This window comes from Pagrus pagrus (genome assembly GCF_965226575.1).
Source record: "Pagrus pagrus genome assembly, chromosome: 17".
Lineage (NCBI taxonomy): Eukaryota > Metazoa > Chordata > Actinopteri > Spariformes > Sparidae > Pagrus > Pagrus pagrus.
In genome coordinates, this window is record NC_140201.1 from 20,130,908 (window position 1) to 20,200,196 (window position 69,289).

Sequence of the window (69,289 nt, forward strand, 5' to 3'; positions counted from 1 at the left end):
ACTAGACTATGTTTGGCAGCCAGTCACCACAAACACACCATCCCCACTGTGAAGCATGGTGGTGGTGGTGGCAGCATCATGCTGTAGGGATGCTTCTCAGCAGCAGGACCTGGAATGCTTGTAAAGGTGGAGGGGAAAATGAATACAGCAAAACATAGAAAATCCTGGAGGACAACCTGATTCAGTCTGCAAGAGATCTACGACTTGGGAGAAGAAGATTTATTTTCCAGCAAGACAATGACCCGAAGCAAACAGCGAAAGCTACTCAGAAATGGTTTACAGACAACAAGGTGAATGTTGTGGACCTCAGTCCAACATAGAATTTGAGGCTGGACTTGAAAAGGGCTGTTCACACCTGATCCACGTGCAACCTGACAGCTTGAGCAGTTTTGCAGAAGAATGGGGTAAAATTGCAGCGTCCAGATGTGCAAGCCTGATAGAGACCTATCCACAAAGACTCAGCGCTGTGATTGAGGCCAAAGGTGCATCTACTCTATACTGACTTGAAAGAGGCGAATACTTTTGCAAGCACTTATTTTACATTGCCATTACTTTGTAGAAATCTGTTTTCATTTCGAGGTGAATATTTTTTATAGGCACTGTATTTGGTGAAGATAAAGCATGTATCTAAAAAATGATGTTGCCGCGGGATCCAGAGTCTAGCAGACAAACACCTATGTCAGGAAGAAACACTCCCTCAGTGGATGTCCGCTCCTCATCACAGACACTTCACGCCTCGGCCAAAACGTGAGTGCGTCTCTCCCCTCTGGCAGGCGCTACAGGCCGCTTTGGGCCAAAGCAAGCAGACGCAAGAAGTGTTTCCTCCCAAAGGACATCACACTCATAAACAGCTAACTCAGCTATGTGAATGTCTCACTATAGTGTCTGCACAATACCCAACAATTACTGGGCAATTACTATTGTTATATCTGTGTGTATGTAGGGTATTTACATACTGTGCTGTACATACTGCCGCCTCAACATTTAATTTACTCTCCCACTCTAAATTCATACGCTATTTATTCAGATGCTCTTTGTAGCCCTGCACTTTTAGTGCAAACACTGACCAACCACAACACAACCTTCTCCATTAACATCACCTGTAAACACCTCTGTTTGGTTATCTGTTCACTGTTTTGCCCATTTTACTTTTAGTTTATTGTACATACAGGTTACTTATCTTTTTTAAAGGTGCAATATGTAAGATTTGAGAGTAACTACTAACTGCTGCTAACTGTAGCTGCCCTTAACTAGTTAGCTTAGTGAGCGGTGCAGTTAGCGTTCTGGACTAAGAGCTAAGAGTGGTTTATTATACAAGGAGAGGCCAAGGCTAGCTGCTTAGCATGCTAACTTTAGTATGTCTCTGCAGTACAATATACAAACGTCTTTGACACAATATCGACGTTACATTTACACTTACATAATGCAAGTTTATTTATTTATTTTTATTTGTATTCTTAAATCTTACATACTGCACCTTTAAAACCATTTGTAGAGTTTTTGGCTCAAACATGTGTGAACACACTTGGCCAATACACTTTTTTGCTGGAGTATGTTGACAGGGGGAGGAGAGACCTGAGCTACTGACCAAACACTCCATAACAGTAATAACTGTTGGAATATAGAGCTATTTAACACTTAAACATAATAAAATAAAACTTACAGCTGCTTTAAGTATATTACATATGTGTAATTTTCCATTTAATTTTAAGTGTCGCATTCAGTGCAAAGTTTTCTATTATGTTGAATCGGTGTGAATAAATGAAATAACTGAATTAAAAAATAAAATGCAAATTTAGATATAAACATCTCTTTATTCAATTATAACATATACTTCTACATAAACATAATGTGTTTATTATTTAAAAAAATGTATACATACTAATGCATTTCAAGTTGGTTATTGTGTCTCCTGTAATAAATCTTACATCTAGTTATTTAATTAATACACACTGACTCAACATGTTAAAACTTTGGATTAAACCTGAACCTTTACACTGAACTTTTGTAATAAAATTACATGGAAAATCTACATGCAATTAAAATATTTAAAAGTAAATGTTTTAGTGTGTATAGTTCCTAAAAAATACATTAAACTACACTAATCAATGCTGAACAGACAATCTGAATCTATGGTAGTACAATATATTATATCATATTCTATTGTGTATAAGTATTATCAGTAGTCACTGACAAACCTGCCAAACAGCTCTGGCTCCACCTGATGGACAGTTTAGGGAAATGCACCTTTTTGCTTCTGGCAGTTTTCACGTTCTACACCACCAAATAAAAAGAAAACATCACATTTTTACAGCTACCAAATATTTTTACATTTTGCATTTTTTAAGTATTGGATTTCTTTCCAGATGAACATGGAAAGTAACCCATTTAAATAAAACTGAACATTTTAATTAGATTACAAAATTACTGAATGTAAATAAATATATAAATTATGTTTTCGGACACTTTCATTAAAGGAAAAGCTTTTACTGTAGAGCACAGTTGTGTTTATTTATGACTTAATCACTGAGGGCAGAGAGTTTCTCCCAGGTATTTTTTGAGTGCTGTTACATTGACGGTGAGCCTCCAACATCACCAGAGTGTCCCGTACCATGCAGGTGTGACAAATCTAAACCACATGACTAACAACAGGGACAGCAGTGGTCACTATACACTGGCTCTGTGCTGTACTGAGCAGACCAATCACTTTACACATATTGTTGCCATAAAGTTAGTCTCATATGTACCCTCCACCACATAAATTATCAACTAATTAGATTTCAGTAAATTCCTGTAATGTGAACACGTTTTTCCCATGAAAAGCAACCATACTGTGACAAACGTTCATATGTAAATATCAATCGATGTTTATTAAAACATTTAAATACGATGACTTTTACACTGTTTCATTTTATTTCATTCATTCTTCAGCACCGGTTTTCCATAAAAAAAAGAAAAAAAAACGTGTTGAAGAAACTGAAAGACACATTAATCTACACACAAAAGAATACAAACAGCACAATGTAACACAATCATGAGCATAATTAAGAATATTGTCCTGTTTCTCTGGCAAAAAAAAAAAAGATCTTCCTTGACTCCTGTAACTTTTAGTCTCTGTTTCATGTCACAAAAATATCAGGGGGAAAAAAACAAGTGTTGAAGGAAAAAATACAAATCAGTATCTGTATTTTGTGGAATAATCCTTTGGAGACACCACCAGACCTCTTCCTTTTCTGGCTCCTCGGTACACTGTTTCAACAATGTCTATCATCTCCTGCTTGTCCTCCATTGTCCAGTTGATCTTGTTGTTGTTACCGGTGCCCAAATCAATCATGATGTGTTTGTTCCTGAAAAACACAGATGACGATGTGTAGTTCGAACATAGTACTGCAGTTCTTCAACAACAACACACAGGAAGGCTGATACTGTATGAGAAGGTCCTCATACAGCATTATTAAAATAAAGTTACAACAATCATCATTAAAGTAATATTTATATTGAGATTTTGAAATGCAAACAGTGGGGTTCCTTACCTGAAGAAGAACATGACAGTGCAGGGATCGTACAACTCGTACATCTTGTTGAAGTCAGGCACTTCGGTGATGTCCACCAGGTAAATGACAGCAAAATTCTTTACCTGTCAGGACATATTAAGTTAGAAAATGTATGCAAACTTAAACCACAACTGTAGGGCTGCAACTAACAATAATTCGTCAATTATTTTCTTAAATCGATTAATTGTTTGGTCTATAAAATGACAGAAAATGGTGAAAATTGTTGATCAGTGTTTCTTGAAGCCCAAGATGACGTCCTCAAATGTCTTGTTTTGTCCGCAACCCAAAGATATTCAGTTTACTGTCATAGCGGAGTAAAGAAAGAAGAAAATATGAACATTTAACAAGCTGGAATCTAAGAATGTTGGCTTAAACTGGCTATCTAATGACCTCCATTTAAAGTTAAATCTAAGATGTAAACAGGTGCTAAATGTACTCTTCACTGCAATACCTCATGTGTTTTGTGTATTAGTATAAAACAGGAGCATAACTTAAAAAGTTTGGATACATATTTTTAATCTTTGAGAAATGATTCCAATGCCTCAGCTTTTAAACAGCCTCATCAGTGTAGTGTCACTTGCCAAAAACTGTGCACTTGAGTATCTCACTAACAAACACAATGTTCTCTCTGGTCTCTCTATGTAAAGCTATTATGCATTTGAACAGCAGACCAGCAGGTGGTGCTATTGAGCATGTTTAGCTAGCAGGGGATAGCTACCAATGCTAATGTGACAACAAATACGGTTTAAAGACTGGATCGAACAATACTCAAACCTTCTCAGCGATGCTGTAGAGAACTTCATCCATTTTCATGCATGTTGGGTCCCAGTCGTGACCGAAGCGGATCACGAGGACTCGGTCCTCCTCAGACAGGATGGCTTGGTCGACCTGCCAGCCATTATGGAGATGCGGTAGCATGTACGACATCTTGACCGTAAGTTGACGATTCCCAAGCTGGAAAACGACACATTTGACTTTAGCTTCACATGACTTGATAGGCACTTGATGTCAGGTTTAGTTAACATCCAGAAAATCAAGATTCTCTTAATGGGCTTAGCCCGTAAGAACATGGGCTTAGCCTGCTAGCTAGCGAGCTAACAGTGGCAAAGTCTAGAAGGGAACAGCACGAAACTTTACAAGATAGGAATTAGAAGAACTTGTGAGTAACCACTTACCTTAAAATACAAGCGGGTATGTATTTAATATCACAATAAATGCTTCTCGTCGTTAAAACGCAGCTTTTTAAATCAAATATATGAAGCAGAACTCCGCTAGTTGCTGCTGTGTACCTTTTCGGTACGTTGACGTCCTTTTTTTTTGCTTTACGTACGACGTCATCAAACCAGCGACACCACAGACGCAACTTGTTTGCGTCACGTGGATGCACATATTTGTTGTTATTTTCATGACAGCCTAAAAAAAAAAAAAAAAAAAAAAAAAAATAAATTTTCATGACAGCCTACCTCGATCTCTTTAAAATTTCTTTCTATGGCTTTGGTGCTATTGAAACACTCAATTTAAATACAATTTAAAAAATACATTAATGGTTCAACATTTAGGAGGACTCTTCAAAACATAGGCCCAATCAATCAATCAAGTCATATAAAGGAGATAAATAGGTGAACACAACAGTGACTAAAAATGTTATAATGTTTCATTTGTAATGTTATTGGATATTTTAATGCCCCAATATAGGCTACAGTCTTTAAGGAAAACTGAGAAGATTCTTGATTCGACAACAATCAAACCAAAAACCTCTTACTGAACATTCATGCTTCACAAAATCAAGACCATCTTTATATTGTGTTTTGGCTGATACGTTGGTATGAAGGTGGATTGATTTGATTTTGACTTATGTAATGTCAAAATTTCTCAAATGAGTGTAACAGCCTTTACAAAATGGTCATATTAGCCAAACGAGCCCCTTTGGTGACGAGAACTCTCTTTGACACCTGTCTAACCGGTGTTGTCTCAAACTGGATCAAACATGCAATAACGTGATATGTGAAATATAATACATTTCAGATGATAACAGTTGCCACCCTTTCCTGGAGACAGTCTTTCAGTTTTGGGTTGTGTTGGTTTTTTTGTTTTCACCATATATTTCTATATATATAATACAGAGGTATTGTCCCTGCAACATCTGAAGTAAACTGTAAGCTCACATTTCCTCAGAATGTTCATTTTGCAACCAACAGAAAGAACACTCGATCCATGCCCCTGCATGCCCACATGTAGAGACACATTACTTCACTCCCTTCTCTTGGCTGATAAAACTCTTAGGATTAGCTGCCGTTTTGAAGAACTGTAAAAGTGGGGATTCTTTGATAGATGGCCATTCTTGTGTGCCTTGTTGGGAAGTTTCACATCCAAACTGTGCAAATTATACACACACACACACACACACACACATATTTTGTTCTATATTTGTATGACCACATTTCCCTTTCTTATCTTCCCTTTGTCTCTGGCCATAATACAATAAAATAATAAACATGTAGGGGTGAGAATTATTCTCATCATATATCGATAAGTAGATAAATGAAGCTTTTACATTAAAATAGTAAATGGTCTGTATGCAGTAAAGAGACAAGACAAAACATTTATTGTTGTGCAATTCATTACAGTACAAACAGAACGTACAATGAACAAAGGTTCAAAGGTTATAGGAAACTTTTCCAGTCTATGACATAGCAGCATATTATGGCACTCCTTAGAAAGAGCATGAATCATCATTAGATATGTCTGAGCCTATCTTTAACTCCACCACTAAACTACACAATCACATTACTGTGGTTCTGGATGGCCAGGTGATTAGCAAAGTCAGACTATTTCACGTTAGACTATTTGGTCTATGACACATGATTGTTTAACAACAACAACGATAGCCAATTTCGCAACAAAAGTAAGATCTATTTTCCTAACTACCATCAACACTGTAATCATCCCTTAAAGCTGACATAATTTTGTATGGCTGTTTTTACATTTCACAACATCAGCCTTCAGTTTTCTGCACTTAAATCTCTCCTGAAAAGAAATGTTAGTCTCCCACCGTGTTGGTTATACAAGTCCTCGGCTAGGAAACCACACCCTGTTCAGCAAAACAGTTCAGATCAGATTCCAGGTTGCACAAACCCACTTCAGGCCAGCAGGTGGCACAAGGAACTTTCACATATATTTTTCTGGAGACAAAATGACTCCACCAGTGGTTCTTTGAACGTCCCACGACGTCTAGAGAAACATATCCACAGTACATCAATATTCCATGAGGCAATGTGAAAAAATCCTGTACACAATAATGTCTTACAATCCCTGAGGAGCACTGATGCTCGGCTGGAACAGACAGTGTTGGGATGAGGTACAGGTACAGTAGACTGAAACTGTACTCCTGCAGCTCCTAGTCCGCGGGATGCTCCGGACATGAGCGATTCACTTCAAACCACTCGTCTATACACCTGAAACAGGAAGAGGGGGACGAGGGAGAAGTTTTGGCTTGTGTTTGAGGGAAGTTAAACACTGGGCTGAATCACATTGAGCTCTATTAATAACAATAAATATTTCAATGTGTATTTCAATAAATATAAGGCTAGCTTAGCCTGGCAAGAAGACTGGAAATGGGAAAACAGCTAGCTTGGTTTTGTCCATAGGTAACAAGATCCACCGAGCAGCACCTCTAAATTTAACTAATTAACATGTTATATCATTCTTATATTGTTTAATTTGCACAGGAGGTTATGTGCTGTGGCTTTATTTGTTGGGTGCATAGGCTAGCTGTTTCCCAGTATTTTCACGTAGGAAACTTCCATATGTGTTCTACTTGTTGTCACTCATCAAATGTTTTCACAATCAGTGTTAGAGTCTGAATATTGATTGAAACACGAGATGTCAGATGTTACATCTGCACCCATATGCAGGGGAAATTGTAACGGCACACGTAACACCTTCCTATAAATACCTAGGACCACAATAAACTCCCAACAATATAAATATAGTTAAAACAATTTAACATCCACTAAAAAATAATCTCATCTGTTGAAGTCTAAAGTTTAAAATCTCGGCAGCTTGAAGCAATTTCAGCTGCTACAACTGCCCCTTGTTACGATTGCCCCCAGTCTCCCCTACTCTTGCCAAGAGAGTAAATAAGCCACTATAGCAAAATGTCGAACTGTTCCTTCAAAACATTCATCAGAATGTATCAATCTTTAAAAAAATGCATTTCAGGTTGCCTCTGGAAGTCGGGAAACATTCTGTATGCATGTGTGTTAGTTACCCTTTATGGTAGATGCAGAGGCAGGGCAGCCTGGCGATGGTGTCTCCCTGTTCCAGCTCTTCTAAACAGATGGCACATTCCCCCGAGTCTCTGGACAGGATGTCCTCTGAGAAAGACAATACAGACAGAGGCGGACTGAGAAAAGAGCTGCCTCGCACACCAAACCATGCATCAGATGTTCAGTTCAGTCCAGTCACCGAATCCTGCTTAACCATCTGTTTAACCTTTGGTACCTGAATAACCTGCTGTCAGCTGCACCCAAGTGACAACTGGTATTCCTAGACTGTGTTTGAAGTCTGATGATCTGTTTTATTGAGTGTCTGATGAGATGAACCTGAAATCAGATAATGGTTGAAGTTTCCTCTTATGTTTACCTGCATATCGAGCCGTGACAGGTCCTAGTGTCAATACCCGAGGCTAGGGAGCAACTGGAGCTGCTTGTTTTCATGCTCATATAAAAATGAATCCTGCAGAAGAGGTACGATAGTCATTCAAATGTAGTTTAAAACTTTTTTGCATGAGCTAGATGAAGAATGAAGTGATGAAGTTTTTGCATGTGTACGTCTGTGATAAGCTAAGACACACCGTGCACTAAGTGAGCTGCATATGTGCTGTATATTTATCAGCGACATGCATGCCACTGTGGGTGTGTGCCAGCTGAAAACTGAGCGTGCACGTATTGCAACTATTAAAGATGAGTAGCGATCTGTTCTCGTGTGCGTCAAGCCTGGGATGTCTGCAGGAAGCGTGTGAAATGACAACTGTATGTCTACAGACGGCATGTGTTTGCCTTTCCTGTGTGTGCACATGTAGGCCTGTGCACACTACACAGGTGCTCACACACAGATAGTCCCCACTCACATGCGTGGCTATATAAATGTGCAGCCATGTTACTTAGCTGTATTTGCTTTGATCCTCTCAGGCTTCACTGTACTGTATGACCCCCAGTGCAGGTGCATTGCTGTGATAATGAGTTCTTAGTCTGTCTCAGAATAATTTCATGCAAGACTTCACACATTAATTCAGTATCATCCTCTTCATGATCCAGGTGCAGAAACAAAACACCATTAAATTCGTATTGAGGATGAGACAGACGCGGTGCTGGGATGTTATTAAGCTGTTGTTGTGCAGCATTTATGTCTAATTTTGGGGTTCTTGTACTTGATTACTTCCTATGCTACCTTATACTTTAACTCCATTACATTTATCTAGCAGCTATAGTTAACATCTACCTGGTAGATTAAGATTTTTTTTAATAAGCCAATGATGCTCGAGTTAAATATGAAGCTTTGTAAATGATCAAACTATGTAACTAACACAGAACCACTTACACCACTGGAAAGTGACATACAAAGTGATTCATTAGAGGTAATAATCAAGTATAATAATATAATAAAAAACTGCTGTGGAACCCTTTTCCCATTGTGGTAATGTTACTTTAATAAAAGGGTAGTTCCACCTATTTTACACATTATAGTGGTCTTAGGGAGTACTAATGCATATGTGAAAAAAGTAGTATAAAGCCTTCTGTGGCTCCAGAGGAAGCTGCATGTAATCTAATAAATTGCCTCGAATGATGCCACTCATTGGCAACGTTGCATTGTGGGTAATGTAGACACCCAGTTATGACACTTTTATGTAGACAAATATATATATATTTTAAATGCGACATCTACCGAGCTTGTAGAAAGGTGCAGAGTACTATCAATTTTCCTTGAGAACACTATTAAGGAAAAGCTAGCTAGCTAGCATTAGCAACCCTAACATTAACTAGTGATAGCAACGTTAAGATTTGCTAGCTAGCACGGGGGAAATTAAATGCCACTTTAAGTGGCTGAATGTTATCAATAACACCTATAAAGGTGTGCAATGCTAGACCAGTGGACAGCTTACTTAAAACATGGCAACTACGTTACCCAGAATCCAACTTAGCCACTGAGTGACATCACTGGAGGCAATCTGACAGATTACATGCAGCTTCTTCTGGAGCCACAAAAGGCTTTATACTACTTTTTTCACATAAGCAGAAGTACTCGCCAAGACATGTTGACACAATTAATTTGTAAAATTGGTGGAGATGCCCTTTAAGTAAAAGATCTTAATATTGGTGTCGCCTGGTGTCAGCCTCATGCACCAGCACTGTCACAGTTCAGTTTCACGTCTTCTTTTGTGAGTAAAACTGAGTACTGACAGATATGCAGACAGACTGATACCAAGTCCTTCAACTTCAACAATCCCCCCCCCTCCAATGTCTTACTGTTGTAGGTGAGGCGCATTTTGCTGAAACACTTGAGCAGGTGCTTCTCTATTTCGTCCGATGCCATAAACTTGGAGCAAAGAGGACAGTGGAGGCCTGGGAGGACAAAAACAAAAAGATAAGAACATGAGGACCCAGATGTGCCAACGTCTCTCTCATAACTTTTTATTGATATGTACACAGAAAAGGGCGTGGGACCGTTCACATGAGTTTGACCTCGCACAGGCCTACATAACCTCACACCTGCATGCACTTGCTAACTCTCTGTCTGCTGTAAACAACCAGTTACAATCTGCCTACCTAATCATTGCTCATTACAAACTAATTGCAAACTCATCCTTAACCCGAGAGGCCTTCATATTTATGCTGCACGTTATGAATTAAATAAGTCATTTATTAATCCATAATTTGACCCACTTACACATGGCCTCCAGACCCTGCACGTCTTGTCAGCCGCTTAATAGGCCAGGTTCTGCTTGACCTGAGATAAGCTAACCACCTGTTTAACATTAAAACACCGCTGGCAAGAAAATGACGACAGATGCATCATAAATAATTATCTCTGTGTCTGGTGTGAACCTTATGTTTGTGTCATGGGTTTGTAAGAGAGGAGAGGAAATACGACAAGCCCTAAGACACAGTGTCGGCCTGCAGAATCCTCACTACATGGATCTAGTGAGCAAAGGTTGTTGACGTGGTTATTAATGATTATACTTCCTCATATGGGAAATTGCCTTGGCCCGTAATTAGAGATCAGAATTTAGCCATATTTTTATTGACCATGTCAGGACAGATGAGGAAATTGGTTTATGTGTCATTTCCAAGAACTCCAGCAGCAATAAAGATTCAGGAAACACTATAAAAAGTTGGATCTTTTGTTTGGGGGCTTTTTCTTTTCCAGAGAGCTCCATAATAGTAATGTTATATTAATTTTCATTTCTGGTCTGGAGATAACACACCAGTTAAGAAGCAGCTAGATTTGCGGATTCAGGAAGTTTGTGTGCATGTGTGTGTGTGTGTGTGTGTATGTCAGGCAAAGTGTAACCAGCAGGAAGCTCTTATCTGCTGACCTACATAATGCACTCTTCCCTCTCAGCCGGAGTGAAAAACAAGCCAGTTTTGCAAGACGGAGGAGAGGCAAAACAAGACAGGCGGCAGTACAGTACAGTACAGCGCCGTACAGGAGAACCACCTGTGGCTACGAAAAAGTGCTGCACAAAGGGCTCAGTCATCGTTACCACCTTATGTGCCGGGTATCACATGTCAAATGGAAAAATACTAATCAACTTTGACAGCAACTGTAATGTATATGTCTTATGACATCATGTAGGAGTATCACAAACACATGGTGCCCGACTGTACTTGAACTAAACTCATACTGAGTGCCATAAACACAGTGTTAACACTTGAAATATTACAGTTATGACATATGAGATTACAAAATGGCCCCTGGGTGAGATAATGACAATATACAGTGTACTGAGAACAATAGAGGTTGATTAAAACAGCACCATGTGTCACTTCTCACCAGCCTACTGAGAACAAAGACATGGTGTACTTCTGGAACATTAAGGAAATCAGGAGATTTAAAAGTATCAAGACTTATTTTTAACACACTATGCATGTGACAGATGTTTTGTGAAGTAATAACTCAGGTGCAGTCTTACCTCCCAGCAGGTGAGGGGACAGGTGGGCCGGCAGGGACCCAATCAGCAACCTGTGGCCCTCAGGAGGCAGCTCGACCTCGTCACCGTCCGTGCCATCCAGGCTCTGATTGAGTACGTGTGATCCGGACCGGCCGGCAGGTATACTGCGCCCGGAGCTGGTCGGCCCTCCACCAGTGTACCTGATCCGGGGGCCATCAGGTCCGTTGGTGTACCTGAACCCCGCAACCCTCTCCCCTCCGCTGGAGTTTCCAGATGGGAGATCGGAGCTGGAATAAGCTCGAGTTCTGCCATCAAATACGGGGCTGCTCTGTTTGGCCCCCATGGTGTCTCACTGCTTACCTCCTCAGGTTCTGCGTGCGCTTTAAAGTTTTTTTTAGCCACGACACATGGTCACAGTGAGTTCTGAGGAACTGACACAAACAAAGGAAATGAAGCCTGACACACGAGCAACAATGAAGGCGAGCTGATCCAACATCTTAAAGTTTCATGGTGCGCCCTGTGCGTAAAGTGCGCACTCACTGACGCATAACTTAATTTCCAAATGGTCGGGTTTTCTTTCTTTCTTGGCAGAGCCCTTCCCCTTTTTTTTTTTCAACAATAGAAAAATAAAGCAGATCAGATCTCTCCAGTCTTAAGCCTTCAGTTCCTCCACATCAGACGAGGACATCAGCGCGAGAGCTGACCGACGGCCCACCTGGTTCAAGTTTGTTTTTGTGCTCAACTCTAGCCGTCTGGAAAGAAAAATAAAAGCAGGGATTGCCCTCCTCCCCCCTGTGAGGCAGCTCCGTCAAACTGCCCAAAGTTCACCGGGACAGGATAGTTTCGCCTTCAAAGTAAAAGCGGCCAACTTGCGCTCATAGTTGACTTTGTTTGCCATTAAACCTGTTGAACCACATCCTGCCTTTGCAGGTCACTCTGCAGGATGGAAAGTAATTAAGTGGTTGTACACAAACTGTACTCGAGTCCATTTTTAGGGGGGAACTTGGGTGTTTTTATTTGACTATTTATACTTCATATATACTTCATAGCCCACTACTCCACTACAGCTGAGAGGGGAATGTAGTTTTACTCTACTGCATTTATTATTACCAGAGGTGGGAATTGTGGAGTCATCAAGTCATCTCCATGCCATGTATTTGTTCTGTTCATGCACTAAACCAGCTGAGTCCAATCAGCACAGCTCTTCACCCAGGAAGGTGAGCTAATTAGTGAATGCACCTGGTTCAGTGACTGAGCAGAACAAATACATGGCATGGAGATGACTTGATGACTCCACAATTCCCACCTCTGATTATTACCTCTATTACTACTGGTTACTTTTCATATTAAGATTTTAGGCTTCATATAAAACACATTATCAGCTAATAAAGTATGATGCTGCGCTTCAATGTCACTGCACCGACAATAACAACCCAACGATCAGTGGCGGAGCAACTGTTCAGACCATTAGCTTCAATAATACTGCTCTGTAGAAATACACATTAAAGTCCTGCACTGCCAATTTTAATTAAGTAGAAGTGCATAAGTATGAGCAGTAAAATGAAGCCTACTTAGAGTATTAAAAGTAAAAATACTACAGAAAAATGTGTGGCTGTTAAGTGTACTAAAACTTGGTTCAAACTTTGCTGTGTATTGAGGGTTGTCTGACGAGTCTCACCAAAAGTGGAACAATATAATCGGTCAGATCATGCAAATGAAATTCAATTTACAGCTTGTAAACTATTCTAAGACACTTTCTAAGGTCTTTGACCTCTATTCAGGGCTCCGGGATCCACTGTAAACTACATGATCCATGGGCATGCAGTTTGGTTGACCTGTTGTTTGCTAGCCAACAAGAAAAATCTAGAAATGAAAACCTCTTTAAGATGCATCTTTCGTGCTTTTAATTTGAAGCATGAGTCTCAGCTTCCTGTCTTCGGTCTCCAGCTTGACGCAGCGCTGAGTGGGCGCGTCAGGTGGCGCGTGACGTCAACCCCAGTAACACCAGCGGGCTGTTGGCACAGCAGCAGGTCACCAGTCCACTCTGTGATATGAAAAGCCCTCCATGTTAGGCGCCTTGTGTTCCATTAACTTCAGGCCATTAAGACACAAAGAGAGGGAAAGAAACGGGCCTGCAGCACACTCTGTTCACACGGTTTATTGAACAATTCCACACACATCGGAGGACAAACAGAAGATACACTGCATGAGAAACATTCAAATAGGCAATAAAAAGACAAACATTTACAAGCCAAAGTAAACGGGCTAATGATGAACCTCTGAAACAGTCTCGCGTGTGGATCGAGTGGTTGAAGGCGGCGGGGGCCTGGAGCATTGCAGTGCACTGGATGTGAGACACAACAACACACTGTGAGAGTAGAGATAACAGGGCAGGCAGAGGGTGGCTGTCAAGAAATACTTTCCATCCCCTGTGATATCACTCTGGGATTCGGGTGTGCACTTGATTTAAATTCATGGTTAAGAGAAATCTCGAAAGAAGCCGAAAAATTCGAAAAACAACACTAAAGCGCTAAAAGATTTAGGATTCAGATTTGGGGGCGAACTGTGAACCACCAACAACCAGGAAGGAAGACTACAGGGCAGAACTAGGGTGTCATGTGACAATGAGACACCCAAACCGGGAAGGGCTTAAGCTGCAGTGTGGGCCTTTGTCGTAATGGTCATATGATAGTAACACTGATTAAAAACCTCCTCATAAAGTGACTTTAAACTCTCTGAGGTGCACTGCCTTGGAAACACTAAGAGACACACCTCAAGAAATGATCCATGCTACTGTGAAGCTGCACACTTTGATTTCCACATGAGGAGCCGACGTGTAAAATGCTTTTGACTGAAACCCTATGGGACTATATTAGGTGTGTGTGTTTAAAACAGGATAGTTTGAGAGCTGCCCCACCTGAATCTACGTCACGACTACACATCCTCGCTGCTTCTCTCCCTCCGTGAAGTGGAAAGTGACACCGCTTCTCCCTCTTTCCTTCCCTCTCTCCGTCTGCATCACTCCAGTTGCCTAACCACAAACCGTCAGTTTTCACCCGTTTATCTTTCATCTAGCTCTTGTGTATCCTCTGTGTCAACAGACAGGCAGAGAAAGTAGGTTATCTGTCACATTCGTCTCCAAACCAACGGGGGGGATGTGTGTATTGCGGTAACGTCTGACTGTATTTCTGCATAACAAAGCCAGCTGAGGCTGATGTAATATTGCTGTGCTGTGGAACTTTAACTAACCAGATGGTGAATGATTAAGATATTTTGCATTGTACATGGCCACTGCTCACGTAGCCCCAATGTGTGTGTGTGTGTGTGTTTGTGTGTGTGTTTGTGTGTGTGTGTTTGGTTCGGGGGGGGGGTCAACACAGTGCAACAGAGTGCACTCTTTGGGAAGCAAAGCCACTGAGACATTCAAGAACATGGTGGTGCATTTTTAGCGAGTTGACTGTAAGTATGTGTGTGTGTGTGTGTGTGTGTGTGTCTGTGTGTGTGTTTGTGTTTGGATAAGAGTGTGTTGTTAAGTGTTTGGGCAGATGAGTTGAGGCCCGGAGCTTCAGGGCAGCTCTGCCCCAGCTGCAGGCCTCGTCTTGGGGCTTATCACTGCTGGCTGACCCCCATCTGCTGGTGGTCGGGCCCTGGTTCCCCCTCCATGTCAGCGTGGTAATGCTCGAAACTGTCGTCTTCTAAGTCTGGAAGGCCCAGCAGCTGACGTGGGAAGAAGGAGAAGGTTGCGTTAGAGATTGTTTTGCATTAAGACGTGTCGGCTGACAGCTTTCGTTAGCCTACTACTTACTTTGCATCTTCTAATTATTCATGCAAAATCTAATCAACTAATACATTATGATGTAATATTGTAGATTAAAGGTGCAGTATGTAAGAATTGGCCACCTGTTGAACTCGTACTCAAAACAAATAGGGGACAGCATATCAGTAGATCAACTGCTAATTTCAGGAGTTCGAAGTTTTCTGAAAACCAGGGGACTACTAGCTTGGGACAGACAGGAGCTAGCTGGTTAACAATGCTAACTTCTGCAACACACATCTCCACATTCTGTTGATAACTTTTTCTCATTTTTAAACTTTTATAAAACTTCCATATTGCACCTTTAAGATATCCAGCAGCATCCCTATGAAGTACTTACAACAAGTACCACTTTTACCTTTCTGCGACATTAAAGTAATGCTTACACATCAGTGTAGCCATATAATACAATAATACAATATACTGTACATCTGATGTTGAAGTGGGCCATTCTGCATAATGAGTAATATGATTATTGCTCCTTTGAGTTATTATTATTGTTAGCTTACTGGAAACAGGTGGCAGCAGCTATGACCAAAGTTAACAAACACCTAACACAACCTTTTCATCACATAGTATGTACAGCAAGCCTGACTTTTCAAGTTGATCAAAAAATAAAAGGCCTTTAATCATTTTGTTAATTCTTCAGTGGCCTTTATAAATCTCTTAAACCACGTTAATAATTAAAAACACATAACATTAACAATAGCTATCCATTCATTGCTTAACTTAACTGGCAAAAGGCAAATTTTTTGCTTCAACTTATCACTATGAAGTAAAGGTTAGGGTTATGGATTGCACAGTGCAATGGCTGTAGAAAAATGACACCACCCGTGTATAGATTGGTGCCCTTTAAACCTCGCTTTCACTGTGCTATACTTAGAAGGACAAATTGTGGCACAAAGGAAGCGAGTCTGCCATTGCACAACGAAAACAGGAAGAAACAGTAAGTATCAAAACCTGCCTACTTAAATCATATAACTGGAAAAGTCTTCTGTTTCCACTTGAACTATTCCTTTAAAATGCCATTAGCAATTCTCAATTACAACATCACTGATGGATAATTTAATGTAAAAAGCTTCATTGTGATGATTATTATCATTATTTTGATGACTACATTTTTAAAGCAGCTACAGCGCCCTTCATTTTCTGTTGATCTGGCGGCCCCTGTGGGAAAAAAAGCCGTATCAGCACCACCACCTCTTGTCTAATTGATCGTGATCTGGCTAGCGTGCGCATTTTTTGATGATTGTGAAACAAATAAACTTTGTCCCAAATTGTCAAGAGGGTGATGAGTTCAAAAGCCTTTAATATCTTGTGGCTATTAAATCAGAACAACTGTAAAATTAAGGCTTCACGTTTCAGCCATTGGGGCCATATCAGGGCAAGTAAGAAATGGTCTCCTTTGTCAAGTTTGTTTTAGTGCAACACTGAACCGACAGACTACAGCTCAGCTTCTTTCCTCAGGCTGTGAGAATCCTCAGTTCATCCTCAGCACACTGCCGTAAATAGTTTTATTTTTATGACTCATTCAACCCTGAAAAGTCAGAATCCGACCCAGTGACAGACATTAAGAGTAAATATAATAACTATAAATAGCCATTCTTCTTGCTGATGCTCTTGTTGTCTTATATAGCACATACAGACTGTTTCATAACCAGTTTAAAGTTCCTCGTGAAACCTTTGAGTCTTAGTTGTTTCTTGCTTTCATTCTACCTTGTTCCTATTTACCAAAAAAAGCTCGAGGACGAGAGTATCGAGGGCTGTTAATCATCATCTCTTCAAAATCTCGTCAAAAAGACGAGATGGAGTTCAGCATGTTTTGTCCGCACCAGAGGGAACAGAATGTATCAGGTTTGTAACAGACACAGCAAGCAGAGGTCACTGCGCTGTGGTTGATGAAGCGTGTTATAAAAGAAAACTGTGACTCCCGAGTGGCGTCACTCATTTGTTTTTCCTTACAGGCCTGAAGGACGTGAAGACCTTCTCCAGGACCTCCAGCAGAGTCTTCTTCCCGCAGGAGGAGATGTAGTCCTGGGCCAGCTGGAGGAAGGGAAGGCAGTCCTCACTCTCGCTCCACACATGCTGCAGACGCAGATAAACACAGATTAGCCAATATATCATGCAAGAAGGGGAAGTGGGCTCAGAGCTGCGCACCAGGTGATAGTGTAACACTTCCTCTAGCAGTGTAGCTTCGTGTTGGCCGTATAGTGACGTACAACTTGCAGGAATTAACAAGTAAACAAGTAAAGCAGGTCAGGGGCGCAGAAAAAGTAGAGCAAAGCAATTAAACCAGATAAAGAGACGTTTCGTCAAGGACACGCAGCAGACGGAGGAGTGAAGATAACACAATAAGATATTCACCGAGGAAAAATAACTATAACAGTAAGATATCTAATAATGAAATGCAGGACAAATAGTTCCTGAATATATCTGAGTCGAGGATTATAAAGTAGATTCTGATAAATTCTCTCTCATTACTTCCTTTTGTCTTTAGCCTCAAGACAAAGTAGTGCATCCTGCTGAGGTGTTTCCTCATTTTGTCCATATAACGTTGCTTAAAATGTTTGGGTCCTCTTGAGGAAAGAAAACCACCAGCGCTGCTCTGAAGCCACTGATTTCTAAGTGGGAATGCACCGTGAGTTTTTGTATTACAATGTTATTCTGGACCTCTTTGTTCAAGACTTTGTCTTCTATGTGACATAACTCTCTCACCACAGGGCCGGTCTAGTTGTGTGTTGTGGTAAGTGCACAACCTGCCAGTCTGGTGAGAACAGTGGGTCAGATATCAGAAAGTTTAGTGTGCTGATGGCCAATAAAACAGTATTAATTCAGGTTAATTGTAGATCTTCTAGCCAGATTAAGATCAACTTCCTCAAGTTGTTGACTCCCTCAAGACACTGAATTGTAAGAAAAACACCAAAGCTCGGGGTAGATTATTGGCGCAAATCTGCTTCACCTACTGTTAGTGTTGTTTAATTCGAGTCGAAAGGCCGTACTGTTAGGTTATGTATTAGGTAATACCATTAGGGGCGCCTGGCCAAGTGTGCAGCAGGTGTAAGAAAAACAAAAAACAATGTGTGCTCTGTAGTAGGCTCTGCCACTTATAGTAAAAGTTTGGGATACCCGCATGGTATTTTATTTTATTTTTAGCATTATTATTTATTATTTTAGAAAATCATTTCAGATTATTGAGGTTTCAGTTAACATGAAGGTCTGAAGTATTTTCAGGTTAATCTTAATGATATTAAGGGATTTATATGTTTACTGTTAAAACCCCTTGAAACTGACAACAAAACCATGAAATCTTCATTTACACCTTAAAAGCTTCTTAAGTTTTCAGATAAGGTTGGGTTCATGCCAAACATGAGGATATCTAATGAGTAAATTAATACTATGGTCATTTTAATACGCCCAATTTAGGGGTTTTTAAAGGCTGGAAAACTCCTTAAAGTAAAGTCATGAAAAAAATTCCTTAAAGGTGCAGTATGTAAGAATTGGCCACCTGTTGAGATTAGACTCCAAACAAATAGGGGGAAGCATACCACCAAAGCAACCGCTTGGCGCTCGTAACAGAAGCTGCCATTGGCTAGTTAGTGCAGTTAGCTCAGTTAGCCGTGCAGCCAGCGGTCCAGACTGGGAGCTCAGAGCACTGGGGAAGCTACTCTAGTGCAGTAGCTGTTATTTCTGTACTCTGTTGATAAGTTCAGTTGATTTTTGAAAGCTTTGAATTAAAATCACATACTTATATATTGCATTTTATAACAATAAATAAAAACAACAGAATGTGAATGAACAACATTTTTGACATTTCTATGAATTGTGTTTCAGAGATATCTACTAAAGTTAGCATGCTAACCAGCTAGCCCCGTCACGGTCCAAAGCTCCTGTGCTACCAGTGAAACTAGCTAGCGACAGCTATATTGTGCAGCAGTAAGCAGTTACTCTGGTGACGTTATCAGTGTGAATTGATGGACCTTTAAGGTAAAAACATCACGGATTTGAAGTCGTAGCGTGTAGCAGGGACACACCTTACTGTGAGAGTTTTAAGGGTCATGTGAGAGTCATGTGAATCAGCCCGAGGGAAACACTTCTACAGCATTGTAGACACAGTCCTGCTCTCGCTGCTCAGGGATGGTTGTTCCAGGTTGACACTGATGGATGGACTCTCACATGGGTGGGTGTGCCTCTGCTGCACTGGCAAAACCTCATCTTTCAGCTGATCTCACAGAGCTAATCCAATTGCCCTTGTTTATCAGCTGCTGAACGCTGTATCACATGACCTGCATGACTGAAAACTACAAAAATGTACCCTGAGGGAAATTACAGAGCACCAACAGTGATGTGCGGCAACACTGTTATCACGGTGTAACTGATCTAACAGCGCCCTCTGGTGAATGGGCAGGGCAGTGATGCACAGTTTTGAGTAGAAAAACAGGATAAACTGAGAAAAAAACTGAGTATATGTGGGTGAGAGTGTGTGTGTGTGTGTGTGTGTATGTGTGTGTGAGAGAGAAAGAGAGAGAGAGAGAGAGAGAGAGCATGTGAGACGCCCCGCTGATAGATGTATTGATCGAGCAAGAGTAACTAGATCTAAGAGTCCTGCAGAGAGATGGAGAGTTATTCTAGCTGCTTTGAGAGTGCAGAGCAGAGAACGGTGTGTGTGTTTCTGTGTGTGTGTGTCCTGCAGCAGTTGACACACATCAGATTCAAGAACTGATGGTTGCGAGGGAGATAAAGTGAAGCAAAAGGAAGGCGTTCACTAACCTCATCATGTATTTATATACCTGCATCTTGCGTGTATGTAACCCTCTGCTATGTGTTCTCTCTGTAATGAAAGGAAAGCCCCAGCCTAAGCAGCCATGCATGCTCTGCTGTCTGCAGGACAGAAGGGGCGAGGCCTGCAGACACACAACACAGGCACGCTCTGTGTGACATAATGTGTTATTGAGTGAACAGACGCCCGGGCTCCTGGGTCATCTCCATCTGCTCCCCGCCCTGTTAGCCCCTGTCACAGAGCAGGAGGAGCTTTAGGGCTCACAGCGACACCACTGCAGCACACTGCTATAGGATGCATAGTGAGCGGGATCCAGACAGCCTGTAGATCATCAGAGTGGTGCGACTATTAAAGATACTGCGCTCATATCTTCTTTAGTGCGTCTGGAGTTTGGGGGATTTTAAAAACTGAAGGAGTTTATGTTCAACAATTACAGACAAATTACACAGGATACGAGTCTGATATTGCTTTTTCTAGATTTTTTAGGTGATAAAAAGAAACATTAAATCAAAATGTTTTTGGATTTGTTATTTCTCTACTATTCAAACGGGGAGCATTCTTCCAAAACTGGGTGAGAGGCCAAAAGCAAGGAATTTATGTGCCAGTATTTTATTGTATTGTTAAGATACAAAATGGAAATAAAAACCCCAAGTTCACCCGAAAATTTAAATTCAGTCAGTATCTACGAGTCTGATATTACCCCACGCCAATGGAAAGTCAGGTCCACAAAGTATTTTTGGAGCTTTCCAGATAAACAGTGTTGCAGCATTCTTCCAACTACCACTTGTTTTATGAAGTAAAAAACATAAACTCCCAGACGATGCCACACTGATTTGAAAAGACATCATTCACACCCTGGACACACGTTCAAGCTCATGCACCCACTTCAGATGGGGTGCGTGCTAATGCTTTTAGCTGAGCAGCTACAGTGAAGATTTAGGCTTTAAAAAGGGGGCAAATAACGTCTTTTCAAATCAATTTGAGAATTTGGCGCTTCCAGGGACTTGGGTTTGACTGGAGGTCATTTTATTGAGGTTGTTTTATTTTATTTTCTTCAGCTGTTAATATTTTACTTTTTAAAACAAGTCTCCATCTCTATCTATCTAGTCAGTCAATGAAGGAGAGTTGGGGTCCTAGTACTTTAATGCATTTTTACAATACAGTAGGTGCTTGCTTTCGGTCTGTGGCCATGTCTCAGTTTGGGCCCCCCATGAGGAAAGTTTGAGCACCCCTGCCCTATACTATTGTAATAGTAAACTACTCAAACAGTTAAATGAAGAATCAAATATATAAATGTGCAGACTTCATTCGTGTCCAGGCAAACATTTCTTCTGAGAGCGGTGTAATCTGGACCCAACACTGGAAAACTGACAATAATTCATTCAAAGTAAAGATACGAAAATGCGTCAATAACAGTTAATTATTCATTGTACGTCTGCAGAAAATAAAGGTGTTTGATCAGTTGAATCAGTAGATCATCTCTGGAGAGATGTGGCCTACCTGCACACCTGGGCTGCTGTCACATCTGAGTGTATGCAGCCTTCATGTAAATGAAAGTAACGTAACGAAGAAGCGCCTTCAGAAGAAAAGCAGCCAGCGTGTTATTTATATATGCACCGATGTAGATGCTCCGTTGTGTAACTGTTATACCTTATGCTGCGACTGCAAAATGGGCTGTGGGTCTTTTATTTTGAAAGGAGCAGGCCTCGTGTTTTTTCAACCTGGCTCGCTCGGCGCTGTTGTGGTTCAGAGGGTTATCGCAGTTGATTATGATGGAGGAAAAACACCATCGACAGCGTGGGGTGCGGGGGGTGCGGGGTGTGCACCCAAACTGAAATGACATCATCCCCCTCAAATCTTCGCCCAGCACCCCCCTCCCCTCCCCTCCCCTCCTATGTCCATCAGCTGAAAAAACCGGGACCAACCGGGACAACCCCACCTCCAGCCCACCCTCGACACACCTACAAGAACACACACTCACAGACACACACACACACACACACAGCCTGAGGCCCTGCAGAGGCTCACTTACGAAATTGTCGGTGCCGCCGGGACACAGCACGTAGAAGGAGACGCCGGGCTCTGCGTAAAAGTCCAGCCGCCTCTCGTCGTCCTCCTCGGCGAAGATGAGGTCGAACGGGTTACCGGAGCACCACTTCTCCGCCGCCTCCACCAGATGCTTGAACTCCATCCTCTGTTGTCCGCTCTGCGGTGTCCCTGGCTCCGGAGCTTGATGTCGATCTCTCTGGCCGTCACGGCGATGATGCTCAAGACACAAAAAACAGCTGATCGGACAGCAGCATCAGCAGCCTCCACTACCGCATCTCCTCTAGCGCACCGTCTGCATGGCCCGGGAACACAGATAACACAGTTGGTGCATAGAGCCTACCGGGTCTGGTGCTCATCCGTTCTCAAAGCCCCATTCCTCTCTTCCTCCCCACGTTATGAAATCAGCCCGTCGGTCGCATACATGCATACGCAGGAGGACGCTGGAAAAAACGCGATGACGAACAGTGGAGCCGGGCAGCCGTCCATATCTGAGGCGCTGTATAGGCCTACTCCCAAGGCAGAGTGTGAACCTGCTGACATCATGAACTCAAGCCTTTTGGAGATTTAACATTATGCAAGATAGTGTCGAAGCTGCTGCCGTGTCAGGAGCATGAAAGATTGGTGCGAGGACTGAGAATAACTGTGGACAGACACTGCAGTGGAATACTTCATATAGACTGAATTACTGAAGGATCAGTTCACCTCAGTCACTAGAATAATAATGTTGTACAGTAAAGCCTACATAACTGTATAAATGACAGTGGTGTTTTACCTGCTGAGGATGAGTAAGCCTAAAATTAAAGGCACAATATGTAAGAATTTTACACATATTCTAACTATGACTGTTATGTTAAAAGACGTACAGTGTTGTAGGGATAATATATTTTTGGAGGCTAACCCTGAAGTTAGCATCGCCCTGGTTCCCTCCACTAAAAGTCTGTGGGATTTTTGAACTGGATTTTGGATTATCGCTGAAAAAAAGCTCTGTGACAAACACGAGTTTATGATACTCACACGTTCTGTTCAGTAAGATAATCTTCACAGATAAAAACCTATTTTGTGATTTTCAAAATGTAAATTAAATCACTAGAAGTAAAAAGCTAATGTTAGGCTATAAAGAAAATACACTGTGGTCGCATGACTTAAACGTCATCACCACTAAGCATCTTACTACACAACTACTAATTACTATTTCTACAAACTGATCAACCTACGAGCTGTAAAGTTAGAGTTAGAATCGTTATCATAGTCAGCCTTCTCAGTGTCTTGAGCCTGTGGTAACCACAGACCTTATTTCAGGCATTTAGCCGAAAATCCATTAAAAAAACCTCATAGACTTCAGGATGAGGGAACCGGAAGTTCAAAAATGCTAACTGATTTCCAGGTTTTAGGACTCATTACGGCAGCACTTTACTCAGTGTGTAATTTTGGAGTACAAAGAAAAGGTACTTACATTTAAATGCACCGTCACCTTTCAAATGTTTGTGCTCTCTCAGCAGTGTTTATATTCGCGAGACATATCTTCCACTGTGCAGAGGATTGTGGGTCAGAATAATCAAATCAAATCAATTTCATTTATAAAGCCCAAAATCATAATCACAATGTCTCAGTGGGCTTTACAATATGTACAGTGGACGACATCCTCTGTCTTTAGACCCTCGATTGAAAATGCAAGAAATAGTTAGAAAAGCATGCTGGCTTGAGAACTGCAAAATGTGACCTGATGTAGTCAGAAACCTTGGTACTTTTGGCATACTGCATTTCACATACTTCATATTGGAACATACCAAATCTCTTTTCAGGCATACGTGGGCTCAGTAAAGTAGACTAATCATTTTAGGTTGTTAAAATAGTTTATCTCATACAACTAATAATCTATTTTCCTTAGTGATTCTGAGGTAATCAGTTCCTGACTTTTTTAAAGTCACCTTTTAAAATTTACATTGCAGTGTTCACTAGATAAAGTTGCTCACCTAAATCTTCATGAATGAATAATACGCCGTACCAATCGCTCTAAGAATGAGGATTAAGGTCCTGTTACTGCTGGTTCTGGTTCAGTACAGGATGCGCCAGAATTCGCAGCCATAAAAATCCACAAGATATCATGGGGACTAGGAATAAAGGGTGTAAACAGAATGCAGTTAGCAGCAGCTAGCAAGAAGGCACTTGCTAAATTGCTGCCCCTATTTGTGGGGAGTATGAATTCAAAAGGTGGCCAGTTCTTACATATTGCACCTTTAAAACTCCAGTCAGTTCAAGGCTTTTTGTAAGAATGTTTATTATAAAAATAAAGAAAAAGATTATTGAACATGATCACTGGAAAGAAATTAGCCTACTCTATCCTCAAGCTCAGAAAGTAAAATATGATGATGATAATAATAATAATTATTATTATTATTATTATAATGAAAATAATAATGATAATAGTAGTACTACTACTGGTAGTAGTAGTAGTAGTAGTAGTAGTAGCAGTAGAAACCTTGCAAAACAACAGCTCCATTCTGATCCACTGCTCTACATAAACACTTAGAGTGTTTACAGGAATCCAGCCTGCTGCCATCGTCATGCCTCCAGTCTGACCCTCCCTGCTCCCAGGAGTCCTCACCACCAGGGGGCGACTGAAGCCAGCCCACAACTCAGGCTGGAGCTGCGTCAAGCTGCCAACAGGAAGGGTCAATAAGACCGGAACAGCACTGACTCTGTCCTGTCAAAATAAAAGCGTGTTTTGGGGAAAAGTACGACAGAATTTAACTCGTGACAAATGTCACAGGAGTTAAATTCAGTACAATAAAGTAGCAGACCATTATTTAAATGCATAGTTACTGATGTCCCACTCAAAAGATTAGACTTTATGACACTTCTTTTATCACTACCAGACAACGACAAATCATAACTGGTTAAAGGTTGTAGGCTTATTTTGTAAAACCTTTCAATCAAAATGACAGTATATGAGCATATTTAATTTTGAAATAGTCAAATAAACGACTGGTCAGGCCCTGAACTATTTAAAACAATATATAGAAATACACTTTGTGCAGGTTGTGTAGGTGTTTGAGGCTAAATCCTTACATCCAACAAGCCAACATCATGTAAGTGAGGGCTTTCAGGTTTGAATGTAGGAAACTGTGAGTGTGATCAGGACAGTCCTGCAAAAACAGAGCCTGGCTCTCCGTAGAACAGCAATGATTAGACAATTAATCAACTGGTCGATCGAAAGAAAATAATAGCCAATTATTTTCACATTTTAATATCCTTTTAGTTATTTTTCGAGGATTTGCTGTTTTGTCATGTAAGATAGTAAATGAAGAGTCTTTGGCTTTGGGACTGTTGGTTGGACTGAAAAAGACATCTGAAGACGGGCTCTGGGGAATTATGATGAGCTTTTTTCTGCATTTTTTTATAATAGAATAATAATCATTAGTTGCAGCCCTGACATTTCCATGAATAAATAACTGCTACAATTTTAAGATAAGTTAAATGTAAGACAGCCAATAAAAACACGTCTTCTAAAATAAGGAGCCAGCTGAAAATACAAATATTTTTGTTTGATTAGAGTTTCTAATACATTTTAACATGTTATCATGTCATACCCTGCGCACATCCCGACTTTAGAGCATGCAGCTACACTACATGTGCTTTTATTTTGAAAGTCAACACCAGAAGTAGCTCTATGCATCACTATAGTAAGTTTCATACTTTCTTTTCCACAGTTGGTCTGTCGCTCCCTGAGGTTGAGGTCCTCCACAGTCTGAGCTCTCCCTGCGGCTCAGACGCGCTCCTCTGCAGTCGGCGGCTCCTCCAGACCCGCAGCCTCCACCGGCCCGGAGCGGGAGATGTGCCCTGTGTGAGGGTCAGTGAGGGCGGATCACCGCTGGACACCCCTCGCTGTCCAGCACCCCGCGGGGTCGCGCTTTGTTTGCAGTGAGGACCTCCTGTTTCTATCGCTAAAAAAACCTCCAGAAACCCTCAAAATGGACCCTTTACAGAATAACGGTGAGGAGGACTCGCAGTGTGCCGAGGAGGAGGAAGAAGAAGTGGATCCAAGAATCCAGGTGAGCTTTTTGTTTCTCTTTTTCCTAACAGATCCAGATGTTGCCCCCAGTGAAAGTGACATTGAGGTGAACATGTGGAGCCCAGTGACAAGAAGTGTCAGGCTGTGTGGAATAAAAATGCTAATGTTACACTCAGTGGAACAATTATAGAGAATAAAAGCCATTAAGAGGTGAAATATTACTACTTTATTACATTTCTACTATATTACAGCAATTACAGTGCACTTAAAGTATTTCATTGTTAACTGAGGGTTGCTTTTAGTCATCATGTACAATGTTCCTGGTGTCATTAAATAGATTTTAAGAGAGTATCTGTCCCTTTAATGCCATATCAGAGCACACACACACACACACACACACACACACACACACACACACAAAACACACACAGTGAGGGCTGCATGCTCAGTAATTTGGTAAACAGAAGTCTGTGTTAACCATATGCCTCTCCCTCTCTCCATGTATGCCATGTTTCCTGTAAACAGGGAGAGCTGGAGAAGTTAAACCAGTCCACAGACGACATTAACCGCTGGGAGAGTGAGCTGGAGGTAAGACAAAACACCAACCACTGACGGCGCTGTCGTCGTCATTAGTGCCTCTCCCTGCTGGGGTAAACACTGCCAGCCACGGCTGAGCTGCTGCTGCAAAAACACTCATCTACGAACGAGCCATTAGGTCTCACTTTCAGACTTCAGATCTGATGCTTTGATATAAACAAGTCCCTGCTTAACAACGGGGGCCGCTGCGCAGAGACAGTTTGCCTGAGATGCCTTGAGAAGATGGAAATGTTTCTAAATGCGGGAGCTGCTTCTGAGGGAAAATGTGGAAAAACTGAAGCGGCGAGCGTCACTCCTACATAATTACACTGCACTGTATGAACTCTCAGAGCTACAAGAGGCAGACTATGATCTGAATGTTAAATATAATACCTGAATGGCACATTTGGTGCAGTCTCAATCCCGAGTGTCTCCTGGTTTCCTCGCAGCTCCCTCAGCCTTTAAAAAACATCCTTTTAAAGAGGAGAGAGGCTGTTAAATGTGGAGAGGAGCAACTGAAAGATAGGTGGTAGGGTTGTTTTTTTGTTTTTTTTCTTTTACAGCGCCCACTTGGATTTGAATGTGTGCTAGGAGGGTTACTGTTCTGCAAAAGTTAAAACATTCCAGAGGCAGGCCACGGTTTTTCTTTTCCTCAAAGTAGGCCTCTTCTGTTTCTCATTAGACTTTCACTCACGTCCGAACACCACAAACCAACCAGTGCTGGAATCATTTTAACAACTGAAAGAGAGGCAGAGAGAGACAGGAGATGCTTAAGTCATGTTTTTAAGTTAAAGGCTGGATAATTATAATAGATCCTGGTTATTTTTTATCCATCTGGTGCGAAGAAATCAACTCAAAAAGGCAAATTTCTTCCGCTCCTTTGGGCAAAATCTCCATGCAACAGTTGTGTCAGCAGCGCCACTGATATAAATATATCCACAGACATAGGCAAACAGAAAAGTGAAAGAAGGCCATTCATCGCGAGGCGGAATGAAAGTCAGGAGCTGAAGAATGTGAAAAGTGCCTCAAGCAGGCCGCCGGTTATTTTCCTACAGAGTCTGGAGTTGATTAAGGACGATGTGCGGTAGATTCGGAGGATTCAGGGAAAGCCGAGCCAATGAGGTTAAATCCATGCTCACATATGAGGTTCTGCGCTCTGCCAGCAGGGAGGTAAACCTCTCATGCGCCCTGGCAGAGATACTGTAGGAGATGGAGTGTGTTGGAGATACAGAGACAGTGAATGTGTGCCATCATTAAAGGGGCACTGTGTAGTTTTGGAGAAGAAACTCAGAAGTTTAGTATTTGCAATACTAATGAGGTAATAATACAAACTCAGAAATATTTTTTGTTTGTATTATTTGAAACTGGAAAGGTGGCAGGGTCCGCCAAATATAACCAACAGCAGCATGCTGTGTCACTGTCTCGGGGCAGGAACAGGAAGTCAGGATGTCACAGGAATTGTGCTTCCTGTAGCGCCCTCTCCCAACTCCCTCTTTCACCCCCGCTTGTATTCCTCCGTCGGTTTTATGCACAGGATGCAGGTGCTGTCGCCTTTCAAACTCTCCTTTTTTTGTAAAGGAGAAGCACAACTGTACACACACACACACACACACACACACACTCACACTCACAAATGCACACACACACAAACACATACGTACAAACAGGTGGCCTGCCCCAGTAACCCTGCCGTATAGATGAGATGATGATAGACCTCGTATATAAGAATAACAGGTCTACTGTCACCTTGGGAATAATGCCAAAAGTGCACCCACACACACACACACACACACACTCATGCTATAAGTCACTACTCAAGAATGTATATAGGCTATAGGTATATAAGGTTTGCCCACCAACACCCGTTGGAGTGAAAAAAGGAAAAACAACACTGAGGTACAGCTGCTGTGTAAATCAGTGACCGTGCTTGTGTTTGGGTAATGTTTGATGACTTGGCCAAATGGGCCAGCAGGACAGCACCAGCTACAAGCCAACATGTGGTTAATGCTTAAAACATTCAGCACAAGAGTACCAGCACAGTCTTGGGAGAGTTAATTACCCAAACTGATTTCTACCTTTTATCGGCCTTTTTATTGAAATGGTTTGACCATGGCAGTGCTGAAGTGCCTGTTCTGAGCGACAGTATAAACTAACAAGATGAGAGTGGACAGCCGTGCCATTTGTTCTGTTAGGCTGTGCTAAGCCCAGCGGTGCTCTGAGCTGATCATCAACAAGCCAACATGCTCACACATGTAAATGTTTAGCTGGTCTGTTTTTCATGATCCCTAGCTTAGCTTAGTTTGTGAGCACAGTGCAAATTAGCATTCAAGACAAGGTAAAGAAGAGGCTGATGGGAATGTCATTCATTCTGTAAATGGAAAAATTAACTCTTTGATCAGATGATGGGACTCGATGAGGGGTCTTTAACATTTTTCAGGCCAAGGACCCATCAGCTGATAGATTGACGGAGCAGGGTCTCTGTACTACATATGTACTGTAACTTTTCATCATTTTGATGGTACAGTGTCTTGTAAGGGGGTGAATGGTGTCTCTTGGGATGCCAAATCGCACAAAATGCCAATCTCTACATCATGTTGTGGCAGTTCCCACCTCCACAACATCTTTAAATGCAGAATTATCACTGTAGATTGCTACATTTCAAGGCTAATATCTTTGCCTGTGTGTGTAGGACTGCCGTCAGCGGTTCCGTGCGGTGCTGGTGGAGGCGACGGTGAAGCTGGACGAGCAGGTGAAGAGGATCGGACGGGCCGTGGACGACTCCAAACCGTACTGGGAAGCCCGCAAAGTAGCGAGACAGGTACGCGCGCGCACACACACTCATACACACACACACGGACACAGAGGTGAGCTGGAGTGACTCCGAGGTCGGCAGACAGAGAGTGTGAGGGCAGGCTTACTGAGGATTAGCAATGAGAAGTTTAAAGAGCTCAGCTTATATCTACTTAAAGGGAGCGCAGTCACATGACGTCTATTTTTATACTCAGTCTTACCTCTGTGTGCTGAGATAGTGTCACACACATCGACTCGCTGTGGGGAAGAGGAATTGTCTGACTGAAAGTGCTACACCTGACGTGTTCTTCATAATCCGACTCGCTTTCTTCGCTGCATGTTAGAAGTCTCTGTGTTTTCATGCTTGCTGCACTGTTACAGGTACATGCAAAGTAGGTCGACCGACTAACGGTGCTGTTCTCTCTCCGGTGGATCGTGTCCTTAACTGTCTAATTGCTCCGGCACGTTCAGGCCTCGATCTGATTGGATACTAGCAGAAATTTAGAGTCCGGCGCCCCCCTCCTTTCAGCCAATAAGGAAGAAGCTTTTGAGTCATCCATCAGAAGGCTGACATTTGTGTGTCAGAGCTGAGCTGCCAAAACTGAAATAGATTGTGTACATGTGTGTGCGTGCCTTTGTGTGTGTCCTTGCTTATCTCTGTTGCAGTATGACAAACTACCTGCCAGTGGCTTCTGCTTCTGACAGGAACACGTGAGGGACCGGGATTACCGGGAGGTTTTGAATTTTGATGGAACCAGAGTTCACGTGAAAGGATCAGAAGCGCTCCCTAGCTTTGTGTGTTTGTGTGTGTGTGTGTGTGTGTGTGTGTGTGTGTGTGTGTGTGTGTGTGATCAGGGGGATTCAATAGAGAAAAGCTGATGAAGGTCTCGCCTCGGGTTAAACTGGTGTGTTGTACGGTAATGATTTATGGATGAATATTTAATATTTAATACATGACCTACTTTGAAGGGATTCAAATGCTTACCCTCACTGACCCCACCACAAACACACACACACACACACACACACACCCACAGTATTGCACCCACCCCCACCCATAAGCCCATCTCAGCCCCCAACCCCCCATGTTTACCCCCCGACATTCCAACAGACGGGGGGCGGTGTATAGGAATTTGCCTCTACTGTCCTATCTTTTGTCCTTTTTACCCAGCATTCTCTTCTGCACCACTGCCTGCCTGTCTGTCTGTCTGTCTGTCTGTCTCCTGCATCCCTCTCTTCTTTCTCAACTCCCGAAAACTGTGAAGTTTCGGAGACAAAGGTGTCAGACTGTGTGACAGCGTCTGACATGTGAATTATAAATGAGTCACGTCCATGGTTACACACACACACACACACACACACACACATGACAAAAACACCCTTCAGTGGGATGATATGAACAGGAGTCATGCAGATACGAGGTGCCAGTGTGTCATGATTTCAGACCTAAGCCATTGTGTTGTTTGCCAGAGAGAGTCAGATATTGTGGGCTTCATGACATCGAGTTAATTAACTGATAACAGTGCTCAGTCATTTGCATGCTGTGTCTCGCTCAGCGGGCTTTTGTGCCTTAAAGATAACCCGCAAACTGTGTCCTCGGCTTTTGATGCCTGTTACTCACCAGGGTGCTAAAGACTCGTCTTCAGTTCTTTTTTTGCCCGCTATAGAAAAACAAAGCGTCACATTGTCACTGTGTTTGGTGAGCTTAAGTGACAACACAATGACTAAACACAAACAAACCATGCATGAGAAAGGAAGTGCACGGCTGCTCTGCCCAGGAAGTCCTGTGAAGGAGGGTGTAAGGCACGGGCAGTGCGCTGCAGTAAGGGCGTGTGCTTCAGTAAACTGAAGTGCTACAATCCTTACAGTGCCTTGCTTGTTGTGTAGATGATGGTAGATCAAATCCATTACGCCAGCTCACATGGCATGTAGCCACCACACAACAGCTTTTTTTGTCAGGCGTCACCAACAAAGTATTTTCGAGAAAAAACTGCCAGCATGTCAGAGCCTTTATATACCTAATGAAATGCCAACTTATAAGCCCCCAGGAAGAGCGGCAGGCTTTGAAACTGACTATCATAGTGGCCAAACTGTGTAATTACACTTGATGCTCCGGGGCCAGAAGGACCCAGAAGCTAACATTTTAAAAGAAGTGGCTATAGAGAGGTGGATACAGTCCCCATGAAATGACTCGTTCCAGTATCAGAATTTGAACTATTCAGTCTGACAACATTTGGAAAGTCTAGAAAAGCTGCACAATTAATCATTTTATTCCCATTCAAGTTAGCCAGGCGCTAAACAGGAAGTTAGTCAGCTCGCTCGGTGGAGGTCTCTTGTTTGCACTGTCTTTAGGCCCCACAACCGGGAAGATTCCTGTACTTTTACACCTGGGAAGTCGAGCTTTTTTGGCTTCCTGCGCCACCGAGCAGCTTTCATAGGAATGAATGGGGCTCCGCCTCCGACGCTGTATCCGGAATTTACTTGTTATATCCATGACACAGCTAGCTAGACAATTTAGCCAACATAGGAAATGAAAGGGCGCGCTATCAGGCAGGCAAACCTTAAGACAAACACTAGATTGTTTCATTCATCCGTAGACATCTGAAACAATCAAATTCAGAATCTCTGAAGGTAAGAAAGTAAGGCGTATACAGCTAGCTAGATAGCTACTAACATTATAATTAGCGTTGCTGCAGCATAGACCTGACATCAAGGTTAAAAATGGTATGGTCCAGTTTAGGGGCGTCTGAAATTGTTTTAAAAGTTTCTTCCAGCATGAATATAGGAAATATAGATTGTAATATTTAAGATTACAGGTAAGAAGGGTATATAAATGTTTCGACATTTATATTTGTTGTTTTTACCTCTTTCTTGAGTGTCCAAGTCTTAATTAGGGGGGTCAAACCCCAACAATCGCCCCCGTAATTCAAACCCTGTTGATAGTGTTAACGTCTCTGTTTCTCTTCATCAAATATCCATCATCCTCCTTCTGTTATCCCTGCGCCCCCTCTCTCCTCTGAGCCTGGGAAATGGGTCATCATGGGGGGACAAAGAGGAGGGGTGCATCTTGCCAGTCAAACTAACAGATTAAGCCACACACAAAGAGAAAATGTTATCTTCCACTCCCTTCCTCTATCTCTTCACCTTCTCCAAGGGGTCTCGACAACCGCAGATAGCGTATCTAACCAGTGCAACACTCTAATACGACAACAATAGCGACAGGGAAGATGCCAGCTTTGGATTTCCTTCAATGTGTGTGAGACGATGCAGACCTGTGCTTCCTCACGTCACTGTTTGAGCGTTTATCATGAACAAGGCAGACAGTGGCAGGGGTTCATGTTACAGAGGTTAATGTAACAGAAAGCAAGGGAAGGCCGTGAGAAAAAATGTGCAACAGCCGAGAAAACTACGCTGATGTTTGGGGGAGTCTGATATGTTACGTAAAGCTTTCTACTGTGAGATGTTCTGCTTGTTGTCATCTTCACTGCTCGACAGCTCCATTTTGTCTTGTATTGCCAGTTTTCGCAACAAATAGAATGATAAAGGCATCGGACTAAGTGTGCAAGGCTTCTGTGCAAAAAAAACACAGACTTGGTTTGCAAAAGTCTTAAGCATCCAAGTGTTAGCTCGTCCCTTGGGTGGTACCCTAAAGGGAGGGACTGGGCCTCTCTATTGCACTTAGATATGTCTCTAGACACATGACTATAAATGAATGCCTATGTTGCTCCATTCCTCCTGGAGGTGTAATAAGTTAACTGTTTGCTGACATGATCACCATTATAGCTTTGTGATAATATATGATGATGACAGCATTGTGTGACAAATTGTTGTGCGACCTCTAAGTGGCCAAAAACCAATGAAAAGCTCCAGGCCTCATTAATCATATGCTAAAGTATTCAATCAATCTGCTGTAGGAAGTTACACATATGTCAAATCCCTAAAATTTCATGTGTCTAATGCGCACAGTGATAAGGCTTATAACAACTTATTGCAGTATAATAACTCAGCCTTATTTTCTTATGTATTGCTGTGTATTTTCTAAAATACAACACCTTTCAGCACATTAAAGTCGAGGAAATAAAGTAACTGAAAACACCGTTCTCTTTCAGCTTGGGTCAAGTTTTCTTTCCTGTCATCTATTGATGCTGGAAACACTCCAACAAAAATACACTTGGATTTAAAACAATTTATGTTAGAAACTGTGAAACGGTCTATAGTTCAAACATGAATGGATGACTTTATTTCATAGTAAAAGTGCCCATTTAGCTGCAACAATGACATACAATAATCCATTCAAAGTGCACTACGATAGAAACACAAACGAGACCACCAGGTTTGTTTTCATTGTGCTGTGCAGTCAATGCAAGCAGACGATACTGTTGAAACAGGACAAGGGGCAGAATGACAGGCTTGAAGGGTATGATTTAAAATGTCAAAGGGCTGTACGCCATTTACAACAAGCGTTTGCCCTTCAGTTTGAGGAAAGTTGTCCCATTAAAATATTGCACTGAACAAAATGTACTGTAACCCAATACTGCATTTAAAGGACCAGAGGATGTGTATCAGCGGCACGGCCAGTTGTTGCGTAACTTTGGCTGTCTCTGACACAAGTGAAATTATTTGCCAGATAACTCGCAGCTGCATTGTTCACAGATGTGTTTGCTGCGACCCTTTGACTCCTATAAACCACTGAGTTTCTTAAAATGAAAATCTGCAAAATCGATAGGAGCACAAGGGTGTTCTGTCCCCAACACTGATGTTAAATCCTGGTGACGTCATCAGCTCAGTCATATGTCTTCCCAAGAAAAAGGTCACAATTAGATTTACAAATTCATCGTCTAACCAAGCTCTCATTATTCCCATCTTATTCAAGGAAATCTGATTGCAGTTACTGTAACTGCTTCATCTTGGTTTCCAGCCAATATGCAGAACTTTAAGTCATGCCTGCTGGAGGGGAGAGAGTGGGTCCAAATATGTCCAGCACGATGGGAATAATCCTCGTATTGACTGTGACTGTGGGCAGGAAGAGCCCACTGACAGTGTGTCAAATTTTCTTAGTGACAAAGCTTCTGTTTGTCCATTAGATGAAAGCACGGCTGTCTTTCTGTGCGTGTGTGTGTGTGGGCGCAGTGCAAAATCTCTTTGTCCCTCTGTGGCTGTCGTGAGGAATCAACCGCGGTTCCTTCAGAGGAAATATAGGTCATAAAATACACACAGTCAGACATACACTGAAAGGACTACTGCTGAACTCATGTGACAGCAAATACTGGGCTGGTGGTTGTAATGAAGAACCAGAAAGAGAATTTTAAGTGGTTTGAAGCTGTCAGGATGCTCTGATTTACGGTCTCTGTCTGCAGAATTCAGTGAAATCTCAGTCGAACATGAAACCCTGACCTCCACTGCTGTAATATTTATATATAATTTTCAAGCTGGACACTTTGCTGCCACGTTTTCTAATATCATAACTACCCCACTCTCTGAACTTTAGGCCCAGGTTGAAGCCCAAAAGGCAACTCAGGAGTTCCAGCGGGCGGTGGAGATCCTGCGGGCCGCCAAGGAGACCATCGCCCTGGCCGAGGAGAGGCTGCTGGAGGAGGACAGCCGCCAGTTTGATTCCGCCTGGCAGGAAATGCTCAACCACGCCACACAGAGGGTACGAACATGATGCAAGACAGCTGAAATATACCGATCCTAACTAGTCATTTGTGCATAAGGGTGAAGGGAGGGGTAGTCGGTGTGATTATACTGGAATTGTCGATCTTTGCAGTAAAAATAAACCTTCCTCGATTACTTCAGGTGATGGAGGCCGAGCAGGCGAGAACGCGCAGTGAAGCCGAACACAGGAAAACAGCAGCCAATTACAATTCCTGCATCAGCCACATGAAGCAGCTGGAGAAGAAACTCAAGCGTTCAATCAACAAATCCAGGTCTGTGCCTTTGTTTCCCTTTCTTTCCCCCGATCTGGGCCTCGCTATGTGAGTGTGTTTGTGTGTGAGAAAGAGGGGCTCCGTTTATGTCATCTGATGCGGTCCAGATGTTTCATGCGTTGGTTGTGCAGCGTTGGGGTGTACTCCCTATGTAAGAGCCAAGGAATGTGAGTGCTCACAGAGGAGTGTTATTCTTCCAGCGGTTTTTCTCCAGTGACAGTTGGCAAAGCTTCTCCTCCCTCTCTCTCAGTTTTTCTTCTTTTTCTCCCCCTGTAGGCCGTATTTCGAAATGAAAGCCAAGTATTATCTACAACTTGAGGTATGTATGCTAGCGGGCTTTTAAATCGATTAGGTTAAAGCAACATTATGTAACGTTATGTAACAGCTTGAAAATCATTTTGATGGTACAGTGTCTTGTAACAGGGTGAATGGTGTAGAATAGACCACCAACACTCCCCCTAAACTCCCAATCCAGGCAGAGTCAGCTAACATGACTGCTTGCTGCACAGTTAACTGAGCTAACTAGCTAATGGTAGCTACAATTAGCAGCTATGTTTGGAGCTGTTGAGAGTTTGACGGGTGTCCAGTTCTTACATACTGCACCTTTAACACAGAAGGTGCGTTTACTAAGAAACCGGGTTTGATTTCTCACAGCAACTGAAGCGTCTTGTGGATGAGCGTCAAGCCAAACTTGTGGTTGCCAAGGCTGAGTACCGCGCAGCGCTACGCAACCTAGAGACCATCTCCGAAGAGATCCATGCCCAGCGACGTTCCCTCGCCATGGGAACCAGGGAGCAGGGTGTTGGTGCGGAGGGAGACGGAGGCAACGACGACATCGCCAACTTCAAGATGGAGTCAGACGGTCTGTCAAGTGAGTAGAAGCGGAGCGTAGAAATGAATCATCGGTCATCCACTTCATCCATCCACATGTTCTGTCAGTGCATCTGCATGTTTAATGTGCATATCTGTGTGTGTGTTTGTGTGTGTGTGTGTGTGTGTGTGTGTGTGTGTGTGTGTGTGTGTGTGTGTGTGTGTGTGTGTGTGTTTCAGTGGTGTCCGTGTCAATTGACGAAGAGGGCAGCCACAGTAGCAGCTCAGAGGAGGAGACCGACACTCACTCCACCTCCTCACCCCGAGCCATGCCCTCCTCACCTTCCTCATCCTCCTCCCATCCTTCCACCTCTGCCTCCACCCCCCCTGACATGCCCTGTCCTTACCCCTCCTCCTCGCTCTACAGCCCCTGCTCCTACCTCTCCTCCTCTCCCACTTCCTCCATCCTCTCCTCCCCCTGTCCCGGTGGCCTGGAGTTAGCGAGTCCATGTAGCTCTCATGACCCAGACTCAGCGTGCGGTTCTGGGCATGCCTCACCTCTCCTGGGCCCCCGCAGCCAGTGCAGTGGAGCTTCCTCTCCAGACTGCGACCAGGAGAGAGGTGTGTGTTCATCGCATCAGTGTGTACATGTGTGTCGACTTGTGATTTGATTCTTCATCTTCCGTTTGTATTTTATGTAACATTGAAGAAACAGTTCATTGTATTTGGGAATATACTCGTACTTCTTCCAGCAGAGCTGGAGTCAGGTTGTGGTCTAGCCTAGCTTGGCATTACGACTGGAAACAGGGTCAACCTCTAAAGCTCACTAATTAACAAGTTAGTTAGCGAGGTATAATTATGCAATTAGCTGTTTTAGAAGGAGTTACATATGGTAACAAATAACAGTTTATCCATCCACATGTTTTGTCTCTGTAGGTAGAACATTTTATCAAACCTGGCAACCTCACTGTGGCAGCAAGTCTCCAGGAAGTGACCAGCTATTGTTTGCCAAGAAATAGTTACAAATTACACACATTATTAAGTGTTGGTAGGTGCATTTTCTAACTCTGGACAGAGCCAGGCTCGCTGTTTCATAGTCATCATAAATGGGTTTGTGGGCGTATATCAGATTTAGGCCCTCTTACCTTGTTCAAGAGAAAAAAACTGTCATTTCCAAGAAGTGTTTAAAGGTGCTCGGTTGAGTTTTCTTGTAAACAAACAAAAGTGTTGTTTACCTTCAATGTTTCTCAACAAAATGCATCGTGGGTAATCCTTATACAAGGAATTATTGGATGCATTTCCTTCCTCATCTAATACAATCTTACAATCTCAACCACAAAATCAATGGCTAAACAATTGTATTGTGACAGGAATATATCTTATGGCTTCCTCCCCGAGAGGATAATCGATACACTGGCGCCAAATGTCGATGTGTAGGCGCTCTAAACAGATTCCCCTGACAGTTTGACTTAACAGAGTACTTCATGACTTCCTTGTGGTGTAAGCTTCTGTAAACTTAATTTACACAGATTGAAAATAATTTATTGAGGCACAGCTGTATCTTTCATTTTAAACATTTGCTGTTCGGCCTTTTGATAGTTTATGTTTATTGTTCGTCGGAATGATGTCACACATGGACAAAGTGTGTGTTGATAAAAAATCACTTTGTATTCATTGTTTCATCTCAGTTCATGTCAAATTCTATGAAATTGGCACCACAATGCAGTAATAAGTACATAATTCCTGCTCGTATTTTAGTCTGTGCTGTGGAATCTAAACTCTCCTACTCGTGTTTGGTTTTCAATAAACGTCTTGATCAGGCAGTAAAGATGAACTTGTATATCCTTAGTTTACCTTAACATGCAGATGTACTCACCATTGCTCGCCCTGTGTTTCTGTGTGTGTGCTGTAGGTGACAGAGCGGAGGGAGCGGAGGCGACGCTCGAAGCCGGTTTGAACAAGCTGACCTTGACTGTAGCACAAAAGGAAGAAGGGGACTCAGGGGACGAGCAAGACCCCCCTTTCATTAACCCTGACGTTTCCTCTCCCAGCTCGGCCACGACCGTTCTATTACTCAACGGTGTCTAATGAACGCCTGTCTGACTCTGAAACACTAACTGCGGCCATCTTCAAGCCTCAAACTGGACTGTGTGGCAGAAGACGTGGCTGGTTGAAGTGCACACTCCCAGCTCCAACCAACCTGACATTATGTCTCCATATTGTCTCAGCATCAGATGGTGTCATATTAAAGGTGCTAAATGTATTGTGTTTGACCATCAGTACATCTTTGTCAGATACATTGTGAACCCATGTAGTTGCAGTGTAAACAAATGAGAACAGGGGCAGAAGGATTTACTAGTACTAGCGTTATTCAAAAGACTACATTTCCCATAAATCTCCTTGCTTCCTGCTGCAAAGATGTTGCTTGTAGCCATGGAACTTATTTCATTAACTCTGTTTCTGCTAAAAGAAGAATACTTTGTGCCATAAAGACATTTGTGTTGTACAGTACGGCAAATTTTCTCTCTTTTGGCTCATTGTAGAGGCTGTCAGTCCTCCAACAGTGGTGCAACTTTTTTTACAGTGATCAGCGTCAAAGTTGAACATTTATCGATGTTGATATGCTACAGTCGGCACCACAAAGAGACGTTTTGTATTAATGTGAACAGGGAGCCTCTTCTTTGGGTCTGAATCTCCACCAGGATAAAAACAGGACTAAACCAGAGGTGTGATATTCCAATACGTCTTGTTCTACCTTGATCACTGCGCTCCTCCTGTAACTCCTAAAGGTCCATTTGAAATGCACAATGTGGTGACTGTTTTGGAGGAACAGCTGCCAAGGAGGAAAGTGGAGTGCAAGCAGTACCCCGAGCACTAAACTAAAGAAGAGACTGCCCTCAGACTGGACTGAAACACAAATAGTCCTCCGTTTGTGTTTGTCAATGAGTAAGTGAGTGTTCTTCAGCACAGCCCACCATCTGTGGTGGAGGTGATCGAGTGAATGTTTTTTTTTTGAGTGTGTCTGTTTTAGAGAAATGCTCAAATACTAGCCTGTAGTGCATATATTCTATATTTATACCACTGTATTCTTGTAAATGAACAATGTTTTGTGGTGACTGTTGTTATTGTTTAACACAAAATAAGCAATAAACACATGCTACACTTAACTGATTACTTTTATATCAGTCTTTGAGAATGTCTGAAAGCACTTAAAGCAACATTATGTAGTCATTTGTATTTGGCGCCCCCCACTGGTTCAGAGGGCAACACAACTGTTGACATACAAATCATTGGTCTATGTAACAATTTGGCAGATGTAATCAGAGGTAATATCTCATCACCGTACTTTATTTTTCTCGTTAAGGCTCGTTACTTTAGTTTAAACGCCTCCAAGAGGAATTATCAATTATTTTTATTTAGCGTCACTGTGCACAGGAGACTCGAGTAGGGAGAAAAGGTGTTTAGTGACAAAGTCAGCGACATGAAGGAAACCGAACCAGTCAACAAGACGTTCCCGCTTTAAAATATATTAATATTAATAATTAACTTCACATGAGGTTCATTTAGCTCTGCACAGAAATCTCCTTCAGAGGGATATTTTTTACTTTTATACTTGAGTACATTTCAGAGCCTGTGCTTTCTTACTTTTACTTGAGTAAAGAAGTTGAAGCACTGAGTCTCTATTTACACAAGTATCTGTACTTCTACTTGTAAAGAATGTGTGTACTTTTGCCACCTCCTGATGTAAGGTAACGTTACATGCTAACTACAAACAAACTATGTTATGATGAAAAACTAGTGAGTGAACAACTTTGCTAACACAGCTGAACCTCATGCAAGTGCAACAACGCAACACATATAACTCAGCAAGCCAGCTAATGTTACTAACTATTCAACAGCAACAATCTTTTTTTAAAACACAAGCCAGTCAGAGCTCTTCTCCCTACTGATATCTGTGTGTTACTGTTTTTTAATATCTCTGTTGCTACGGGAAACAACAACAACCACCTCCGAGCTGGCAACCTACAAGCTGAAGATGACAAGTCTAACCTGGTCCTAATGCTGTGAAGCTAAACAATCTGGCAGCGGTTACCTTTTCTTTTTTTAGTCACTTTAATGCCACAGCTCCCCTCCCCAGGTGCAAAACAAGGTCCCCCACAACACTAATTTGCAGGGACACAGTTGATGCTGCCTATGACAGTTGTGATTGGATTGAAGAAACACAATCTTGCCGGGCTAAGCTTCTGGAGCCCATTCTGGCCCCAGAGCTGTAAACCTCCAAAGCTGCTGTAATGGCAGTGTAAGCACCAACACTCCCTGATGGTGCTCCGAGCAGAGTCAGTGAGGCCGGCAGCGCCAACAAGCAGCAGTCAGCAACAGGCTGCTTCCAGGAATCTCTGTAAATCGCAGAGCGTTGAGGCAGAGCAGAAGGACATCAGAGAGAAAACCAGAAAAAATTTTCGCTAAAAAGTGTGACTGTGTTTCACTTGAATCAGTTTCTGCTGTGTGATGTGCTGCGTCACGCACTGTGATGCTACACACTCACTGAAGAAACACAGAAACAAGTGACAGGGAGGTGAAGTGGTGGAGACAGAGACACCATTCACTGTATTATAAATCAGTGTGACATTAAAATGATTTTGAAGCTTTTGAAGAAATAGTTCAACATTTTGGGAAATATATTTATTCTTTTTCTTGCAGAGTTACTGAACGTGATGTGACATGTCAGCAGAAATGTAAATATGGTACGTAGCCTATGACACGTACAAATGTGAGCGTATCTGTTGCTTACAGAAACGCTAACTGCCAACGTTTTATCCTGATGACTGGGCCAGATAAGGATTTTGTCTCACACGTCATGCAACACAACAACACTGGTGTCCAAGGCTTTTTGATGTTTCTCCGCTGTATTATATCACAACTGCACACTGCAAAAATGAAAACGTGGTCTGGAAATAAATAGAAAATTCAATAAAACACTTTTTAAAAACATAATTGTTTTATTGCATTTCATCCAGTTAAAGTCTTTTAGTTTTACACTTGACTTTCTGTCAGTGCAGCTGAGACGAAATCTTGAGTTAATGAGCTATAATTGTTTTGAATTAGAGGTCTTTGAATTGATAAGGTTAAATTTGAGGCCTTTGAACACACCGTAATCCATTCATGCACAAATGTTCAGACTGTCAAATGACATCAAAACTTTATGTTCACCTGACACAAACAAACAAATAGAGCCTAATTAGTTTAAGCACACGGACAAGGGTCATGTGACATATTTATTTTGTGTCTGGTGTACTCAAAACTTTCATGTGACTGAACTGTACTAACCTAAACGTTTTGAGTGCAAGCTGTTTCCAAAGAAATGTTTAAGATGAGTGGGCGAATTTGGGTTTGGTGTACCTTAAAGTAATGACGGCACATGTTTGTGTGAAACAGTACGCTGAACAAGAGCAGCCAGAGGTCACCTTGGTGCTGAACTTCAAATCTCAACTACAAGACTTAAACCTGAACTCACAGCATCGCTGCTATTTCACATCAGTATTCAAGAACAGTTTGTATGTGCAGAGAGTGCTGCCGTACAGGAGCATGTCATAGTATTTAGGTCAATCTCAGGTTAATGAGCCATAATCATGTTAAACTTTAAAATCGATCACTGTGATAAATTGGAGGCCCTTAACACAATACAGATATTCACTGTACATGTTTATCTGAATCAGTGGTTAGACGTGAAGTTTCCTGAAAAATGTTCAGTGGTGTGATGCTTACTAATGTTGAAACACATTCTTGAACTGTGGTCACTCGGCAGACTTCTCGCCTGTTACTTCACCACCACCCCCTCCACCTCATGATATGACAGCCGGGTCTTAGACATGAATGTGAATGAGAAGATTGATACCACTCTTAGTTTAGAACAAAACTGGAAACAGGAAACAATAGCATTACTTCACCTGGCACTGCACACACACACTGACAGGTTTTATGAGCTGCTGGCTGTTCAGGTGTTGCATTGTTATCTTATGACTTAAGTTTGTGACCTGACACTCAGATCAGTCTCTTTTTCACTCTGTTACTCTGTCTTCCAGTCCTTTCTCTCTGCTGCCTGTCTGCACATGCTACTGAGAGCATGCCATTTTTCAATTATGCTGCATCCTGTGATTTCAATATCTGAGCCAGATGGCTGTGGACTCAAGTCTTAAAGTCTTAATAATGTGAGCAAGTTCTGTCAGATACTGACATCTAGTGCCAAGCTTGGGTTCTGTATGCACCCTGAGGCTTTTAACAGGAGCTTCAGACTATTGTAACAAATACTACAATGATACTGGCCTGTAGGTTACTCTATTAATTTACCATGTCAAGTCACAAAATCAAAAATGTGTGTCAGAGTATCTGTCACAGAACGATGACAGTATAGGGCATAACTGCAGACAATGGAGGCAGAGCTGACGCAGATTAATGATTCATTTAATAAAAATCTGACTCAAGTTTACAGGACCAGGCAGGTACAGTTGACAAGGTCCTAAGAAACAAGTAACAGGTTTAAATCTACAGCATGAAACAACACAGCCACTTTGATGAACAGTCAGAAGAACATAAGTAGAGGCTGATTAGGAAAAGGGAGGCAGACAGGAACGGCCCAGCAGAGCAGATGAGGGAAGTGGGAACAAATGTCACGATGGGTTGAGCAGTCAGATGATGGGGAAAGTTAGAAATCATCTGGTGGATGGCTGTGACAAGTATCTGCTGGAGGGTGACCAACCTTCCTTCATTTTAAAGTTGAACTAGTGAACTTCTCTACCAGCCACTGAGAGTCATAAAACTTTCTCTAAGAAAACAGTTTTAAATCCATCCAGCTTGATTATAATTGGTTTCCTAAAGGCTTGATGAGTTGGCAAGAAAAATTGAAAAATGAAGCAAACCGTATGCTTTCAATAAACCACTAGTTCACAAAAGGTGTGTTACAAATTTGCTGACTTTGATTGCACCCAATGAGCCACGTGGAGCCTTTTTAAATTTTCTATCAGTTTTAAAACAAGTCCCCATCTGCTCCAGCTGTTTAGGAGAATGCCGCAACGCTAATTTGCTGTGAAGCTCCAGAAATGTTTTGCAAACTACAAAACTTGACTCGACTTTCCATCGGCATGAGGGTTAGAGGTTACTGACTTCATTTTTTTGTTTATTTATCCTTTAACATGCAGAGGTGGGAATTGTGGAGTCATCAAGTCATCTCCATGCCATGTATTTGTTCTGCTCAGTCACTGAACAAGGTGCATTCACTAATTAGCTCACCTTCCTGGGTGAAGAGCTGTGCTGATTGGACTCAGCTGGTTTAGTGCATGAACAGAACAAATACATGGCATGGAGATGACTTGATGACTCCACAATTCCCACCTCTGTTAACATGTTTTCAGAGGATATTGAACTGAGGAACAAAGTATCCTGGGAACAATTGGTAGTACATAATAGTGGAGAAAGACGGTCAGTTTTTCCATCTGTATCCAGACTGTATCAAAGAAAATGTGGGAGAAGAATCTTGTAAGAGCTCTAAAGGTGTATAGCTCCAATTTCTGCTGAATAGTCACACAACTTTCACTGTTGGCAAAGTCCTGCATGTGTCTAAAGTATCATAAACACAATTAAGGCATCACTGATCGTTTCAAAGTCCTACAGGCTACACAAAACCTTTGCTAACGTGGATGACTGTACTATCCTTTCCTTAAATCTATAACCAGCCCTTTGGTCATATGACACAGATCACATGACAGTCGCGCAGTAAACCCCTCCTCTCGCATCTGATTGGAGGAAACCCTTCCGCGCCACAGTGTGATTGGTTAAATGAAGACGTGTTCGCAGCTGGTTATTTAATTACTGTTTTGGAGAGCCGTAGCAGAGTCATGCGTTTTTGTGTGAGTTTTGTCTGACCCGCTTCCTTTTACTGCATTTTTCTTATCTCACAGTGGAAACAATGTGCTTCTACATTGCTGCTGTTCTTCTGTGGGCTGTTATAGGTAAGGAAATGCTTTAAACTCGCCACATCTTGTGTCCAGTTAGCTAGCAACATGCTATAACAGAAGCTAGCAGTGTTATTTCGTGGTCTTTTCATGATAGTTATTGTTCAGGTTACTGAAGAAGTACGTTCAAGTAATTTAGTTCATGTACAGCCGCGAATACACATTATACAACCCTCTGATACTCAGCAAAGTATGTCTGCTTCTGTTCTTGATACGTGTTGTTCAATGCAGAGGAAGTCACACCAAACTTCAGTCAAAAAAGTGTCCATTTAGAGTTGGCTTGCTTATCAGGAAGGCGGCATACATCCTAAAATATGGCTTATGATCCCGAGCGACACTGTTGAATCTACTCTTTAAATCGGTGTACTTGCAGTAATCCTTGCAACACTGTGTTGTCTGATTTATAACTATCTGTCATAAGCCCCTCTGTTGTAACGTTATTCCCTCAGTTGTTCCATAACTGAGCTTGTGGACAGTGTAGGTGTGAAAGCTTACATTTCTCTATAACATGGCTCATCAAAAGTGTCAGTTCATCGGTGCATGTAAGATGAAAGAATACAACATTGGCTTAAATGCAACCTTTTCTAGCAGGTGTTTGCCTCTTTGCAAGTGATAAGGACACACAGTCAGAGCAAACAAATCCAAGGACTGCTGTCCATATTCCCGACCATCCACTAACAGTCATTGTGTTTGTCTTCATAAGAAGTAAATAGATAAGATCAGGAACACTGCTGAAAATGCATTTTTAGTACAGCGACATTTCTTATGTTTGTTTTCAGCTGCAGAGGGAAAAGCAGTCCCTTCTCTTCCAAATTTTGGTAACAGCTATCATGTCAAAGGTAAGAACAACATCAGATTACACACTAGCGGCATGTTTTCTTTAACATTTGGCCTCCTTGCTTAACTATTTCACATTTCCATTGCAGGAGTGATCTCTCTGCCCTATGCTGAAATCAAGGAGCCATTCGAGGCCTGGCTAGACCTAGCGGCAAAGTCCAGCCGAATAGACTACTACCATGGTAAGAAAACCCCCTGACCCTCTGACTGTTCCTCTCAAACCTGACTCTGTAGTTATTTTCCTGCTTGGCTGGATCAGTGATGTGAAACTGAGTGCCTGATGTGTCAGACAAAAGTGAGCAGAGCAGAACAGAAGCACTAAGTACAAAAACAAAGAAGTGAAAAAGAATGAGTAAGCACTTTACTGTTGACTCAGGTTACATACTCATGTGACCACTTACTGTATGTGCTGTGTTGTTGTCTCATTTGTTTCCTAACCACCCTGATCATGTTGAGGGTTTTTATTTCAGTATTTTATTTTGTGGACAACTTCTTTTTCTTTGGCTTTCAATGTACCTACATGTACCTAGTGGCATGTTTATATTGTGTGGTAACTATGTATGTAACTTTATCATAACCCTCACAAAGCAAATACATGCATTCACAAAACAGTAAAATCTTTACCACAGGTGGATAAAGCAGCCAAAACACTGCACATTAGGCCTATTGTTACTTTGAGTAAGTAATAAGAAGTAGCCACAATAACTTAAATCAGAGTGAGAAAGTGAATACTGAAGTCATGAGTTACTTTTTTTACAGCCTATATCTGGCAGCCAAAGCTAAAACGAGCACATGACACACTGTAGCATCACTTTGATAGTTACAGCAATATTACAAGGGAGAAGCTGAACATTTGTCATATGATAGATAATATAAAGCTTTAAACTTGTGTACAGAATGTAAACATACTTTCCTCTTCTCTGCCAAGTGTGGTGCTCTGACATACTGACCTCAGACCAGCATTCACAACCAGTCTGTAGAATTAATTGCTAGCTTTGTTTAAAAATGATACTCGAACCAATTAAATCTCTCTCTCTCCCCTAGACTCTAGAGACATAAGTTGGTGTGGATAATAAAGCCACACCAAATACTGAAAGCCAAATCGGACCCATGATTAGCAGACTTGTGTTTGAGAGAGAAATTAGCTAAACACGCATTGAATTATAGTATATTATCTGATATTTGTCTGAGAATACGCATCAACATGAATCCACCAAAGGCTATTGCAAAGATAAATTCAGAACAAAAATAATCCTTTACACAACATAAGTGATACTCTACCCATGATTCCTTGCGCAATCTCTTGTGCAAGCTGACTTTACCTTTCACTAAATCACTCCGTGGTCCCTGTCCATAACAGAGGACTAGCCACCTGACTTCATATTATTGAAACCCATTGGCCAGTTAGTTGTATTATTACCAAGTGTGGGGATAATTTTTGTGAGGTACGATAGATTATTTTATAGTGTACAGAGCAAGAGACTTTCCAGATGAAGTGACACACCCTCCACCTTAGAAACCGGTGGAGAGATTAGAGAAGATGAGGCCAGTGAGGCTAACATTAGCCATGCTACAACTGCTGCTGACTTGTTCATACATGCCACGTTACACATTATTGTAGGCGCCATTAAATATGCGATATAATTTTATACAATTAATGTAGTACGGGGGCTCTGCTCAGTCTCTCTATCAGCTAAGGCGTCCTTGGCTTCAAAAATGTAGCACCTGTTTTAAATGAAATGGGTTGAGTATAAATTGGTAAATAAATCAGTGCAATAACTAAGGCTTTTACTGATTGTGTATGTGATTGCACCATAAGAATAAACAAGCCAATGATTTCACTTTTAACATCTATCGCATTGATCATCAACAGGCCAAGTGTCGACATATCAATTGGGGGCGGAGCAGCAGTGGGGCGTTTCCTATAAAATCACTCCTGAGACCACAGAGGTGGAGCAGAATGTGATGAAGTGTTTCCAGGCGAACGGAACAAAGGATGAAGCAGTCACACCGCAGGCGTCGCTGCCCGATGTGCAGGGCTTCCAGGTCTGTCTGTGTGGAAAATAAAGCTCTGTGCAGCACGTGACATTAGTCTTCTCACCATAAACAAACTTGCTGACCTTTAGCAGTTTGCATGGCGTCAGGACAGATCCTTGATTATTTTACAGTCCAGGAAAGAATTACTGAAGAAAAGCTACTTACTTCTCATGTTGCAACATGTTCTATGACCCATTACAATGTAAAAGCGGCCTGAACCTGAGTAGACGGATAAGAAGTGTAAGTATCTGCTGCACCTTTGCATATCTGGTTTGCATTTCAACTGTCACAGAAACTAGTGTAACACTCCCTGCCATCTTACATAGAGTCTGTTACACTACAATTGTACTGAGTGTGATTTATTTCTGTTTTCAAAACACTCACAATGTTAATCCTCCCATAGTTCCTGAGGATGGAGTACTATGGAGGTTCCCTGTGTGAAGTCTGGCAGAACGTGACCACTGTGGGTAACAAGAAGAACACATACACACTGTGGGTGACGCATTCTGAGAGAAGTGCAGATCCTAAAGAAGATCCTGCCGTACCCCTTCATTATGAGATGATGGGATACAACACGCTGCTGGGGTCACATTATGATAAATACTTGGTGGACTACAAAGAGTTCAGCCCTCATGTGGACCCAAAAGTCTTCTCGCTGCCTGAAGGTTTGTGCTCTGCTGTCTCTGTCCATACGTCAAGACGCTTTAGAAACATTTAAAGAGGAAAAACCCTTTTCTGTTCTGTCAATTTCTCTGCTGCAGGGATGAGCTGTGGGGGATTTCCCGGTCCAGGAGTGGAGCACCACATGTTGGCCAATCCCATGAAAGATCTCATCCACACCTCGGCGTCGGGCCACTCGCAGCGCATGTTCGACCATTTCAAGGACAAGTTCCAGCGTCAGTACGGCGATGAAAGAGAACATGAGAAAAGGGAGCACGCTTTTATTCATAATCTCCGGTGAGACGAACATTAAATACTGATGGGATGTGTTGCTGCAGCACGATAAATGTGATTAATTCTCAACTGCAATTCATCACGGATATAGATCAAGTTTGAACTGAAGGGTTTCTGGTGACTGTTTTCTAGGTATGTCCACTCCAAGAACAGAGCAGGACTGTCCTTCACTCTGGCTCTGAACTCTCTGTCAGATCGCACCATGTCCGAGCTGGCCACCATGAGGGGTAGGAAACGAGGGAAGACCCCAAACAGAGGCCTCCCCTTCCCCTTGCAGAGTTACAAAGGGGTGCAAGCACCTGAGTCACTTGACTGGAGGCTTTACGGTGCGTGTATACACTTTAAATGTTAACCAAAGATGCGTTAGCCTGGCAGGACATCCTAGTTTTTACCGCTCTTCTCCTTCAGGCGCTGTGACGCCAGTGAAGGACCAGGCCATCTGCGGCTCCTGCTGGAGCTTCGCCACCACTGGATCAGTAGAGGGCGCTCTCTTCCTAAAGGTGAAAGGATGAAAAGCAGCTCCTTCCATAGTCACTGGCCAAGTTCCAGTGTAGACCATGCTACTTTCTTATGCTCTTTGAAGCCACAGATGTTCAGCATGGACATGGCGGCTCATGTTTGGTTGATTTGCATCGCACTTATGTTATCTGTTATGGGCATCTTTTTAGATATTTAAGAATCAACTAGATGTAATTTTAATAATCCCTCTAGCTGTAAAGGAGTGGGTTATTCGGCCAGGAAAATACAGCTCATCAAACTGAAACAAAGAGAATAATGTGAATTAAAGGTTAAAGGGCAGGTTTGAGGTGAAGTATGGTACATTCCAGTGACAAGTTTCAAAATAGTTTTTAGTTTTTGTTTTCAGTTTTATTTGCAATAATAAATAAACCAAGAGTTGGGGGGGGGGGGGGGGATGAGGATGTTTTGGGGTAAAAATCTACAGGAATGATTATCAATTATTCCTGCACAGATCTGCATTTGATGCTCTTCATTTGAGGTACAGTTCATTTTCCTTGCATTTAACTTAAGAAAAACATCCCTGTGAGCAAACAAGTCCTCTTCTTTAGAAGAGGGGCGGCTCCACAATAGGGTTCATTGTGTTGCATTCACTCAGGTCAGACAGACTTGACAGTGTGTGTGAAGGAATAAAGCTCAGTGACTGTCAGCTTAGGCCTGCCTCCATCCCGTGCAAGGCAGAGCTCAAAGGCATTCCTTTTACCGTGTTGCCAAGCAACTCGATCCAAACGTTGGATGGTTTATTATGGGATTGATGGCACCCCATTGAAGTGACCAAATTCTCTCACACACCCTTGATTTTGTGTGTCTTGCCGTGGGCAAGTAGCGGCCTATTGATAGGCTGATAAATAGGTAGGTGGCTGACTGCAGTGGAAAAATGAGAAAAACATTTGGGAGGTGGCTGGTTATTATTAAAATATAACATTATTTTAATTATATTTATTTTAATAAGGCCGTAAGTCATTAAGAAGTGTTCTTCTGGGCAGAGGGTAATGTGCTGGTGGAGTGCTATGTAATTGGAGAAAAGGAGGGGTATTGTGAGCTGAAGCTTATTAGGTCCTTACATGACCCCCTTTTCCATTGATAACATCTGTAACTAATCTTATAACGTTTAAAAGGCCAACAATTTTGACAATATCCCACCACAACTTGATTTAAAAAAAAAAAAAAGTATTTTAGTCTCTAAGTCATTTTCTTTTTTCCTTGTCAATAATAGGAAATGGAGAGAAGCAAGCATATCCAGCCGTTCAGTGTTGAACCTTATGTTTTATTGAAGTTACGAATGGGATTTGTCAGTCATCAAAAATAATCAGTCCACATAAGAGTACTCCACTAATTGGTACAGTGCTTGCAAGTTCACTTGAATTCTTCCAGGAGAAAATACTGTTGTGGAGTCCCAGCAGTTTGGCTTTGTGCTTTTGCCAGCATGCAGCGTAGCAGCAGGAAGCAACCTGCATGTTGCAGCACCCCCCCTCCATCCCCAAAGGCAGCTTCATAAACAGAGCCAGTCCCCAGGGGTCAATTTCAAATATACTTCTTCGTGATCTCACAGCGTCTGCCTAGCAACCTGCAAACAACAGCTGGTGTAAAAATAAAACATCATTGTTTTTGTCTCATGTTGCCCTCCTCAGCCTCTTCTCTTGTCTGATTAAGTGTTTTATTAAGCCATTTGCCATAAGATACCAACGCTGATGAAACCTGTGTTGTGTTTCAGAGTGTGATTGGTGCAGAGCTGGATATGTTGCTAATCTGTGTGTGGAGTGTGATCATGTTTTTGCTCTTGCCTTTTAGACGGGCTCCCTGCAGGTTCTGTCTCAGCAGATGCTGGTGGACTGTTCCTGGGGTTTCGGCAATAACGGCTGTGATGGAGGGGAGGAGTGGAGAGCGTACGAGTGGATCATGAAACATGGAGGCATCGCCACAACAGAGACTTACGGAGCCTACATGGGAATGGTGAGCAAAAATAACCTGTAATGACCACATTGAATAGCACTGCATGGAAACCTATTATAGTGGGTTTTAAGAATGACAGGAAATGAAACACTCTCACGCACGCTGTCGACATGTCCAAGAAATATCCTATATCAAGGCACCTTAAGGAGTTTTCTTAGTCTTTCCTACAGGTTCGCTGTCCAGCTAATGTACAGAAATAAACACCTCTGAAATAACTGACAACTGGGTAGATAACCAAGGTCTAACCAGCTGAAATAACTTCTCATAGTTGGGTTTAAGTTAGTTTTGTTTGAAAGCTATTTAAAGGTTTGTGTCTGCGTGGAGTCAGTGATAAATTAATAGTATTAAATGCTCTGTTTCCATGTGAACAGAATGGATTTTGCCATTTCAACTCGTCTCAGCTGACTGCAAAGATCCAAAGCTACACCAACGTCACATCAGGAAGTGAAGAAGCCCTTAAACTGGCGCTCTATAAAAACGGCCCGGCGGCTGTCAGTATCGATGCTTCACATCGATCATTTGTTTTCTACAGCCACGGCGTCTACTATGAACCTGCTTGTGGTAAGTTACATACATTCATACATTTTACATCAACAGCAGTCTTTTTGTCTCTATAATCATCATCTTCTTGTGTTTTCTAGGTAACACCACTGATGATTTGGACCATGCTGTGCTTGCAGTGGGATACGGCACCCTGAACGGGGAGCCATACTGGTTGGTAAAGAACTCATGGTCCACCTACTGGGGCAACGACGGCTACATCCTCATGTCTATGAAGGATAACAACTGTGGCGTCACCACTGATTCTACTTATGTTACACTGGCCTAGATTAGCCCATTTCCTCTCTATATGACTCTGTGTTAATGCCACTATGTGAGTGCCTGAGGATGAATGAGGCCTAATGCTGGATGTGTTGAGGTGTGGTTATCACATCAAACTGAGCTGCTTGATGATAATAATGTGTTAAATGTTGCAGTTGAATGAACACAATGAATTGAGATGCCGCACAGAAGAAGTTCTTTTTCAGACATGGTTTGAACAGGTTTATTGCTGGTGGCACACAGCTACAGTGCCTTCATTTCAGTTTTACAAAGTACTTTTTGTGACACATTTTCACTTGTTCTCCTACTTTATGATTTGTTGCATTAAAATGGACTGAGCTGGAATCAAAACAATAAAGAAACTGGAAAGTTTCCCATTATTTGGCTTCTGTGACATGCCTTGTTAACCTAACAAACTTGCATGCTGGGCAGCAGTAAGGCATGCTTTTCTAAACCCATGCAGTGGAATAACAGGTTATCCCCACCACATATACATTTTATGCATTCAAAGCATACTGGCTTTACATTTATTTGCTATAGGTATTATAGATTTCGAAGAATCAAATGAGTTTTGCCTGAGTAACATAGCATATTACATGACTGGTGCTTCTGATCCATGCCTTATTTATGTAGCACTAAGTTATATAACAGTAACAGCCCTTCAATGCTTATAAAAATGTCAAGTATAGTAGATATTTCACAGATCCAAGTCATCATAATGAGTCATTTTACATCTGAGTATGAGTAAATATAATAAAAAAGAGAAACTTCAGCAAACAATGCTGAAATCAGATGTTCTCTTCACATGCTGATGAGTCACGTCGTCCATACAAAACTACAAATGACCTACAACAATCTAATAAAAGGCTACATTGGGTATAATTAAGTTAACTAGTGCATGCAACTTCACTAGACTAGTTTTATTTCTCTTGGCTTGAGAATGAGAACATAGAAAACGAGGCAGTTGCTTGTTCAATACAGCATTAAAGGGTAACTCCACCAATTTTACACATCAAATCGTATTTACAGGTACGTAGGGAGTATGATATAAGCATGATGTCACTCAGCAGCTTAGGTGCATTGTGGGTAATGTAGGCGTCAAGTTTTGAAACACTGCGATTTTATTGCACTTATGTAAGACTTTTGAAGTCATTCTGGACCTTTAAAAAACGAATTACCGAAATCAACACAGCGATAATGCCTTTTTTATTCGACACTTCTTCTTGCAGCTTCCTCCAGAGCCACAAAAGGCTTTATACTACTTTTTTTCCACATATGCAGTGGTACTCCCCAAGACCTGTAAACACACTTTAATGTGTAAAAGTGGTGGAGTCACAACAAAGATATACTTCACAAACAATCCACAGACATGGTTCACTTGTATACAAAAATATTGTGCTTTTACTGAATGCACAAAATGTAATAAATCATTCAGTCCTTAAAAATATGATGTGGTAGCAATAGTTGCACAATGGGACTTATGTAAGCGTACATGTGTACTGCATTAGAGAGGGAATGGCAGCCTCTTAAAGTCTTCCCATCTGATCTGATTCTTCAAATCAGCACAGATCTGCGCTGATGCCTGTAGATTTATAAATATATACAAATACAATTTGCATTCTGTGTGTAAAATATATCAAACCACTTCTCAAAACTGTAAGAAATGTGTAAACATTTGAGAAATGCACAAGATTGCAAAAGGCGCCAATTTATTCCTGACTTCTTCGGGTGTTTACCTGCAGCTGGTGAAACAGTAGGCTGTTGATTTGCCTTGGCAGCATATATGAATGCCTGCTTTGTGTGCGTGTGCGTGCACACCTGCATGCTGGTTTGGTGGTGAAATATGTTTGGCTTTCTTGCATAGAGCTCTCAATCATATCCTGACATGTAATTGCATAGAGGATGTTATGTGAAGTACTATATCTGGTAACAGAGTTGAGACTGTATGATATGTGATGATGGAACATGCGTATCATTTTATACACACTTAAGCCTGGCTTGCTAGATGTCGTAGCTCCTGCTCCTCTGTGCTGCTGGCTGATTGGCTGAAATCCTCAGACATCTCAGGGTTCTTCTTCTCAGGGCTGGGAGGTGAGCTGCAGGAGACAAAATAAAAGTACACAATAAGCTGTTTGCAGAAGTTGGGTCTTCACATGGGAACATACAGAGCTTTGAGGTTCTGCTCAGGGTCATAGAGGCTGAGCAGCAAGGACACAAAGAAACTGTGTACTCTAACCTTCAACCTAAATGAAGCAATAATCCCACCCCTGTGGAAACAAAAGTGAAATTGTCATACGTCGTGTCCCAGTTCTCTGCATCCTCCACTGTGTCAGGAAGAGGTCTGTCAGCAGTTTCAGGCAGTGCCAGGGCGAGGATAGCACCCAGCAGCGGGGAGGTACCGAAGATGAGCAGAGGTGTAGTGGAGCTGTGGTTATGAAGCATGTTTATTAAGGGTGCTAACACGCCACCCATCCTTGCAAACATACAGGATGCACCAATTCCTGTTTGCCTGTAGGTACACAAGGAAAAAGTTGAAGGTATCACCCACAAAGATCTTACAACTGTAATTAAAAAGTAATTAAAGGAGACTCATTATGCTTCAATTTCATTTTGTCCTTTTCTTTCCTTTCCTTCAGTTTGTTATGGTTCTTGTGCATGTAAAAGGTCTTTAAAGTTAAAAAGGTCAAAGTCCGCACCAACAGAAGCTGCTTTCTCCCACAGAAAACATTGTAGCTGAAACGCCTCGTCAGTAGTCCCGCCTTTAATTTTGTGACTTTGTGACATCACACTATGTCACAGAGTCACAGATTCGCACAATTTATGCCTAGTAGCTGGTTAGGCAGATACAAATTAATTTAGCACAGCTGCTCTGTTGTTGTTAGTGGTGTTGGCTCAGGTGTGTACTAGCTGACCAATCAGAGGAGACTGGGTATTTGGAAGGGGGGTCTTAAAGAGACAGTAGCTAAAACAGAGCGTTTGAGACAGGGGGTGAATACAGTGCTGCAGCACAGGAAAGTATGAGAAAATGTATGTGATTTTTGAGCTTTAAAGCATGCAAGCATATTCTAGCAGTAACCCAAAATAAAATTATGAACTTGACATCGAGCATAATATGTCTCCTTTAAAACTGTAATGACAGTTCTTACCGAAGCACAGTGGGGAATATCTCTGCAGTGTACACATAGATTACAGCAAAGGAAGCTGTTATACCGAACTTCCCTACCATGGCAAGACCAGCCAGGACATTGGGCTGATCTACAGACAGAGGGAGGGAAATTATTAAAGCCCTGAAACACATTGGGAAAAAGTACATTTGTAGAAAGTTGATCTTCCTGTCAGAATAAATACACAGTGTCCGTCCTACCTGCAGGGACAGCGAGCATGAGCAGACAGGCGATCCCTCCAACAGCCAGAAATCCACTTAGGGAGAATCTGCGACTAAAGGGCAGCACGAGCAGGACGATCGAACGAGCTGGGACCTCGATCAACCCAAACACAAACTGAGTCATGTAGAGGTCTGTCCCCAACCTGGATACACCCAATGAGAGGCCGTAATACACCAGCACATTCACAAACCTGGGGAACAGGGATACAGACAGAGGAGGAAAGAGAGAGAAAGGAAATGGTTAAAGTAATAAAGAAGTTGATTTGTTACCGTATTGAAAAACCCCTAAAAAGCTATTTACCAGATGTAGAACAAGATGAGAGCCCTCTTCCTCATCTGAGGAGTTCGTACGAGATCCACCACTGAATGACTCTGCTTCCCTCCACCTAAAATCTTCTCAACCTGGACACAAGTAAACCAAACACTTCAAGAGATTAGGCTGTCCAATGAAAAAACAAAAATGAATTCCACTAACAGTGGAGTCACAGCCTGATATAGCTTAATCTTCTGTGCCATGTTGTCTAAAACTATTAAAAACACGTACATTTCACTGAGTGACATGTTCCTACATCGCCATGAACATGAGCACTGTGGTTTTTTTTAGATAATCCAACATAAACTATCCAGAAGTACTCACCAGCACACAGAGGACCCAAACAAATTCACTATTTCCCATCTTCCTGCTAAGCTATGCTAACTGGCTGCTGGCTGTAGCCTATTTACCATACAGATCGGTATTGATCTGGTGAGTGTTGAGAAGACTAACACATTGCTAGTTTCAGTCTTCTCATGTGTTTGTTGACAATAATAACAATAAAGAGTAACACCATCCTTATCCTTTCACAAAATATTAGACCTCAACAGGTCATACTGTATGTAAGGAGTAGAATGACACACTTGCACAGCAGGAGGTAAGACCCGGCCGTTGACAAGAGCTGCCTTGCGGAGGAGTGCGATGGCTTCCTCACTTCTGTTGTTGGCCAACAACCATCTGGCAGACTGAGGAAGCACCCTGACAGGAGATAGAGAGAGCAAACAGGGAGAGACGGGAGTGGAGAGAGGGTGGACACAGGTAAAAGCAAGTGCCAGAAATGAGAAGAGAGAGGAAAGGAGCATCACAAAGAGGGCATTCATGTCCTCATGTCATAGAAATGTATGAGTACACAGTGGATCTAATGTCCAGACACCATTTAAATTTCCCACCATATATAGAAGATGAGCAGGAAGCCCGGGGCTGATATAGCAAGCTGCAGCTTCCTCCAGTCTCGTATCAAGTATGCTATGCCGGCTAGCAGCATGTAGCCCAGACCAAATGCGTAGTCGGTGGTGATACCGGCTAGCATGCGCCTCTTGGTGCACGTCCACTCAGTACCTTTGGAAAAACAGTGCAGGTTTTGGAGAGGAGAGGAGATCATGGGGAGAGGGTTAACTGGGGTGGTGGTGGTTTGGAGCTTTAAGGTAGCGGAAGAAGTGGCAAGGGTTTGTGTTGGGATTGGGCAAAAATAGCACAAAAAAGCATGAGACATTTAAAGTACAATATCTCCAAGTCTGACATATAAGTAACAAATGAGATGTAACTTTTGCAACTTCACCTGACTTTCCATTCCCATGGGGAGGATGAGATAATGACTACATTTTAATTTTTTGGTTAAATTTGTCCTTTAATTTAGGAAATGCAGTTATGCTCTCACATCTCGTCATGCTTGTGTTTGAGTGCGTATTTGTGTTTTGTTAGTACCGAGTACAAAGGCATTGATGATGACTCCGGATATGGTGGTGCCCACTAAAAAGCGAAGGATCACATAGACGGTGAAGTTGGGTGCAAAGGCCACAGCGACTCCAAACACAGTCTGAAGAGCGATGGACAGCAGAAGGATGAAGCGCCGGCCGTACCTTGCATAGAGAGATAAGCCGTGGACATGAGTCTGCTCTCCAAGCACATGCATAAATGAGTGGATAACCAAACCGCTGTGACTGTGACAGGGTGAGAGCAGGTTATACAGGCACTATGTAGCATTAGTGTGCGAAGACTGCCACACCTATTGTCACACAACTTCAGGAATTTGAGTGTTTTAGCATCCACCTTAATGAAAAAAAATGAATATTTTAGAATATTTTTACATTGTACCATGTTTGAGGCACGGACATCATCTATAAATACAATCCAATTAGAAAGAAACAGTGTCAGCCAATCCTAGACTGTGTAGCCCTTCAAACTCAGCCAGCAGGATGTGTCGATTGCCCTACTTACACATGGCAACCATATGCTAAAGATCCCAACAGTTTCGGCCCCTGCAGCAATGCTTTGATGCAGAGGAATCTGAACGTTTGTGGTGTCTGTCCACACAGTCAGAGGTTAAAGGGCTCCAGGATAAGAGAAGGAAATAAAACCTACCTATCAGCCATGGCCCCAAACACCACAGAGCCCACCAACAGGCCGAACATGTAGATAGACGAACCGAGACTGTTCAGTCCGGCTTTGTCGCACACCAGATCCCACTGTAGAAGAAAATACGCAAACAGAAGGAGGAGGGGATGGTGGAGCATACACAAGAAATAAACCTGTGGCGCCTGTGCAGGGGTTCAAGCAGGAATCACTTGTGTGTCTGTGTTACTCAAAAATTAGTCCTTGGTGTGCTTCACTGTGTTAATTAATAGCTCTTGTGTAAAGGTGAGACCCGGCAGCAAAATGGATCAATGATTAGCACTGCCGCCTCACACAAAAAAGAAATAGAGCCTTTCTGTAGGGAGTTTGCATACTTGTAAACCCTGCATCTGTTAGGGTTTCCCTCACCATGTGTGTCTGGTTAGTTCCCCTGTCAGTGCTCTTTCCCAAGGCATCGTCTTAAAACTGCAGTTGGTCCCTGAGCGCTGCACAGTGGCTGTGTGGAGGGAACGAATTTCCCTACAGGGCTTGATAAGGGTACATTTAGAGGTCTAGTGTGTAGTATTTAGGAGGATTTAGGGGGAGAAAAAGAATGAGAAATTCTCAGAATGAGCCTCTCATATCTACAGAGGGAGTGGGTCCTTTTACATATACTCCGCCATTTTGTCACCGCCATGTTACAAGTACCCCAGAACAGTCAAACCGAACACTGGCTCTACAGAGCGCTTTTCACATTTTTCACATTTTACGCATCCACCACAGGGGAGGATGAGATGAGGGGTGTTCAGCTGGTTGCAATTTGCAGCCACGCCACTAAATCCTACACGCTGGAGCCTGTTGTGAGGAATACCCTCATTTGTTTTCATGGCAAAAGTTATGAGAAAATCAATACCACTCTCATATCTGTCTGGTAAATTTATAGCAGAGCCCCACTGATACTGGATTCTGGGGCCAGTGCCGATATTAGGGAGCAGTGGCTGCTTGTCTATGTCTGTTTTATGTTGGTTTTAATGTCTATTTTAGATTGTTGTACCGTGTTTGTCTGTATGGTACTTGGTTTACCTGCCATTTGTACACTCACTATAGGCTGCTATGTACAAAGTGTAGGAGTAAAAACTATGGCAGCCATGATACTCAGTGATATGTTGCTGCTGTTTATTATTCCAATATTGTTTGTCTTTTTTTAGCATCACACAACTGGTTTCAGCTGTTTCCATGCAGGAGCATCAAGTTGTAAATAAAGTTGACGCACTGTTCCTCTCAGGTGACACAGATCGTATGTAACGTGCAGCATCACACTGTACCTCTGTGACCACTGTGCTCTGGAAGGTCTCCGTGCTGTACACCCATCCCTGGCCACACGGGACGCGCTCGGTCCGGTTGTCCTGCAGCGGGACGCCAGAGGAGAAGCAGGAGGAGTCCGAGGAGCTCCAGTTCAGGCTGAGCGCCCCGGGGAAGGAGGACTGATTCCCGGCTCCTGGGCTGGAGCTGTCCCGGCAGTGAAAGGGCGGCGTGGCTCCGGTGAAGATGCTCGCCATCATGTGGAAGGCGAGGAGGACATTGGGTAAACAAATCCATATGTACAAAATCTTCTGGTACCTGCCGAAGCCCCCGATGGCAGAGAGGACCTGGTCGAAATTCATTTTGGGAAATTCAGGTCACTATAGAGACTGGGTTGTGTTTCCTCCAGCTGATCAGCGGTGAGATGGAGGCAGGAGGCTGAGTTGTAAACATGCAGCAGGCAATAAAAAAAAAAGCTGAGGTGTTGTTCAGGAGGCAAAGTAAACCAGACAGGCGACACAGTGAGTCCAGCTGCAGTCTACAGTCAGGTCCTATGTTTAGCAGGCCTGCATTGGCCCAAGGAATGCACGAGGTGGTATCCCCTCCTCCTCCTCCGCAGGCATCTGTCCTCTGCAGGTTAAGGTTCACACAGGTCGATGCAAGTCTCCAAACTCTGATCCCGAAGATTGCACAACAACTGGACGGCAGACGAGTGCCTGCATCAGCCCGACGCACCAACAACTTATGCAAAAGTGTCCTCGTTGGATGCAGTGTTTACAGTATTATGAAGGCATGCGTCCTTTGCTGAGTTGCTGCTCTCTGTGCAGACACCCCACATGTAATAACAGCAGCTGGGAGCGCGCTGCTGTGATGTGTGTGTTACTTACAGGGCAGGGCCACAGCTTCGTTACTGAATCCCATAAAAGACGCTCCTGTGTTCACGACACAGCGCAACACTCAGGAGGATCAATGTACGATGGCGCTTCTTTTTCTCTCGGGGAAATCGTGAGAATCAGTGACACGTGTAGACATTCATCATGTTGAATAACAACAGCCCATTGTTGTGATGTACTGTATATGTAACACAAACATCTCTGCTGCACTGGTGCGCTCAGAGGCCCTCTGCTGCCATCTGCTCCTGGAAGATTGAATTACACTCTCTCCTGCTGCGACCCCAGTCTGTCTGAGGGAAATGCTTTATAAGCCATTATAATACTTTGTATATATATATATATATATATATATATATATATATATATAATACTTTGTATATTGTTCATAAACACTGTGTAGTTCATCTAGAAACATTATTCAGGTGTGGCCCTGTTTATAAGTGTTTTAATAAATGGTTTATAAAGCATTTCATTGTTTGTTCACAGTGAAACAACTATTAACTAGTCTGATTATCAATCTGCCATTTTGTAATGATGGTTATTATGAAGTGTTACCTACTTTTTTTGAAGAGTAGTTTTTATGATTGTGACAGCCATAGATGTCATCTACAGGGACACATGTAAACATGTCACCACCACCACTATTTAAAATGGCTGATTTTGTCCCCATCACTGTTAAAAGGCTTAATGAAGTTTAAAATGTGCTCTTTCACAGAGAAATGTTGACTAATGAGCCATTATGCAGTTCCTTTTCCTGCCCTAACGATCCACTCTGACCTCATTGACCCCCCCTTACATTGCCTGAGATGTTAGGACCGTTAAAAACATGTTCTTTCTGCTGAGCCCTCATGTCCCCTCCACCTTTCAACACAAATTGACACTCTTGGTGACAGCAGAAGACAGATAGGAAAGGGGAGAGAGAAGATGTTATGCAGCAAAGAGCCGGAGCTGGACTTGAACCTGAGCTGTTGTGGTAAGGACTCAGCCTTAGTCGCCTAAATATAGCCTACCTAAAGTACCCATTATGTTATTTATTACATTAGATAATTAAATGTTTTTTTATATTATACCACATGCAGCCCACAGTATATCCAGGACAAAATGAAAAAGAAAGATTTTAGTATTAGCTCTGACACATTGGGTCTGGTGCCATCTAAATCTAAATAATAATCGTAATCGTAATCTAAATAAAGCCCTTTAACCTTTTTGCCAGAAAACCAGTCATTATCCGGTGTGACCACCATTTGCCTCACATCTCCTTCGCATAGAGTTGATCAGGTTGTTGATTGTGGCCTGTGGCATGTTGGTCCACTCCTCTTCCATGGCTGTGAGAAGTTGCTGAATATTGGCAGGAACTGGAACACGCTGTCGTATACGTGTCGTATCCAGAGACAATAAAAGGCCACACTGAAATGTTCAGTTTTATCACACAGCACAATGCCACAGATGTCGCAAGCTTTGAGGGAGCGTGCAATTGGCATGCTGGCTGCAGGAATGTCCACCAGAGCTGTTGCCCGTGAGCTGAATGTTCATCTCTCTACCATAAGCCGTCTCCAATAAAGCAAAACTGCACATTTCAGATTGGCCTTTTATTGTGGCCAGCCTAAGGCACACCAGTGCAACATTCATGCTGTCTAATCAGCATCTTGATATGCCACACCTGTGAGGTGGGAGGGATTATCTCGGCAAAGGAGAAGTGCTCACTAACACAGATTTAGACAGATTTGTGAACAATATTTGAGGGAAATGGTCTTTTGTGTATATAAAAAAAGTTTTAGATCTTTGAGTTCAGCTCATGAAAAATGGGAGCAAAAACAAAAGTTGTTGTTGCGTTTATATTTTTGTTCAGTGTAGTTCTATTATTCCAAGCAGGTGGTGGCTGAGTGCACACTGTACACCGTTGATGTGCAACGTTAAAGTGTATAAATACATGAATGCAAAGCTGTGTTACTAAAGTCTGTTTTACTTAGAAGTGCTAGTCACCTGATATAACATGCCCTAATGTACAATCACAAAGCAATGGAGCACAGGGCTAATTTAGTTTTGAATAAGCTGGTCACAGAAAGCATTCAGCATAGATTGTCAATGAGTAGACAGGTCCAGGGTGGTGAGGGTGAGGAATGCTGACTCAGCTGTGTTTAGTCTCTGGAGAACAATGGCTCCTCTCTGTCCAGTCCAGCTAAAGTGGGAGGCAATCACTGCAGATTCCTGGGAGTTAGTTTCATTGCTGTTTACTCTGTGGTCAATAAAGAAAATACCTGTTTACTCACAGTATAGTATGTGTGTGGAATGATATTTTGATGCATAATGAGCTGGGGCATGAAGTCCATTTGTTGATATAGTGAAAAAAAATGTAACTGAATTAAATTAAATGAGCAAAAACTGTGAATGATGACATTTTTAGCAGGGTTTCCTTCATTATGTATGTGTTTTATAAATGGCAGCCTGTCCCCCTTCTGTTATGGGTGCTCGTGACGTCACTGATGCTCGGTCCAGAACGGGTTGGTTCCTGGATTGGGTGTCTGGATCATGGATGCGTTACAGCAGGGAGAAGGACTGTCAAGTCAGATAGAGTCCTCCAGGATGTGGTTAGAGGCAAAGTGGTGCTTTCAAATTAAAAGCACAAACATTCTAGTCTTATTTTTCCAAAAACTATTATTTTTTTACAGGGACAGTACACAATAACAAGTAATTACATGAGAGTTAGCTAGCAGCAAATGTGTACCTGTCGCCCCTGGGCCATACACAAAAGACACAAAACAACAAATACACTTCATAAAACAACTCAATACATAAAAAGTCCATCAGTAGAATCAGTATGACAGACATTATATGTAAGGCAATTATTATCATCATCATTATTATTAAATCAGATCAATCTAAATCATGTTATCATTTTGTCCAAATAGACATTAAATCTTATTTTCCATAGTTTCTTGTTACCGAATATGACATTGTTTGTGACTATCCTCCATAAAAATCTGATCACATCGGAAATTCAGGGCTTTGTGATAATGTGTATATGCTTGAAAAGGACATATTTATTTAAAATGTAAATATCTTTGTCCAGATCCCCCGGGGATTAATTCTCTCGGTTTCTGGGTTAAAATCTGTTCACTAATAGTGCTTTTATTTTGAAGGCGCTGGCTGGACGTCCTATTGTTCTCCTCCTGTCTGGCTTCACGGTGGTGAGAGAGGCACCGGAGAGAGTGAGAGACAGAGAAGAGAGACAGAGGGAGATGGCTGAAGGGAAGGAGGACTGGACCGGGTCAAGAGCGACTTTGGAAACCGAACTAAGGTGACCTTGATCATCAGCTGTGAGCGCGGTGGAGAGAATCCAGAGCGGAGGAGCATCACAGACCCGCCCGGCCTGCTCTCACTGTCTGTCTGTCTGTCTCAGAGACACTGTTTCTACCTGCTCATCCGAGGGACAGTCATCGATATCTGCTCATTTCCTCCCTGCGGGATTATTTAACCGCACCGGGGTCTCTTTCTGGATTTCTGACAGCTCGGATCAGCCTCAGCTGAGTGAGTAGGGCTCTGCTGCTTTCACCGCTCTCACAAACACAATGGTTTTAATGGCGATGTCAGGCATCATAAGGTCAGCTGATCACTTATTGTGTTACTGTAAGGGCACATATGTAAACCCAGGATCCGCATCCGTGACGCGAGCTGCTGATGTAGATGAAGCCCCACCCTCAGACAGCATTCAAATACCACTGTGTGTGCCACATGCATGAATGAACCCTGGCCTATTTACTGAGGATACCACCACCACCATCAGCAACAACAGAGGCTAGCAGCACTCAGTAGTCATATTTTTGACTGTAGGCCATCCAATGAGCTGTCTGACATGTCATTTTCTTTTCTTTTAGATGATTAAATCAAAGAAGAGCCACCTCCATTTAAGGTTTCTCTCTCCTCAGTGTTACATTCACTTTTAATCCAACATTTCTCTTTTAAATCCTCAAATAACATCAGATATTTTGACTTACTGGAAATCCCTAGGGTGTGGTCTGATCCACGTCTCCATGGAAATATTAAAAATAGAAACATTGCTTTGAATAACCGGCTCTTACAAGCCAAGAGCTCATCTTTTTGGTCCTTTTTTAAGGTCCCGACGAGGAGTAGTTTTACAAGTTAGGCGCAGTGCTTTAAGAGCGTTAGGATGCATGACTTTTTATCCCAGATCTGCATGTGCATTTCGGCCGTTTTAACCAGAAATCATCTCTCATCCACCGATTATGTAAATCTGGAACTGCCAAGTGAAAGCAGTTTTACAGGCCCAATAAATGTCCGAGTGAACACAGGGTTCACACTGCTGCAATGAGAAAGGCGTCCCAAGGTTGTGGTGCTGCACAGAGAACAGATGTGTCGAAGCATCTGTCCACCTTTATCTAGTGGTGTGGTCATGTGTGTGCCCATCAGTATCATTTCATGTCAGATGCACTCATCCATCACCAGGTGTCGGAAATTTTATGCAAGAACAGAGAGATCTCCTATTCATGCAACCGGCTTCAGAGGACACACACACACACACACACACACATCCTCTCTGTTTCTATTTATATTCTGCCCCACTAGCAGCATCGCTGGCTGTTTGATTTCGGTCTGACACGCGAGCGATTTACACGATCCAGATCTGCTTTGTGTTTAAAGACAGTAGCCTGGTGCACACCTGCAGAGCCCTGCAGAATAAAGAGCTGCAAGGTCACTGTGCATGAGCACTGCTGTATTAACTTCAGATCGAGGGCTCAGGATTCAGCTCTAGGTCAGTTCAGTAGTCTGTGCTGTGAGGAAGGACTATCTGGGTGACTGGGAGGTCAGGAGGGGCATTCTGGCTGCTGAAGTGGCCCTGAAACACTGCAGCCCTTGCAGACAGTTGCTCCACCTGCTGTCTGAGCTTCTATGAGGAAAGAACAAGAAAAAGGAACTTCCTGTACGTGGATCATTTACACTCTTTGCTATATCATGCTTTTATGAAGAGTTGCCTCAACCTCCATCTGCCTTCTTATTTATTTCCCTACAGATGAAAAGTGCTGTCTGCAGCGGAGAGGCTGAGATTTATTCAGCTTGCTGGCAGGCAGCCGCAGCACAGTGCAGACTCAGCAGCAGCACTTGAAGTTAAAGACTCTGTAGGGAAAGAGGGAGGCGTATTGATAAGTCTGATAACTATGCATGGCTCTGTAAAGGTCTCTGATTCTCTCCATCTTTCTGTCCTCCTCTCCAGGCTGCTGTACCCGCTGTCTCCTGTCTGTCAGCTGGACCTGATAACCCAGTGGAGCTCCAGCTCCAGAAGCCCATGGCCCCTTTTTCTCTCCACCAGTGAGAGGTGAGCCAAGCTGGCCTCCCCGGCCCCCTCCCTGCCCCCGGCCCCAGACCTGGACCCGGATCCAGACCCTGAGCCCGACCGGCGGCACACCAACGAGGAGCAGTATGTGAGCGAGGCCGAGTCCAGCCAGCTTGACACATGCCCGGCGCCGCCCGACTGCAGGGACGCCGAGACCATCACAGGTACGTGTGTGTACATGATGAGGACAAACAGCATTGATTCCAGTTTGTGGTGTGGAGTATCAAGTGGGATATGAAAGGGTACTGCTTATATCTGTTACATGTACAATATAAATATACTTACTTTTTTATTCACAATCGGGTGATGACTTCTCCTAACTAAGGTTTTTACATATTGCCCCTTTAAACTGATGCTGAATAAGCTGAGAGTATACTGAGCCCAACACACTGACACTATAAAGGCCTGCAGTCCACCGGCAGGCTGCCGTATATTCACTCCCCTCCCTCTTCGTCCTCTCTGTAATGTCCAGATGTGTGCAACAGCACTGACCTGCCTGAGTTCGAGATCATCAGTCTTCTAGAGGAGCAGTTGCCGGTGTACCGGTTGCGGGCCGACACCGTCTACGGCTACGACCAAGATGACTGGCTGCACACTCCCCTCGTCGCACCGGACACCAGGTTCGACCTGACCACCGAGCAGATCGAAGAGACTCTCAAATACTTCTGTAAGTGTGGCTACAACACAGTCCACAGCACCGACTCAGTCCGAAATACTTTATACTGTATGTGTTTCCTGTGCTGCTGCTGCTGCTGCTGCTCTAGGTGACACATGCAGGAACCTTTTTTTTTAGTTCTCTAATTTCAAATGCAGACAGCAGAAGTGAAGTGAAGAGATACATAAGAAGGGACACTGGAGATTAAACTGGTGGGATTTTATATCTGGGACTGGTGTGGAAATACATGGCTTTAAAAGTGAAGGATTTATCCACCTGGGTACATTTAATCCTTCAGATGGTTCTCAGGAAGATAATCTGCTACAGTCAGTGTGAATTTATGTGTGAAAGTCTTGACAGGTTGAAACACATCAGACTTCATTAGTGCCTGCTGGCATCATTTTGGTTGGGAAAGACCTCAAACTGAGCACCTCAAAGGATATGTGACATAAAAGCCTTGAATTTCCTTTCTACATTTCATATAATGAAATTAGTATATTCTCTATTCAGGACATTATTTTGTAACATATTGTAAACTGCAACATATTCCTTGCCATCATAATTTGACACATTCAGCTCAGCACTAGTGTGATTTGTTACTCCGACATCTCAACATAAAGAGCTGGAGCTAGTGGAGGGTTTGCTTTGTAGCCTGCGAACGAGCAGTTTTTCACCACCGTCATCATAAGAACAGATAATGATTCCTCTTGTTGGTCCGGGAAGATCGATACATCTTCTGGTAACAAGGTCGTTTTTGCTCTTCTTCCCTGACTAATACACTCAGAGGCTCTATGGTTAGAGAGAAGAGGCTTGTGGAGAGAGGACAGCACTGTCTGCAGAGGCTTCCTCAGACATAAACAGGAAGTGATATTTTTATTTGACATTATAATGAAAGGTTCATCAAACTGAGGTCAAACCTTTCTTTATACAAGAGCCATTTGTGTTGCTGTTTGTTTCTGTTCAGTGTTGCCACAGGATATGTGGTGTGTGTCTAACACAACATTTGACCTGTTTTTGACCGACAAATCCTGTCCAGATTAAACCACATGATTAAGATTCAAAACGATTTTCTTCTAAACTAGCACCAGTATGTCTATTTTGTAATCTGGCAGGATTTCTCATTTTATGACTTATCGACACCTAATATATTTTAGTTTTCCTTTCCCTAATATGGCCCAAACTTTTTGGTAGCTTCTGGAGTTAAAGATATTGTGAGTGATTCTACACAGGAAACGTAATTGAACTTCTTGAATCACTGTGTATAAATAAATCTAATTTAGCTCCCAGCAGGCTGCTGCAAAATGTGGTTTAACCACTAGTTTAATTACATGTATTTCACTATTCTACAGTCAAGTTCAGGACTATTCATCTACTTATTTTAGAAGTGCAAAGGGGCTGGACTTCAACATTCCCCATGTCTGACCTTTAAAACGCATAATTCAAATGTGTTAAAACAATGCACTTTAGATATTTCTCTCCAATTTATTAGTTTTCATGATTGAGAAAGAAAAACATTATTTTACAAGTACAGGAAAAATGCATCTTTTTAATCTAAGAAACAGGTTGTCAGTTTGATTCTCATAAATTCCTATGTAATAACTTTCTAATGAAATAAGAGTATTTCTGTGCTTAGCAACAGACACAACTAATGAATGGGCTAATGAGCCTACTAACTAAATGATCCAAGGGTCAGAATGAGGTTGTTTTAGGGCCACATTCGTTTTGCATTCACGTTCTGGTTGAAAAGGTCCAGTCTGTGGTCGAGTTTGTCCTGTTTTACCACAGCTGAGAATGTAGCCTTCCTCCACAAGGTGGTGCCCACTTTCCTTTCTGCTTAAAGTTTGTGTTCTCTGGACATTTGTAACCATTCAGATGTAATGCTCCGTATGCCCAGACTGTTGATGAATTTACTGTCTACAATGATACTTTGTATCTCCTCTAACTTGAAATGAGCTGGTTTATATGTCATCATGTGCCATTCGATTTGTAAATGAAGCTTTGTTTGTCTGCTGAATGTTTCCGTAGAAGTTCAGAACGTGTCCCAAAGCACAGGTGGTGGATGGGGACGGGTATTTGTATGATCAGTGGCAAAGAGTTAGTGTGTACGTCTCTACTACTGTCGAGGGGTTTTGATTGTGGATGAGGGTCGCCATGGTAACAGTCGCTGGAGTCGGATCGATGTTAAGCAGCCGTGCATGTAGCGGAAGAGAGAGGAAGTGAGGGCATGAAAGAAAGGTGAAAAGGAGAGAGGTGTGGGAGTTCAGTCAGCACTTCTGATCTGAGAGAAGAGTCTACACTGCAGCCCGCCTGCTCTGATTGGCTCCCTCCTCCATCCTGCATCCTCTCATACAACTTCCACTTCAGCTCCAACTCCGCAGCTTTTTTCTGAAACTCTCTCTCTCTCTTATCTCTCTGCGTCTCTCTTGCACTCGTCCATGTGGGAGGAGGGTAATTCAGTCTCCGGGCCTGTTGCACAGTCGCTGAGCAGCAGGAGTGAGAGAGAGAGAGTCGTCGTTTTCTGTTTGTCGCTCATTGTGGAGCTCAGGGAGGAGATGGACAGTAAGAGCGGGATGGAGAGATTAGCGAGGAGTGAATGTGAGCTGGATGAGAGCTGGTACTATAAGGACGACAAGAGAGGTAGAGTAAAAGAAAGACATGTTTCATGTGATTTAATTATGACATGTCTTTCTAGTACTTTTTATTTTTATTTTTGTGTGATTTCTTTATAGCTTGCAGATTGTTTTATGGCTCTAACGGATTACAAAGTTGTATTTTTAGACGTGTTTTCTGCCTTTTGAAACAGTTTAATGTGTTGCTTGGTCAGCAGTTGTCCACTGGAGTTCCTCTCTGGCTTTGTTCTTCTCATTAAGAGGAATTTCCTGAAGCTCGCCCACTTTGAATTTGCTCTGTTTTGACACATCAGCCCCCGAGCACACACACACACACACACACACACATGCATTCACAAATCCCCACAGTCCACTCGTGCCTGTGTGAGCCGGAGTCTGAACACTATTTATCTTGATTTTAAGAATGAAACAACAACTAAATGATTGCGTGCTTGTTGCAACCTTAACAGGATTACAGTGGTTTAACATAAAGTGTTCAATAACTCTGTAGAGCTTGTTATTGATTAGAGCTCTGAAGTCAATAAGAGCTTCACCTCAGGGCAACAGAGCCGACGTGTGCTCCGAAACAACTCCTCTGCCCTGCTCGCTCATACACTACCATCATATCAATAATGTGTTAAACAAGACCCATGCGCCACCTCTGAGAGCGTGACTTTTCTAACTTTCTCTCTTACGTAACATGGCTATGTGCCATTGTACATGTTCATGTAGAAAGGTCCCACTGCTTTCACCCAGTGAAGCGGCTCTGGCTGTGAAGCGAAGGCAGCTCCGCTTCCCTCTCCTCCTCACTCCGTTTGTGTGTCTTCCATCTCCGCAGTGCTATGTGCAGACAGAGTGGGCCAGATGACGAAGACCTACAATGACATCGATGCTGTCACACGTCTGTTGGAGGAGGTGAGATGCTCTATTTTTGTCTGCTCTATCAGTGTAATTCAAAGCCGCACTAGGAAGGATTTTTTTAATTAGTCGAAAGCAGCGAGTGAGGCTGCAACAGAGAGGATGCAGCGCTGGAGATTTGCCCTATTTGCCCACATTAAACATGTCTTTTGGTGTGAATAGACAACACAGTTTCATACTGTTTTACTTTGTTTATATGTGG

The 69,289-nt window shown here is 42.5% G+C and overlaps 7 protein-coding genes across 9 annotated transcripts in view; 3 read left to right on the forward strand and 4 right to left on the reverse strand.

Annotated features, from left to right (window-relative positions):
* Positions 1-2,843: 2,843 nt before the first annotated feature.
* On the reverse strand, positions 2,844-4,883 carry txnl4a (thioredoxin-like 4A). Its single transcript, XM_084378809.1, has 4 exons — positions 4,730-4,883; positions 4,329-4,508; positions 3,534-3,637; positions 2,844-3,347 (listed from the first exon to the last, which is right to left on the reverse strand). The coding sequence occupies exons 2-4, from the start codon at positions 4,479-4,481 to the stop codon at positions 3,176-3,178; spliced, it is 429 nt and encodes a 142-aa protein (XP_084234935.1). The 5' UTR covers positions 4,482-4,508; positions 4,730-4,883; the 3' UTR covers positions 2,844-3,175.
* A 1,248-nt stretch (positions 4,884-6,131) lies between these two features.
* On the reverse strand, positions 6,132-12,487 carry LOC311273289 (E3 ubiquitin-protein ligase znrf2-like). Its single transcript, XM_084380269.1, has 4 exons — positions 11,749-12,487; positions 10,082-10,177; positions 7,825-7,930; positions 6,132-7,009 (listed from the first exon to the last, which is right to left on the reverse strand). The coding sequence occupies exons 1-4, from the start codon at positions 12,068-12,070 to the stop codon at positions 6,952-6,954; spliced, it is 582 nt and encodes a 193-aa protein (XP_084236395.1). The 5' UTR covers positions 12,071-12,487; the 3' UTR covers positions 6,132-6,951.
* Positions 12,488-13,869: 1,382 nt separating this feature from the next.
* mturn (maturin, neural progenitor differentiation regulator homolog (Xenopus)) lies at positions 13,870-22,881 on the reverse strand. Its single transcript, XM_084379931.1, has 3 exons — positions 22,351-22,881; positions 17,504-17,626; positions 13,870-15,444 (listed from the first exon to the last, which is right to left on the reverse strand). The coding sequence occupies exons 1-3, from the start codon at positions 22,507-22,509 to the stop codon at positions 15,337-15,339; spliced, it is 390 nt and encodes a 129-aa protein (XP_084236057.1). The 5' UTR covers positions 22,510-22,881; the 3' UTR covers positions 13,870-15,336.
* A 3,201-nt stretch (positions 22,882-26,082) lies between these two features.
* On the forward strand, positions 26,083-39,649 carry LOC311273058 (SH3 domain-binding protein 5-like). Its single transcript, XM_084379926.1, has 9 exons — positions 26,083-26,419; positions 26,905-26,967; positions 29,645-29,773; positions 35,234-35,398; positions 35,542-35,672; positions 35,949-35,991; positions 36,327-36,543; positions 36,723-37,103; positions 38,395-39,649. The coding sequence occupies exons 1-9, from the start codon at positions 26,339-26,341 to the stop codon at positions 38,568-38,570; spliced, it is 1,386 nt and encodes a 461-aa protein (XP_084236052.1). The 5' UTR covers positions 26,083-26,338; the 3' UTR covers positions 38,571-39,649.
* Positions 39,650-44,330: 4,681 nt separating this feature from the next.
* Positions 44,331-51,990, forward strand: LOC311272946 (digestive cysteine proteinase 1). Its single transcript, XM_084379729.1, has 11 exons — positions 44,331-44,488; positions 45,271-45,330; positions 45,418-45,510; positions 47,202-47,374; positions 47,769-48,030; positions 48,127-48,322; positions 48,452-48,645; positions 48,728-48,819; positions 50,627-50,788; positions 51,160-51,349; positions 51,430-51,990. Exons 1-11 carry the CDS (start codon positions 44,446-44,448, stop codon positions 51,615-51,617), a joined length of 1,653 nt encoding a protein of 550 aa, XP_084235855.1. The 5' UTR covers positions 44,331-44,445; the 3' UTR covers positions 51,618-51,990.
* On the reverse strand, positions 51,874-59,820 carry LOC311272947 (solute carrier family 22 member 13). 2 transcript variants are annotated; one of them, XM_084379730.1, is made up of 10 exons: positions 58,686-59,820; positions 57,391-57,494; positions 56,734-56,888; positions 56,199-56,367; positions 55,893-56,007; positions 55,297-55,397; positions 54,975-55,186; positions 54,757-54,865; positions 53,907-54,119; positions 51,874-53,706 (listed from the first exon to the last, which is right to left on the reverse strand). In XM_084379730.1, the coding sequence occupies exons 1-10, from the start codon at positions 59,022-59,024 to the stop codon at positions 53,598-53,600; spliced, it is 1,626 nt and encodes a 541-aa protein (XP_084235856.1). In that variant the 5' UTR covers positions 59,025-59,820; the 3' UTR covers positions 51,874-53,597. The 2 variants fall into 2 exon arrangements, with proteins under 2 accessions (XP_084235856.1, XP_084235857.1); XM_084379731.1 differs by lacking the exon at positions 51,874-53,706 and having other exon boundaries at positions 53,913-54,119; positions 54,834-54,865.
* A 5,091-nt stretch (positions 59,821-64,911) lies between these two features.
* The window catches only part of trak1b (trafficking protein, kinesin binding 1b), a 14,666-nt gene continuing 10,288 nt past the window's right edge, over positions 64,912-69,289 (forward strand). For both annotated transcript variants that reach the window (XM_084380015.1, XM_084380016.1), the window contains exons 1-3: positions 64,912-65,069; positions 65,378-65,572; positions 69,008-69,084. In XM_084380015.1, the coding sequence (XP_084236141.1) occupies positions 69,034-69,084 (51 nt within the window). In that variant the 5' untranslated portion in view covers positions 64,912-65,069; positions 65,378-65,572; positions 69,008-69,033. The remainder of the gene's footprint in view (positions 65,070-65,377; positions 65,573-69,007; positions 69,085-69,289) is intronic.

Bases quoted from the DNA above. Each gene is read 5' to 3' on its own strand.
- mturn (XM_084379931.1), bottom strand. From the start codon at position 22,509: ATGGAGTTCAAGCATCTGGTGGAGGCGGCGGAGAAGTGGTGCTCCGGT. The intron at 17,627-22,350 runs GTAAGTGAGCCT...CTGCGTCTGCAG, and splicing joins CCGGCGGCACCGACAATTTC to CATGTGTGGAGCGAGAGTGA. The intron at 15,445-17,503 runs GTAAGGAAAAAC...TTCCCACGTCAG, and splicing joins TCTTCACGTCCTTCAGGCCT to CTGCTGGGCCTTCCAGACTT.
- txnl4a (XM_084378809.1), bottom strand. From the start codon at position 4,481: ATGTCGTACATGCTACCGCATCTCCATAATGGCTGGCAGGTCGACCAA. The intron at 3,638-4,328 runs GTTTGAGTATTG...ATGTCCTGACAG, and splicing joins TCTACAGCATCGCTGAGAAG to GTAAAGAATTTTGCTGTCAT. The intron at 3,348-3,533 runs GTAAGGAACCCC...TGTGTTTTTCAG, and splicing joins ACTGTCATGTTCTTCTTCAG to GAACAAACACATCATGATTG.
- LOC311272946 (XM_084379729.1), top strand. From the start codon at position 44,446: ATGTGCTTCTACATTGCTGCTGTTCTTCTGTGGGCTGTTATAG. The intron at 44,489-45,270 runs GTAAGGAAATGC...GTTTGTTTTCAG, and splicing joins TCTTCTGTGGGCTGTTATAG to CTGCAGAGGGAAAAGCAGTC. The intron at 48,031-48,126 runs GTTTGTGCTCTG...TCTCTGCTGCAG, and splicing joins AGTCTTCTCGCTGCCTGAAG to GGATGAGCTGTGGGGGATTT.
- LOC311273058 (XM_084379926.1), top strand. From the start codon at position 26,339: ATGGACCCTTTACAGAATAACGGTGAGGAGGACTCGCAGTGTGCCGAG. The intron at 29,774-35,233 runs GTACGCGCGCGC...TCTGAACTTTAG, and splicing joins CCCGCAAAGTAGCGAGACAG to GCCCAGGTTGAAGCCCAAAA. The intron at 37,104-38,394 runs GTGTGTGTTCAT...TGTGTGCTGTAG, and splicing joins AGACTGCGACCAGGAGAGAG to GTGACAGAGCGGAGGGAGCG.
- LOC311273289 (XM_084380269.1), bottom strand. From the start codon at position 12,070: ATGGGGGCCAAACAGAGCAGCCCCGTATTTGATGGCAGAACTCGAGCT. The intron at 10,178-11,748 runs GTAAGACTGCAC...TTGTCCTCCCAG, and splicing joins GTCCCCTCACCTGCTGGGAG to GCCTCCACTGTCCTCTTTGC. The intron at 7,931-10,081 runs GTAAGACATTGG...TGTCTTTCTCAG, and splicing joins AATGCGCCTCACCTACAACA to AGGACATCCTGTCCAGAGAC.
- LOC311272947 (XM_084379730.1), bottom strand. From the start codon at position 59,024: ATGAATTTCGACCAGGTCCTCTCTGCCATCGGGGGCTTCGGCAGGTAC. The intron at 57,495-58,685 runs GTACAGTGTGAT...TTTCTTCTACAG, and splicing joins AGAGCACAGTGGTCACAGAG to TGGGATCTGGTGTGCGACAA. The intron at 53,707-53,906 runs GTATGACAATTT...TGTCTCCTGCAG, and splicing joins GCAGAGAACTGGGACACGAC to CTCACCTCCCAGCCCTGAGA.